Source organism: Phodopus roborovskii, unplaced genomic scaffold (assembly GCF_943737965.1).
Source record: "Phodopus roborovskii unplaced genomic scaffold, PHOROB, whole genome shotgun sequence".
Lineage (NCBI taxonomy): Eukaryota > Metazoa > Chordata > Mammalia > Rodentia > Cricetidae > Phodopus > Phodopus roborovskii.
In genome coordinates this window covers 13,504,894-13,576,982 of record NW_026126578.1, presented here as the reverse complement: position 1 = coordinate 13,576,982, position 72,089 = coordinate 13,504,894, and the positions used below count along the sequence as shown (strand labels likewise).

Genomic DNA, 72,089 nt, shown 5'->3' with positions numbered 1-72,089 from the left:
TCACTTCCCAGGAAGCAAACAGCTGCCTGCATTGTAAGGGGGGGCTCAAGGAGTGTGCTGATGGACAATCTGATGGAGGGACCACTTCAGGTGTCATCATATTGAAGCATTCATGGTATACCTTAGAAATAATCTAAGTTAAAGGAATAAGGTTTGTGTGGGCTGTGGGTTGCCTAGAATAACTGAAGGAGGGGAAGACTGGGTACAAAGTTTGAAGAATAGGCTTAAAAAGTGCAAAGGGAAACTGACTAGCAAAGGCAGCATGGAGATAAAAACTCCCTAATAATTTACTCCCTGCTAAAACTACATGGATAAGGATCTTACTCATAAATGATCTTAATGGTGGGGTAGTATGCATAGCTGGAAATGGAGACAGTGCAGATTAGAAAATTACTGATTAAATGATCATTTTATTGATGAGACCAAACCAGAGACAGCAGAGGAAAGAGGACAGCTTGAAAACAAGACACACACGCATGCACGCACGCACGCAGGCATGCACTCACACAAGACACAGACACACATGAGAGAGGGGGGGATTTAAAATTATAATCATTAACACTAAGGAAACATGATTGAGATGACACAGGTAGCTAAACACTGAGATAATATTGTCATAACATGAACCCCCACAGCACAGCAAACCCATCTAGATGCCTCACCAGAACTGGAGGTCATCCTGAGCTATATAGTCTGTGTGGAGGGGTGGTACACAAGTGTGTGAGTATACCTGCATAGTGCATACACACAGGCAACCACACCAGGCATGGCCATGTCCACTTTTCATGCCAACACCAATAAGAGGAAAGGCCCACATCACCAAGAGTACTTTTCTCAAAAAGTTTTGTTAATATTTCAAATTTTATGTATATGTATGGGTATCTTAGTGTGTGTACTCACAGGCACCAAATGCATTCAGGAACCCATGGACATCAGCAGAGGACAATGGATGTTCCGAAACTGGTGTTACACAGGGTTATGGGTCAGAGTTTAGATTTTTGGACCTGAACACAGGTCTCCTGCAAGAGCAGGAGCTTACCTCTAAGCTATCTCACTAAAAACCACAAAAAGGTTCTTAGGAAAGAAAATGGAGCTAAAGGCTCATTACATGATCCTGTGATGGTGACGGGAGTGCACAAGTTGGTATGTTTGAGCCCTATTCATACATATACATACAAACCTACATGTACTCTCATTTACACATATGCACATACAATGGAATCTCTCTCTGTGTCTCTCTGTCTCTGTCTCTCTCTCAAACACACACACACACACACACACACACACACACACACACACACACACACAAATACTTCAGCAAACAAACAAAAGGGTGCCACTGTATGGCAGTCATGTCTGTGTAGAGATGGACATCTGGTCTTCTTAACTTTCCGCATTTCAGAAAGTTACTCAAGACCTCAGTGACCATGAAAAAACAGAGGCATTCTGAGTGTGTGGGGTATACAGAATATGCATTAAGATTTATTACTCATTTGAGTGTTCCAAGTTATGTGTGAGGATTCTAATATTTACATGAAACAAAAACAACAGTGGGAATATAGTTTAACTTAAAAATATTGGTTATTTCTAAGGTATATAACTCAAGAAACACATTTCTGAAACACACTGAAAGCAAATAAAAGCTACCAGAAAAAATAGAACATTGTGGAGTGATGATGAACATTATGCTTAAAACTACTATGCTAAAGAGAACTGTCAAGCAAACATGGCAGTACTGTAAAAGCCTCACTTGTCCAAGGACAAGTAATTTCCAGGAATATTGGGGGCTGCTCTTATAGCTGTCTGATTTTGATTATGTAAGATAACAAACCACTATTCCCCCTGCTAGCATGCAAGAGATCTTGGAGAAAGATTAGCACATACAAACTGTTGTCCCCATTCCTTGGCCAGATTTGGGTGCTCTGATGTGCCTGCTTCCCATACAGCTTTTGGGGATCATGGTGTAGACTATCAACAGGATTCAAAATGTCTTTCCTTTGTATTGACCATGTAAGGGTTTCTAAAGAGGGTACATTGGGACAGCTCTGAAGAGCATCCCTCTAAAATGTGTCCTGTGGTTTGCTAGAATATCAGTTGCCTTCTTTTGTTAAGCTAAGGAACTTGAATGCCTTACCTAATCACTCAACTGGTGATAAGCTCATTTTGTAAATGTGAAAGTGGATGTTAGAAGTGGCATTCATGGATGTTCAATGTTAATCAACAGACCGTAGTGGCCTGGATGCTGTAACAAGCAAAATTCCACATTTCTGCCCTCTACCCCGATCCTGTCTCCCTGGCACCCCTGTATGATCTTGAACCTGACCAATGATAATTGATTTTCCTACCCTCTTCTAATTCGTGCTACCACCATTTCCCAGGAAATGAGATGTGGTGGTCACGTGTCACTGTTGACATGATCTGCCTGAGGTCAACATGAGCACAACCTCATCACTAGGTCTGCCTGGAGTGTAGACAGTGTAAATAAGCAGTGTAATTAGTGTCCCTGTGTCCTGCAAGAGCACGTAGTTTGCATTCTCCTTTGTAGAAGATTTTCTGTCACTGTATGACCCAGCCTGTTGGTGTTTGGCGGGGAGCAGTGCACAGCTCTAGCTGTGCAGTGAAATGGCAAGAACTGGAAGTAAGGTTTACTGGGTTTTAGTTATGTTGGTATTTATTTATTTAGCCTCTCAGTGCCTAATAAGACTTTTCTCCATTTTTTGCTCAGCTATTGACTTTTTTGTTGATTAGACACCGGGGAGCAGTGAATTTATAAGGCTCATTCTCTGAGTCACAATTTGAAGATAAAGAAAAGTAAAAATGTAATTTGCTGTTTGTGAACTGAAGTGTGGTCCCCTTTTCTATTTATAGTCTGTTGACACTTTCAGCAAGAAACTGAAATTCAGTGTGAACGTAAATCCCATCCGTACAAGACATAGGGCAAATGGCATCTCTTAGTTTGTCTGGTGGTTTCTCTGGAGTGGGTCAGTATGGGAATGTGAGAACAGGGTGTCTTTTATGACAATTACCCCCATGTTTATTTTAACTTTTTGACTTGAGACTTAAAGGAAGAATTCTCGAAAGCACTCTAAAGGAAAGTTAGAAACCTCTAGTTTGAACGGAAGACGCCTGGACCCCTTGATGGTCTCACTAACGGATATATGGAGGGCAGTAATGTCAGGTTGAGTTTTCCCTCTAACTTGCTTTTGAGCGTTTTATACTGCATTCCAGAGTACTGTAGACGTAAATATTTTCCTATTAACCTGTCATCCCTGTCATCCTGTTGACAAAGTCCACAATGCTTTGTGCTGGGGTTTTCCTAGTGGCAGCAGTGTGTGCTACCTCACACATAAGGTGAGTGCAGGTGGAGACGAGCCTCTAAGTGTCTCTCACTTCAGGGCCAGTTGCTGGGGGTTTCTTCTCCGTCAGATTTCATGAGAAGCTGAGCCGCGTCTCTCAGCATGTTTCTGTTCTGAACAGCAAGGTAAAGGACGGTGAGCTGCCCTTTTCCCATAGTGACGGCAGGCAGTGTTAAGTCTGGGCTTTGACCAATGCTATCAGCTGCTCCAGGTAAAACATCCCTGTTTTGGGGAACTTCAGCCCGTGTTTCTGTAAAAGAAAATACTTGCGGTTTTTGTATTACCTTGAATTCTTGAAGTCTAAATTCAGTGACACATTACAAATGAGTTAGATGTGTGTGAATAGTTTTTATGCTGAAAAATTTCAATTTTGGTTCAGTTTGCTATGGGAAGAAACCCCAATGTGTTCCTCAGCCCTAGAAAGGAGACACAAGCAAAGAACACCATTAGTGACTTTGACATAGGCAGGGTTTAGCACTGAGTTACCCTGATACACTGCAGCTCTCTGATTCCTCCCTTCCCACTTTGTAATCCCTTTCACCAAATCCTTTTCCCTTCTTCCTCCATCCCCAGCCCCTGGTCACACCCTCTGCTGCCTGCTTCCCCAGAGCTCACATAAGCGAGATTCAGTGGGAAAGCTCCTTCTAGGGTCACACACATCTTTTGGTTCACGTCCTATAAATGGGGCAGCCTGTCAGTGGAGAAGGACCTTGAGGGAGCAAAGGTCAAATTCACAAGTCAGCATTGGTTGCCATTAACTCAGTTTCCAGTGGGACTACATTTTCTGTGCCTTGCAGTCTCTTACCTGGAGGCTGTCTCTCCTTCCTTTGGGAGTGGGGAAGCAACAAAACAGGTGTCTAATCTGCTTCCTCGCCCCCTTCCAGTCTCTTTTGTTATTGGTGGAGGCCATGGGTGCCTCCTGGGGCTGGTCCTTCCTAGATGTAAGTGGTGAGTCCTCAAGGGTTATGCCTTTGATATTTTCATATTCAGCGTTCCCACCCTGGGGATCTTCCAGGGAGTATATAATATTACATGTTCTCTCACTGAACTGTAGGTCAGTTTCATTCATGTTTCTAATGTTGATGCTATCAGTAACCAACCTCAGCATCATCCTATGGTCCTGGGATCCCATGACAGTTGATATCCTCCAGGAACCACATTACATCTAGGGGTGTGTAACTGAACAAGATATTCAGCCAGCCTCCTCAATCTCAGCCTCTACACCATCATCCCCTGGGGCTGAGCCAGAATCAGACATAGTGTCCTCCAGGTAGGACAAGAAGTCATCAGATGTGTCACCAAATGAGACAGTACTTTCTGTCTCCTCAGAATTGATGTTGTATGCATCCACAAGACTCCCCTTTGGGGCAGAACTGCAAGGCAAGCCAATATCCACCATGATGTATAAATCAGGTGAGCTGGACCTCCTGCCCTTTGTTGTCCTTCTATTCTATGAATGTGAGCAGGGCAGGTTGAATTAATCTTTTCCTTAAGGAAAAAGAGGGAGGGTTAGAGGACATTTCAGGTTCTTGATTGAAAGGATCTTTCGAAGATGCCCTATACCCCCAAGGATGCAACCACCACCTTTTTTTTTCCATTAGAAGATATCATTGTTTAGGTAGCTTAGGATATCATTAAGCTATTTTTTTCCTCCAGTTACCACTGTTTTTATTGGCATGTGGCTCAAGGAATATATAGGACGCATAATGGTGGAGATGGATCACCTGGAACTCTGCATGCTGGTGGTAAATGTGAATCACAGAGACCCATGCATAGAAATTCCTTCTCCGTGTCCTCCACATCACAGGTGCTAGAAGTAAAAACAAAAAACAAGCAAACAAAAGCCCTCAAAACCAAAAGCAGGCCTGGGAGACAGGTTTATTGGTATCAGTTTCTATATTGTGAAAATCATAGATATCTAGTGATGCATCTTGTGGTCGGACATTAAAAACCAACACAAACACCAAAGTGGTTATGACAAATCTTAAGAAAAATCAGAGCTGGAAATAAGTAGACACATATAGGTTGAAACAAAGATCAAATAAACAAGGATCTGGTAATTTGATAGGGTGAACAAATCTGACCCTTAATCTAAATTACCCAGAGAGAAGACACAAATTATTGAAATGTGAGACACAGAAGAGACAGGTAGAATCCATGGGAACCCTAAGTAGTATGAAGTAAATTTGTACTCCACAGTGCTGATGACTCTGAAAGATAAAGATTTCTCAATTCACAAAAGACACCAAGATTTATATAAGAGGTTGTCAAGCATGCATACTGCATACCACCTGTTGCCCTCCCCCATTACACCCTGGATTGAATGATAAATTCACAATGTTACAAAACATGTAAAGAGATAAACATAGGGACCAGATGGAAAGAGTAATTCAATCTTCCCCAACAAAGACAGCCTGGACCAACAGAATGCATGATGGACCTTACCTACTGGACATAAAGTACAAAGCAAAGGAATGCTCGTTGTCTTAGTGTTTTTATTGCTGTGGAGAGACACCATGACCACAGCAACTCTTATAAAAGAAAGCATTCAATTGGGGTGGCTCACTTACAGTTTCAGAGGTTCAGTCCGTTATCATCATGATGGGGAGCATGGCAGATGTGGTGCTGGTGTGAGAGCGCTACATCTTGCAGATAACAGGAAGTTGAATGAGACACTGGGTCATCCTTCAGTGATACACCTCCTCCAACATGGCCACACTTCCAAAATCTGCCATTCCCTTTTGGGGGCCATTTTCTTTCAAACCACTAGACTCCTTATCATACTGCTTCAGTAAGGAGACAAGGAAAGATTATTTTAAACTTAATCTAAAATGCCAGTATTACCCTGATGTTGAAAACACACACACACACACACACACACACACACACACACACATAGTCAATATCCTTGAACATTCCAGTGTACATCTGTGTGTGTGTATAGGGATCATGAAACAGTTCTCAGCTACTTCCCCAACCCCATGTCTGCCTGCAAGACAGCATGCACTTTAAAACAAAGACCTTATAGGCCTGTGTTTCCCATCAGCAGGCCACCTGCTGATGGACTGGGTCAACAAGTTCAAGAATGGAACAGGTTATAAAACAGTTGTGGACCAATCAAACTTTTCCTACTTTTCTTCACCGCAACCAATCCTAAGTTAGAAGATTAAGACTCTTTAGGGACTGTGGGATCTTTTTCAGGCACATTTTTCCTGTGTGTGTTTTCTAACCCCCGATAAATGCCTTTCTTCAACTGCTGATTCTGTCTGCTGCTGTCTGTGGTGTTGGAGATTTCTTTACTGGTATCCATTGTACTGCAGATATCCCCCTGCCATTTAATTCTTTAACCTGCACAGAAGACAAACCCGATCAAGATCCTAAGACTGTATCAAAACTTAATTGACAACATGTTAGGATTGCTGAGAAGATAAAGAATTGCTCATATAATTAGAAGCAAACTGTATTGACTATCTGGTGAGGCATTAATGCTCGGGATGGAAAGAGAGGAGAAAAGTGTGCTGCCTTGCAGACCTCGGCTTCATTTGAATAGATTGTGCCGTGGGTGTTTGCTGAGTAAAAGCACAGGATGTGTGTGCATGTGTTTTACGTGTAAAATGATGAAGAAGACCTTAGTTAGCCTTTAGTTTCTGTGACAAAATACCTGAAAAACTCAACTTACGAGGACAAACGTTTTTTCTAGAGGTTCCAAACTGTTGTTGCTTTGGAGTTTGCAATGAGATTCCACAACATGGTGAAGGCTTTGGGTGGGAGAAAGTTTGTGGACTGTGGGAGGGGTAAGGGAGAGTTTCCAATATCCTGTTCAAAGATATGGTTTCATTACGTCACTTCCTCACTTGAGTCCCACCTCCCAGAAGTCCCAGCACCTCTCGCTTGCTTCACAGGTTGGTGGCCAAACCTTGAACATGTGGAATCATGGCATCATGGAATTTGAGAGGCATTTCAGATCAAAACTGTAACATCTACCACTGTGTTGTAAATGACAAAAATCAAAATGAAGACTGTTTGAAAGCTACATGGAAACTTAATCTTGCAACCCAATGAGAGATTTTAAAAGGGGAAATAATGAAACATGTGATATGAATGAACATAGTGGGAAGCAGGGATGGAGACCAGGAGTTAATGCTCCCTCGGACCTGGGACTCTTTGTAACGCTTTTGATTGTACTTCTTATCTCTCTCTTTTTCTGTCTTTATGCAAACTGTCTCACTCCATGTGTCTCTCAATTCTATTTACTTTTCTCTCTTATATTTTCTCTTTATCAGTTCAAAAATAATCATTAATCTTTTTTCCTTTTCAAGCACGTACACTGTAACTAATATCTTGATTCACACCGTATCATATCACTGCTCTTTCACTATCTAATATGATTAGAGCTTAAGTGGTGATTGTTGTGTTCATAGTGAGTGACACTTCAATAGTGACTGATTTTTGTGTACAGTTTTTGTTTTTACTAGTAAATTTTGTTCGCTCAGAATTTTATGTGTATATATTCTGTATCTTGGTCCCTCTCTCAGTCCCTCCCCAAAGTCTCTAACAGTGCCCCCTTCCCTATAAACCTCTTGCTTTCATTTCTTTTTCCTTATTGTGCCTCACAGAGTTTAATCAGAACTGTCTGTGTGATTCCGAGTTTAGAAATAATCACCAAATCCTGGTGGGCTATCCTGCGAGCACTTCTGGGTATCCTGCTTCCCTCTTTTCCTATACTTTGTTGATTGACAATTGTGTAAGTGTTATGGCTCTGAAAAGAAAGGTATCCTGGCTGTGGGAATCCAGGCTACCTATAGCTGTGTTCCAGTGGGGGATGGTTTTCCCTAAGGAATGTGGTAATCCTGCTCCTCTCTGAGAGAGCCTTTACAGCTCAGCTATACTCCAGTCTGCTAAGAGAGTGTCCCAGCAGAGATGTCCATGGCTTCTCTCCTTCACTCTGCTGAAGGGGAAACCCTACAGAAATGTAACAGTTCCCTCCTGCTCTAGCAAAAGTAGTTCCTTCTCTGATCCACTCCTGTGAAAAAAAGAGGTCTTCACCTGAAACTCATTCATTTATTTTATTTGTTAGGAAGGAGGAATCCAGAAGAGTGGCTGCCTCTGCCAGGGTGGAAAAGGAGCTGCCAACTGAACAGGTACAGGGCTTATATAGGGCTTCTTAGGGACAATTTCTCCAGAGTGAAGATTTTCAGAGTCGGAATTGGTGAAATTTTAATCCCTGGGTTTGAACAATCTCAGAGATTGGCTGGATTTTGTGCTCAGGTATTGTTTGGTTTCATGCTCAGGGATCAGTTTGTTTCCATGCTGAGTTGGTCAGGGATGTTAGTATTCAAGCATCTGTACTGGTTCTGACAGGACACGCCCTCAGCTGCAGCCACTAAGAGCATCACCTGTGCATGTTCACTATGATTTCTTTTAAAAGGGCCCTGCCCACCTCCATCCTTCTCTTTTTCTCCCCCCCCCCAGTCTGTCTGTCTGTCTGTCTCTCTCTCTGCTCCTCTTTCCTCTCTCATGCTGCTCCTGTCCCCAGAGGTCAGTCTCCCCCTACCCTTTTCCCTTTTTATGATCCTTTTCCCTAATTAAAAACCCCTCTTCGTGAACCCTGTCACATGACATTTTTCTTTGGAGCGCTGTTTTTCTTAAAGTACAACAAGGGGCACAGTGTGTTTCTTTGGCTCTGGTTTCATGGCCAAAGTGTATGTATGTATGTATGTATGTATGTACGTATGTATGTATGTATTTTGGCTTTGCTTTCAGGGTCATGGTGCAGTTCTATGGCTGGCTCTTTTACCCTACAGATACAACAGCAATATGATACAGGGCTAGCTTTCATAGTGCCAGAAGATGGTATGTAGGCCTCTTCAGGGAAAAGTGATCAAGTGGTCTTAATCAGTTGTGGACCCTGCATCCTATAATCTTGACCTTCCAGATAGGATGTACCTACTGCTTCAATTAAATGGGTTGTTGTTGCTAATGGCTCCACGGGATGGAACTCATGTTTGATACTATAAATTGATCAATAGTATGAGGCTGGGAAGATCATGGGCTCTAGAGGGGAACCTACTACTGTTTGTTTGTTTTTAAATTGAACATATTGTCAAACTACCTTCTAATATCAATGTTTATACCCATAGATTATTGCTGTTGTCAACTTTTGCAAAGAAGCTTCTTTTTCTCTTTTGAGCAATCAATGGTTACTGCAAGACACTCATGACTGGGAAATGTGCAGAAAACAAATGACTGTTTTGAGTGCTTCACCACGAAGTGTGTCCCTGTGGGGTGGGCTTTGAGGTCTTCTATGCTCAAGCTACATTCAGTGTGGCACACAGTTCACTTCCTGTTGCCTGGAGATGAAGATGTAGAACTCTCAGTTCCCTCTCTAGCCCTATGTCTGCCTGTACGTTGCTATGTTTTACCATGACGCTAATAGACTAAAGCTCTGAAACTGTAAGCTAACCCTAATTAAATATTTTCCTTTTAAAGAATTTCTGTGATCATGGTATCGCTTCACAGCAATAGAAACCCTAGCTAAGGCAGGAGGAGTACTGAGAAATATTGTCTTCTGGACATGATATATCCACTGTACTCCCAAACCTACAGTAGTTGTGGTTATATACTCAAGAACTTCAAAAGATCCTTAGGCAAGACTGCAGCATGGGTAGGGGAGGGGCTCATGAGGCTCTACTCTAGATGAGGAAATATGGGTAGTTGATGGCCACAGGGGATGAAGAGTCTTTTTTTTTTTTTTTTTTTTTTTTTTTTAATTCAGGGATGTAACCACTGCTTAGGTAGAAGCCTGAGGTAGTTTACCTCTGCTTAGGTAGATGATCCATACCTGAGTGCATGCAGGCAGTATTAATTGGATTCAGTGGAGGTTGGGTGGAGATGTGTTGGAAAGATAGGAAGGGGAGTAAGGATGAGAGTTGTAAGCAGATAGAACCAGAAGCATCCTGCAGGGTTCTTTCTCTGCACCCTAGCTGCCCACAATGGGCAGTGCAGGGAGGGGAAATGGACCTTCAACTCTGGAATGCACAGTGTTGAGTAGCAGTGACTTCTTCAAAATGGCCTCCTGCAGCCAGTGTAGTTGAAAACAGAGAAGGGAGCTGTATGTTATCAGTGCCCCCAGAATCCCTGTGCATATGCAAATCAACTCAGGGATGAGCCCAGTGTTAATGATGTTTTCTTCCTTTGGTCTCAGGCCTCCTTCTGTCCTGCTGCTTTTGTTCCTTGAGACTAGCAACAAGTTTTTGGCTCTGTCACTCACTCACCCTCCCTCCCTCCTCTCTCTCTCTCTCTCTCTCTCTCTCTCTGTCATAGCCATATGGCACAGACAGGTCTGAGGTGGGCATTCTCCCTTACAGCTTCTGAGTGCAGTAACAGATAAATGAAATAATATGGAAGACAGTACAGTATAAGAAAGAGGAGTGCAATTAAGAGGCAGAAATAACAAAATTGAAATTTTGGATACGAACAATGGAGTAAGTCAAACAAAAATGGCTTAAATGGAAGACGGACTATCAGGACACGCCATGGGCATAAAAAAAGGAATAGAAAAGCCCTCCTCCCCTACATGACATTTGTCTTTCTGAGTCTGGCTTAGAGAAAGGTATGCTGCTGTGTTGTTGCAGTATAGGCTATCAAATAATCCTGGGCTGCCCAGATGCGAAGCAAATAGTTGGTAGTTCAGGAATGAACCTTTCTGGATTAGGTGTAACAGCTAATGATTTGCCACAAGCTGATGGGAGATGTCATTCTGTATATGTTTCTCATACTGGTTAATGAATAAAGCACTGTTGGCCAATGGGAAAGGAAGATAGGAGGGACTAGGAGACAAAAATAGGAAGTAGTAAGGAAGAGCCAAGATGGAGAGTCTGGAGAGAGCAGTATGCGGCAGCCGGCTCCGGGTAAGAAGACCACGTGGACATACATAGATTAACACAAATGGGTTAATACTTAAGACAGAGCTAGCCTATAAGAAACTAGCACCTGGCCAACAGTATAATATCAAATACAGAGTCTCTGTGTGTTATTTGGGGCTGGCAGTGCGGTGGTGGGACGAGACCAGAGGCGGTGGGTGGAAAAACCATACTCCTTACAATAAGCACTCTCTGAAAACACATTTTCAATGAGTCCCACACAGACAAAAAGCAAGGGCCTAGAGCTGTAAGGTACTTACAGTGTAATTTTTCAGAAAACATGCTTGCTTTGTGTGTGTGTGTGTGTGTGTGTGTGTGTGTGTGTGTGTGTGTGCGTGTGTTTGCCCAGGAAACAGAGCTAAGGATGGGTTACATTTCAAAGTCCTTCCATGGTGTCAGTTTATTCCAATCTCCCGCCGAAGTAAACACTGTTGTTTTCATGCCAAATGAAGGCTAGGGTGGCCTCCAGAGTCTTACCTCTGCCTTCTTCTGTCCTCGTTTTCTTCTGCTCTCCCCTAAAAATCTCTGGGATCTCCTGCGCACACTCTCGCATAAAGAGTGGGGCCCGGGAGAGTAGGTGTTGTGAGCTGTTTTCTGTGTCTAACATCCCTTGACGTTGTTTCCATCCTTTTGCCCTGACTCGTGACCCAGCAGCTGCAGGTGCTCTAGCATGTCCCCTCCCACTTGGAGGCCAGTCACATATCGTCTGACCTCCTTCTGAGGACACTTACACGTACATGGATCACAGCTTTGGTCTCAAAACCACTGACTGTGGAGTCTGAGAGTCAAGGTAAATGAATGAATGGTGGCTGTCAGTACTCCATTCTTTCCCGGACCACATGGACCCCAAGCAGTGAGGCTAGTTTCCAATAAATCACTTGATCATGTCTGATCAAGTGAGTCTTCTAGTAGCTTATAAAAATAGACTCTTCCTTAAGGTGTTCCTACAACCAAACATGCTTTACTTTCTCCTAGCTATGAGCCAATACTTTTCGCCTCATCCCCACCCCCACCCCATGAAGCCTATCCAGACCAATATCACTGTATCATTTTTTTTTTTTGTATTCTGAATTCCTTTCATTCTTGATTTTTATCAGTTTTTATTCAGTACTAGATCTAGAAGCATGGAAATGTTAAAAAAAAAAAAAGACTGAATAAATAAGAGAATGGTGACTAATAGATATGAAAAATGTTTTATTTATCAAATCTCTGGAAATACAAAAACACTGTTTTTCTTATGAAATCCTAAGAACAGGGCTCCAAGTAAAACATTTTTATTCATGGTGTCCTCAGTCATTTCCATAATCTGCAAATAGTAAAAAGAAAAGAAAATTAAGATGGGCTTGGGTTTCCATGAGCAAACAATGCCCCTGCATAGTGTCCAAGACAGTTCAACAAATACAGGAGGAAATGCAGAAATGACCCATTACATATAATTACTATAAGGAGTCAGGCATTATGCTGGCCTCCCCCAACACCTGGCAGAATGCACCAGGCTGTACCATGGTCAATCCAGGTGCAAAGGACCCCTTTAAAAGAAAGACCTCCACTCACTTAAGCTCTCCTGCTTTCCAGATGTTCTCCTGGGGCAGACAGGACTTTTCCTGTCTCTCTCTTCTGTCCTTTCTGTGTCTCTGTGTCTCTTTACCTGTTTTCTCTTTCTTCCCCCCCTTCCCTTTTTTTTTGTTTGTTTGTTTTTTGATTTTGTTTGTTTTTGTTTTGTTTTGAGGCGTTTGCTCTGTGGCTTTAGAGGCTGTCCTGGAACTAGCTCATGTAGACCAGGCTGGTCTACAACTCACAGAGTTCTGCCTGCCTCTGGGCCTCCCAAGTTCTGGGATTGAAGTGTGTGCCACCACCGCCTAGCCCTTCCCTTTCTAATAAAACTTCTCACTAAGCGTTGACTGCTTGGCTTATTTGTCTCTCTGCCTCGGTCACCCTTGCCTGCTATGGAACCTGCTCGGGCTTTATCATAACATTGATGTATGTGACTCGGCAGGATTTCCTGGCATTTGCTCCTGTCCGTGGCAGTCTGAGATATGCCGGGACCCTGTAGTAGCCTGTAGCCTTCAACTCAGTCACTTTTCCAACAAAGGAACTCTGGATTCTTCCATCCACCACCGTTACGTCTGCCCCTTCCTCTCTACCTCTGCCCATGCTTCCATGAGTTGGGACTGTATCGAGACTGTGGCCTCTTGCCTTTTTGGCCTGGTGAAAAGCCCAGTACTGAGTGACTGCCTCTCTTGGGCTCCAGGAGTCCTGGCTCCTGATTTTTGCTATGTGGACCACAAAATAAGCCTGCACCTCTCATAGCTGATCCTCCCATCATCTCTGGGACATTGGAGAGTATAGGCTTTGGATCTTCTCAACCTCACGCATGGAAACTGAGCCCCCATATCACACTATGTGCCTGTTTCTTGCACTCTACATTCTATCAGTGATCCTCAGTTGGAAGTGTGGCCTCTGCTCTTTTCACTTGTCTGTTTCCCTCCTGTCCCTGGCATGCTGAAACTCTTTCCCGCCTGCCACCCATCACCATCCTGCTGGCTCCCTGACCCAGGCTAAGCCCGTCTCAGGGCAGGAGCCTCCCTTCCGGAATGGAGGGTTCCTCTTTCCCATCTAGTTGTGCTACTACAATGTTTGTTCTCCATGCAGATGCCAGTGGCTCATAGTGGGCTGGCTTGAGACAGCATCTGCTCAGGATGCTCTGAGAGTTTTTTTGATTTTCTTTTTTCTTCCCCCATGAATGAGATTTTCCGGTTTTTGTACCCTAGCACCGTCCATACTGACTGGTGCATTTGTTTCTCAGACCTACGGTGGTCTTTTTGGATATTGTGCCCCTTAGACTCCGGTGTCCTATGGGCTTTACGTATCTTTCTGCCTCACTCATGGGAAACAAGCCAACAAAATTATATCTAAAAACTTTTTAACTTCTGCCAGTGACGGGAACTTGTTTATGGCAGCCGCCATCTTGACTGAGAGCGACCATGTGGTCTAGCCATCGTTCCATTCTCTCCCTGAGTTACTCCGTCAGTTTCTGCTGACAATCCCTGCTGCCAGACATAGAACCCATTTACTTTTTGCCTTTTTTTTTTTGTCTCTAATGTCTTCTTTCACTGTCTCTGTTGCACATGGCTTGTTTGCCCATGGGATCCACCAAGGCTCTCCTCCTGCTTTATCATAACAATTACCCAATAAGCAGTGCTGCAAACTAGCTGAGGGTTGAAGAGGCATCCGCTCCTCTCCAACACACATGTTTTTCTATAATAATAGGCAATATAAGCAAAATAATCCCTAAGAAGGTCATTTATGCAGAATTTTTTTTTTTTTTTTTTTTTTTTTTGAGGAGGAAATTTGGGAGACAAGCCAGAAGAATTCTGGCCGCTTTAAAGGGGTGCGAACTATTTACCTTTGCTGCAAGGAGCACTGTACTCAGTGACTGCAAACTCATCTGAGAGAAAGAGAAAAAGGACACAAACACCATTACGTGATGTCATGATGAACATCTGCAACTGCATCAGAAAGACCCATGTCATTTCCCCCGATGCACTGCCTGCTGCCTTGGGCACCCTTCCAGGTACAAGGAGACACATTTTCTTTTACTTCAGATTCTCGACAGTCAGTTGTATGTCCTTAAATCTCATATTGTCCTACAATGGGACTTTCTGACAGAAAGTTAACTGTGCAGCTATTTGTTTTACTGGATGATACATTTAAAATGTGCTGTTTCCAATATGAGTGGGGAGATGCAAAGTCAGGTAGTCAACATGATGGAGACAACACTAGGCGATGAGAAGCCAGTGCCAACGGATGACTCAACACTTCGCTAAGTCCTTCTGTGATTGGGAGTTGGATGTCTGTTCAGGTGGCTCACACTCACCTTTCTCGTAGTAATCATAGACTTTCACTATGGCTGGCCTCGGGTCTCTTACTGGAACATTTTGCTGAACTGTGAAGGTCAAGCTTAAGGTCTGACCTGACACCTGGAAATCAAAAGAAGCTCAATGACTTTCTGGGAGCTTTCTTCTTACTTTGAATAGACAGAGAAGTATTAATTGGGATTTTAGGGGATGGGGGCTTTATCTGATAACAGCATGGTGTATGGTGTAGAAAGCCTTCAGGGTAAATGGAAAAAATTACTCTTTAAATATCTAATGTAACTTCATCACTACATAGAGGTTTTCAACCTTCCTGATGCTGCGACCCTTTAATACAGTTCTTGTTGTGGTGACCCCCAACCATAAAGTTATTCTGCTGCTACTTCATTACTGGTATGAATCATAATTCAAATATCTAATATGCAACCCTCAAAGGGGTTGTGACCCACAGGTTGAGAAACGCTGTATTCATCAATGCCAGCACATGGCTTTGTTCATGGTGTGTGTATTTGTGTATGTGCGTGCATTCCTGAACTTTCCATTCATTACCTATTATATCATCTTTTAAATTTCAGAGGTTCAGTAGAGTTTTGCCTTTCCATTTTGTAAAAATACAGATACAAATCCAAAAAAGTCTATAAAAGATGAACTGCAATTCCTATCAGTAGAGGTTTGAATAACCATGCTACTACACCCATCTTTTTAATTATTGGTCCACTGTAGTGAGATATTCACCCTGCTCCCACCTGTTGCACTGACCACGCCCATTGGGGGTGGGGACAGGTGTGGATATGACTTGGGAGAACTAGGTCTGGGGTAGGGGACCCTGGAGCTCTCTCTTGCTTTCTGTTCGGAGACAGAGGGCATCCCAAGGCATCCTCAGGATTGGACCCTGCTGGTGGTCATCTGTCTCTGTTGTAAGTTACTTCTCCCTGAATAAACATCTCTTCAGCATATCTGTTTTCCCGATCCTTATTTTTTCATGATAGTCCACAGGTGGACTGGTGTTCTACTATTATGTGGTCCAAGTGCAGGCTGAGATTGGTGGCATTTTCTCCTTTTATACTGTTGATAAAGATGATGATGATGTAATGACTGATCACAATAACCAATTTTCTACATTATTCAGTGTCTTCAAGATGATTGATATAGTGAAAACTGTTACAGAGAATGTCTTACAGGTCCTAGAAGTATTCATACCCCAGAAGTATAGTGTGGCATTTCTTCTCATAGTCTTAGGTGAAATACCTCCAAGAGAGAGAAAGCACTGAGATACTAGAATTCTCATGCCTCTAGCACTGAGATGATGACTCTAAAACACACTCACTTTCCAGACAGTTCCTGGAGGATTATTTTCTATGTGTTTTGCACCAGATAGTCAGGGCTCTCACCTTATTCAAGTAAATCAAGACATGGTTATTGCTGATGTCTGTCCGGCTCACATTCACAGAGTTTTCAAGCTGAAGAAAATGGAGAAACCACAAATGTCAGTAAATAGATGAAATGCCTGAAGCAAAAATGAAAGGTAATTTGGATGAAGGGCATACTGTTAAGGGTATATAACATACTTGTAAAGCTGTGTATCTAAAGACGGGAATCACTCCTTTTTCAAAGTTTAAGCAACATTTTATTTATTCATAAAGGAGACCTTTTTCTTGTTTTTTTAACTCTAAATTAAAACAATCTCATTTTCACTTAACTTCTGTATTACAGAAGTTTATGACATCAGTCATCTTTTTTTATTTCACTGGCTGATATTCATATGCTTTATTTCCTTAAGATTCAAAGATCTTTGCAATTAGATGGCTGTTGAAAGGGACAATGGATCTTTCTCAGGAATGAGCACCATATCTGGTAATTCACCACTGCATGGTCAACTATGAAATCATACCACACAAGCAACATGAAATGGCCTTAGCAAGTAGTATTTATACATTTGTGTTTATATATGTACACACATATATTCAACAATAACAAAGAAAATGAGGCCATGAATTTGAGAGACAGTAAAGGGGGAACATGGGAGAGGTTGGAGGGAAGAAAGGGAAAGAGGAAAAATGTAACTATATTTTAAAATAATAAAAAGGAAAAAGATTAAATATGTTTACAAGTTTCCCTGGTAGCCTTGATGTCTAAACAACCCTACACACACAAGCACAAACACACTTCATTTGGAGGAGGCATAACTCTTTAAGACAATGTAATAGTATTTTAATAAACATTATCTAGCTCTGCAGATGCATAACATATAAAATGAAATGTGCTGTTCTGGCATATAGTGAACATACCATCTTCACTGTTGGCTTCAAGGGGACAAAGCCAGACACCATCTTCACATCAGCAATTGCCATGTTGGAGTCAGAACGGCTTCCGGTGTAACTGAAGATCCAGGGAAGGAAGACTTAGGTTTCCCTGTATTATTTAGATTTTCTGTCTATATATTGAATACTCCACCATTCCACAAAGTATACATAAGACTTTCCAGGCTCCTGAAAAAACTTGCTATGCATTAGGATTTGGCTAAAAATTAGTAAATCCATAGAGACCAGATCTTGAATCAGAACTTCAAGTTTGTGGACTCAGACCTGTTTTAAGGAAGCTTGGCAGGTGACATGCCCTCGAGGCCTCTAATTTATACTTGGTTTTTGTTATTCATATTTTGTCTCCACAGTTCCCTAATTAGAGTAGACTACCAACTCACAGTGTCTTGTGGATATATTCTTGTTAAATCCTGTGGCCATTTGACTATTGCTATGGACATGCTTGCTGTTTTCCAAACCAATTATACTATATATAACTAGATTTATTTATTGACAGTGGGATTACAATGGAAGAATCACTACTTGCTTTTTAAATTTAAGTCTTCCAAGTATTTTTTTCTTCTGTGAAGAACAAGATTACTATAAAATTTCATTACATAGGAGGAATTCAAGTAATAGACAAAAGGTGATAATGTTCATTTATTTATTACCAGAAGTAAGTAATTATTTGAGGAAATTAACTTCTGAAGGTAGAGGACAGACAGCATAAGCTCCATTGCTGAGAATACCTTATTTTCAAAACATTTACTATCTAACAGTTTTGCTTAGTGGGATGTTCCGGTAAGAAGATGGGTTGTCCACCCCCGACCCCCAGGATTATGAAAATGAGTCTTACCTGATGTTCAGTGAGATCTGGAAGCTGGTGTGAGCTTTGTGATCATCACAAGTCCCAGGCAGAGTCTGGACCACTAAAGCAAACGGGAAAACCTTCTCTTTCGGGATGACATTGTATTTCAAGGTCGTCTATGGAACAGTCAAGACAGGAATCAATTTTTGTCCTTTCCTCACAATGTCCCCCAGCTCTCACCCTCTGACTTGGCCATTTGCTTGCTGGTTATGGTTTTACAGGGAGAGCAATTCCAGGGGCGCCCCACTTCTGCCTTAGTCTCACCTGGAGGTACACACAACCTTCTCCGGTCACCCTTGCAGTGTAAGCCCCAGGCACAGCTGGCAACTTGACCTTCTGTAGTAATAATTGGTTGCCATTGTTCACTTGGAATTTTGTAGAAAATGAATCTGAAGAACAGATGGTCACCTGTGTAGCTTTCTTAGCTCTTTTGAAAGTAATTGCTCCATATTTGGACAAAGCATGGAGAGCCACCACAGTGTCCTGAAAGATGAATGGCACAGCTCACTCAGGGGTTGCTACGTTTGGAAGTGATTTATTGCTGGCAAGTCTGAAGCTTAGTCCCCATGGGGGCGCTATTGGAGGTGGATCAAAATGTCCTACAGAGGCTCTTGCATTTGAACACTTGCCTGTTCCCCTGTTGGTGACACTGTCTGGGGAATTTTAGTTAGTACAGCCTCGCTGGAGGGAAGTATGCCATTGGGGTGGATTTCGAGAGTTAAAAGTCTTGGGTTATTGCCACTTTGCTCTCACTCCATGCTTGACATTAAAAGTGTCTGGTTCCTGCCACCATGTCTGTGCCTTGCCGCCACACTTCCCTGCCATGACAGATTCTTATACGTCTGGGACCATAATCCAAATAAGCCCTTCCTTCTGTAAATTACCTTGATGATGGTGTTATATCACAGCAACAGGGTAGTAACTAATATAGAGGACCTTGAATCACTGGCTACATTGTTCTGGGGAGAGAGTATGTTCTGGTGGGAATCCCGCCAACTTCTTGTGAGTACGTGGTTATAAAAAGAGCAACCTTGCCAGGTGGATCCCAGCACTCAAGTGCTGGCTGCAGAGGCAGGCAGATCTCTGTGAGTTCAAGGCCAGCCTGGTCTATAAAGCTACACAGAAAAACCCAGTCTCAAAAAACAAAACAACAAGCAAACAAACCAAAAAAAAAAAAAAACCCAAAAAGCAAAAACAAACCCCAAAACCCAAACAAACAAACAAACAAACAAACAAAAAAAAAAAAAAAAAAAAGAGAGAGAGAGAGAGCAACCTGGCCTTATCAGATCTCTGTTTTAAAACAGGGTATTGTCTTCCCACATATGTATCAGTCTTATTCCCATGTTCTCTGGACTTTCAGTATCAAAATCTGTAAGCTAAATCAGCCTCTGTGCTTTGTAAATAACTCTTAGATATTCTGTTATGGAATGAAAGGGACACTAATATAGATACAAAACCTCCAGTTTTCCAAAACTCTGTTAGCAGTCACATGTGTTTTAGGTTTCCTATTTTTGTATTTTCCTCACTTAGTTAAACTTTAAAGACCTGTTATAACTTTCGGGTGGATAACAGGATCATAACATCACATATACATCTTGGGTTGTGTGCCTTACAAGTCCATCAGCAAATTGATTTCTATCTATCTCTCCCTATATAAACATGTGTGATACAGGATGTAGAAAGTATATGTAAATGGGAATTGAATACTTTATCGGCATCAGCTATTTACTTATGATCCTACCTGCTGTTCCCTAGTCAGAGCTTGGCCTGACCTCCTTTTCAAATTAAACTTTTCCTGTGCTGATGAAAAGTCAAGGCCTTTATAACTGCTCAGAAACATGCCTCAGTTTCTTCAAAGGAAGCAGAGCATTTATTACCAACATCCTCCTGATGTGTTGCTGTTCTTACTTGGCTCTCCCCTTTCATCAGAATACCACCTTGTATTCTGTATTCTCAATGCCACTGACTCTGAGCTGGGAGGGCATATTTAGGTAATGTATTTCCAAGAAATAAATGAAAATTATTTTTAATCAAAGAATTTCTTTCGTTCTCATGGGAAAAATAATGGTATTTTTAATGCGATCGAAAAGGGCAAGGTTGTATTCCTCCATATTCTCTTTTCTCTTAGAGACAGTGTATGCTAACATCTACTTTGTCTGAAAATGAGGTTTTTTGCTGGGTACATGCTGATGAATTGTTTAGATGCATGAATATATAGTTGAGCTTGAGAGATTGGATGAGTAAAGACAGTCTACTATGTTCCCAGTAAACATATTTTTGTGTACCAAGAAGTGTCTGGACACATTTGAAAGGAGAGACTGTTGAGTTAGGGTTCCATTAACAGTTCAAAAGAGAGTCTTGGCTTTCAAGAAGAATGATAGGTAATTTTCCCTTCCTTCTTCTGGTGTCCTAGTACTATTGTAGGCACATGGATTTGTTACTGAAACTGGGAGACCATGGTAATACAGATGGGGTGGGGTGCTGTAGGCTAAGAATATTTTTTTTTTTGCTGTCTTTGAATTTCTTCTTATTATCTTTGTATATTAATAATCTTTCAGGTCACCTTTGCTCTTCTATTCTCCTATGTGTTTATAATTGGTAAATTGAAGGTGAAGTAAAAGGTTCTGGCCAATCCCTGACCTGAGTGGAGGCGAAGCCACCGTGGGAATTCTGCTGCTTTGTGAGCCACTTGACGATGAGCATTGCAACAGCCAGGTCCTCTTTGGATGGAGCAGGCTGGGCGGTTAGATAGGCAAGGAGCACATAAGCAGTTATCTCTATCTCAGCAGAGGGGGCCTGAGGCTGGAACCAAAGGCCCGCTGGCACCATGGATTTCTGAGGTCTTGCCCAGTGGATGGAAATGTCTAGAAGTAAGAAGAAGATATTCATTAGTGACTAAATATATACTTCATTGTTTGAAAGTAGCCAGGGCAGAGCTTAAGTGAGCACTGAACTTCTAATGCACGCTTCCAAATCTTAGAGAGATACATTCCCTTTGGTATAAATATGAACTGACATTTCAATCCAGTCAAGTCAGGGAGTGTGTTTTTAGAGTCACAGGCCCCCTAACTACTTATGACTTAAGTTAGTTACTATAGTTGTACAACAGAAGAAAGTTTTCTCACTGACTGAGAGAAATGGGTATTCTCTGCTTCTGATGTCATCTTGAGCTTAACTAGAATGTATTGGATATCTTATAAAACCTTTCCCAAGCAGTCTGCTATGAATATCACAGAGCACATGAAGTAATAGAAGCTTATACTCATTAAACTGTAAAAAGATACTGTCATCTTTCAAATTCCTGAAGCTGGCATGCTGGTAAGGAATGGAACTGACAAGGACTGTCACGGAAAGTCAGTTTATCTTAGTCAGCAATTTGGCAACATTCAGCAAAGAAAAAAGTGTCTGATGTACACTGAGTCTTTACAACTCTAGAAGTATAATTTTGAGAAGCTGGCACGTGCACACAGAGATGGGCACTTGTGTGTCCACTGTGGAACAAGAAGCCAAGAAGTCAGACATAGTGGCATGTCCCCAGGATGTGGGAGGCTGAGGCAGGAGGATTGTCAGTTTGAGGCTAGCATATGCTACCTAACAAGACTTTGTCTCAAAAATAAAAAAGAATGAAAATTAATATATTAAAGCTACAAGTGTTAGTAGGGAGGTTTATTTGCATAATCTTAAGAATTAAAAGGGAAATAAGCTGTGGCATGTCAACATGTGTGGTACTGCATATGTAAAGATGAAAACTATAAAATTAAAAACATTACTTATGGATACATGCAACAAAAACACAAGTATGTGTTGTAATAATAAGTTCAAGATAATGCTAACCTCTGAAGGTGGAAATGAAACATAGAATTTTCTTGTGTGTGTGCATGGGGAATACCTTTTTTCTTATGCTGGGAATGAGTTACCGAGATATTTTCTAATTGTTCCTTATGCCTTTTGCATTATCTGAAATATTTCTCAGTTTACTGAAAACATTTAATAACACCATCAAAGAAGAAAGATGAGGTCAATTTCATTGACTATGTGCATTGTATTTTCTATTTAACTTCTAACATGACTGTGATATATGCAAAAATATTATATGAAAATTAAAAAAATAAAAGGTTGGTCAACATGACCAATTTGTGTAATGAGACAAAATACTAGAACTTTCTCGTGAGGTCACCAAGTAAGGATCAGATGTAGATTAGGGACTGATATGCCTTAGTAGTAAGTAATGACAGCTGGTACTTCTATACCGTTTAGCACATGCCACACACTCCACTGAGTGTTTGCATTTGTTATGCACTTAATGAAACAACCCTACAGGGCAAACCTTACCCCCATTTACAGATACTTGCCCAGCTTCACAGGAATAGTTCATTTTGGAGCCAATCTCCAAGTCTGAGCTTGTCACCACTACAGCTGATGCTTCTTATTTTTTCACGTGTGATTTCATTTTCAAAATCTTAGATGATAGGCAGCAGGTAGCAGAGAGGACAGAGGTCATGGATGCAGGTAGGGATGTCCTGCAGTACATTTTTTGGTGCCCAGAATGTTGGCAGCAGAAAGATCTCAGATATGCTCTTACCTTCTTTTACAGATTCTGCATCTAGTGATTTCAGTATCTCTTTCCTCATGGCCTTGTTCCCAGCAAGGGCAAATGCATAGGCCAGCAGCGCCTTAGTGTAGACATGGGCACTGTGAGCTCCTTTCTTTGTTGACTTCCAGGCTGTGTCCAGGCAAAAGAGGCCATTGCGGATAACAGTATGCTGAGAAGGGGGTGGAGGGGTAGAAAGGAAATGGCTATGTGAACAAAGGTGCTGGCATTCCCAGGTAAGCATACAAAGTAGAGCATGGCACTAGAGTTAAGAAGTTGTTTTCCAATTCATTCTTATACATAGAAAAAAAATAGCACCTAACCAAGGCTCTGAAGCATCACATAACAGGAGGCAGGAAGACTATAAGGACAGGGAGGGATGCTGTGAAATGCTCACCTCTGAATACGGCATGGCTAGCACACTTATGAGCATACAGTAGTAGCTAGAGCTACTGAAAAGAGACCTACATGGTAATAAGTCAGTCAAAATTCTGGTATAGATGGGGTAGGTGCTCTCCAGCTCCCACCCACTACTGAGGCTTTCCTGGTATTTAGTAGTTTCTGGAGGGCAAGAGAACCATTATGTTTCAAGAATACAGCCACTGGTCAAAGTCCCATGCTTCAGTGGATGGTCCTACACTCATGAACATGAGCAGACTAACTGGACTTTGTGGGTTATATTTTTCAAAAAGGCATGAAGTTGAGAAAGGATGGGTTGATGAGGACGCGGCTAGAGGGGTAGATATGATTGTATGTTACTGTATACGTGCATGAATTTCTTAAAAGTAAAGAAGAATCATCTATCATTAGCCATTAATCTGGCATTAATAATATTTTTAGGATTCTTTTAGGAGTGGAGATATTCATGGAACAGAAACAGCATAGTGCCTCCCCGAGGAAAGGTAAACCTTTCTTCTTTGATGGAACAAGTAGACCTGTGAAACATTTGTACTGCATAGAAGGAAAGCTGACAGTACTTAGGAAGCTCAAGTCTCAGACAATAGACCAGGGGTTTGTTGCATCCAGAACCATCTTTTCACAGGGAAGGAAGTGGTACCCACGGTGACAGGGAGAGACATCTCCAGTAGAGCAATGGTGATATAGGCAGACAAGGTGACTTCATCGTCTGCCTCTCCCTGTGAATGGCCAAGAGGAAGAGATATGAGTACTTCTATCAGTTAGCTATTCTTTTTCTGTTGTGCCATGGAACTTAACACCTTTTAATATCCATCCCCCAGTCAATACATGACAGTTAATATAAACTCGATCCTGTCTTTCTTGGTGACGTCTAGATCTTATTGTTCTTTGATGGACCTGATGGTAATTTCTACCCTGTGATCTCTCCTCTCTAACCTCACCGATCTCATAATAGATAAATCAAAACCAGTCCTGGAATGACTCACCTTTATCGCATTGTTGAGCGGGGACCCAGAGCTCCTGAAACAGCCATTGTCCTTTTGCTGATGGGAGAGCCAGAGAAGGGCTTGGGTGATGTGTGCTTCTTGGATGAAGATATATTTTCGAGCCTGAGCAAAACTCTTCAGTACGAAGGCTGTGAGCCTGAGTGAAGTGGGAGTGATGGTACATTGATTTTACAAGGATTCCAGGACCATTTCACATCAACATGCTTCATGGACCACCCCCTTCAATTGAATCCGTGTGTCCTGAGATGCCCCCCCCCTTCTTTAGTCTCCCAGAGAAGGTGCTAGACCTAGAATTTGCCTTAGCCATAAAGTATCTGTAGATTTCTCACTCAATTGTTTTCCTTAATTCTGAGAGGAAGGTCTTTTAAAAAGGCAAAAGATTTATAGGGTCTGAAGAGAAAAGAGCATGAGATGGCCCTTATCTTTTTCTTTAAAGGTGTCTTTCTACGGATGGCAGAATCCTCTCATGTCCCTCTCTTCTATGCAGTAACTTATTTATTTATTTTACTTAGGAATGGAAAAATAAGATTTTTGCATTAGTCTTAATTCTTTCCTCCCAATTAATTCATCCCCTGTCAAGGTAAGCATGACCTGAGAAAGCTAATACAAGCTGAAGTTGATATGGCTTACCTAGAAGTCAAGCGTTATGCTCACTATATCCCTTTAAAACTCTCAGTTGGGAGCTGGTTTAGATTGTGTTGGTATAATATGGCCAGGATGGCTTTTGGGGGCACAATTAACATGCGTGTGCTTGACTATCAGATTCTCTGCTTGTTAACTTGCTAATACCAGTGCATTCATGTAGTATGGTCCACTCAAGATCTACTGGCATATGACGGAGCTGCTATTGACATAATTGGAATATATGTAAAGAGTTAATCCAGGATAAGAGCTCAAGAAATTGGCTTCTCTTTACCAGGTACTGGCACGATTCTCGCCAGGTTTATCCCCGAAGGTGCTGTAGGAGCCTTCCTGGTGCTTGTAGTTTAACTGCCTTTGGTACCCTGCAATGGGAGGTTAGTGAAACAACATGGCAGGTTAAATACCCATGGAAGCCAGAAAGATTATTAAAATGTTTGACATCTCTTGTGACTTTTTGTTTCTTTTCTTTTCTTTTTCTTTCTTACTTTCTTTCTTTCTTTATCTCTCTCCCTCTTTCTCTATTTCTCTCTCTCTATTTTTTTTGCCATATATAGTATGTTCTGAGTTTGGAATGTTTTTTGGGAGTTTGGAAAGTACAGAGTTTCTATGAAATAAACCATGCTAATGTTTTCTATTATGATAGCCATCACAGTGGGATAATATGTGATAGTAATGATAAATAACTCAATCCTATTGGGCAATCCAACCAAAACTCTGCTGTCAACTTTCAGTCCCTCACCCAATACTTACCCATATTGAGATAGTCAATAGCCTTGTCCTTGATCTCCGGGGTCAGCTGCTGTGTTTCATTCAGATAATCCAGGATGTAGATATTAGGAGCAAACAAGGCCATATTCTGTTCTCCACTGCCATAGGGCATCTTAAGGAGATCCTGTGTGTTTTGCATGGCAGAACCCAATATATCTCCTAGAGAATGGGAGAGATGGGAAATAATGAAATTTAAGATTACATCTGAAATATTTAAAAGTGAGTAATTAGCCATATTAAAAATGAGTAATTTTACAAAGGGCACATTTCAGGGACAGAAGCACTATTGGAAACAATAAACAATTCAAAGAAGGGAAGTTAAAGTTACATTTTCAGGTATGTGTGTGTGTATGTATGTATGTATGTATGTATGTATGTATGTATGTATATATTTCAGACGAGGTTTTGCTATGCTGGCCACAAACTCTGTATCTTACTGCCTCAGGCTTTCAAGTGTTGGCATTGTAGGTATGTATTAGCATATTGTTGTTGTTTGTTTTGAATAAATATTATGGAAAAATAATACTGTATGAACTGAGTAGTTGTATTAATATATTTAGGAGTGTGTGTGTGTGCAACAATTTTACAAATGAGGAAATAATTTAAGAGAGAGTGTAAGGGTGTACTTGGGAGGGGTTGGAAGGAAGAAGGGGGAAATTACATATCTTAATTAAAAAATTAAATATTATAAAGTAAAACAATTTTGCTATGTAAATACAAATAGCTTCTGTCTGTCTCTCTCTGTCTCTCTCTCTCTACACACACACACACATTCAATTTACCTAGCTAATGAACTCACCCCAAACTCTAATAGAGGCTCGGGCAGAGTCCTCTACCACATCTGGTGGCAGCTTCAGGATTGTCTGTTCAGACTCCTCAGAACCTATAGGGCAAGAAGCATGTCAACAACAGGAAAGGCTGTTCTTCATTGTGTTGTATAGAGACATCAATGACCGGGAAACTAGAACTGTGCCTTACACATAAGCTACTTCGGAAAAGTTCCTTTTCAAAAATAAAACAGTTTTTGTTCTGATCTTAGGGGCTATTGGGACTTGGAGGTTTTCAGAATTCATCCCAAACCAAATGTTCTCCCTCGATGTGGAGTAGCATTTCCACAGGAAGCAATGAGTCAGTTGAGTGTGGGGCAGAGGCTCTGTGGCAGTCACCCCACAGCCTGCCTGGTGACCAGTGATGGGACAAGATGACCCATTTTAGCACTCACCTTCACAACTCCTCTCTCAATAATCATGAGAGGGGAAAATCCAAGAGAGACTCGGGTATATAAATAAGCAAAGAAAAACCCTAAAAAGGCCTAAATGCTACAACAATGTCATGTTCTTTCTTTTGGATATGAAGAAAGTATATTTTAATGGAAGACTCTAAAATAGGAGTAAGAAAATGAGTAATACCTGACTAATAAAACATAAAATTATCACTATAATAAAGATTAAAAGTATAATAATTATTTCCTATGTATCCTTTTCATAAAGTTAATGTAAAAAATTTTGCAAGAAAAAATACTCTAAGCAAACATAGAAGTACCCAAGTGGACGAAAATAGTTTGACTTGCTTAAAATAAAGTAATAGCAATTGAAAACATTTTGACTTGCTCAAAAAAGTAATAAAGATTGATGAATAGATATATGCTGCCTTTTCAAACTTCATAGAATAGATGAAGAGGAAAGTGACAGAATTATGGTACTCATCATCTCTTTTTCATAAAGTTAATGTTGAGCCACATAAGAAGTCAGATGGCACAGGTAAGATTGAAAGAGAACCCAATGTGATCCTCAAATTATCAGTGTTAACTCAGGTTAAAAAAAAAGACAAAATAACTCAAACACATGTGGTTAGATGATATGATGGGATTTTATAAATGAGTCTTAACAAACAAACAAAAAGCCAAGTTCAACTTCACCTGTGATGAATCAAGACAACTTCACAATAATTTTAATTAAAAGATTTGACAACATTTGTAAGCAATGGAGATAGATAACGATGCTGAGCATACATTATGGAAATGTATACTGATGGAAGACTAGAGACTATTTGGAAAGTCTCATTATACAGAAACAATCTTAGAAGCCTGGAGTGGGGTCACAACCGGAGAGAGCCCAAACCAGAAGGGCAAAGGTGATGCCATTTAATTGCTCCACTTCTGCTTTTCCCAGATCAGCACAACCCTTGACAGAGATCTCCCCAAGCCCACAGCGTGTACAGGAAGAAAAGACAACCAGAGACAGCCACCCACACCACGTGGCATGCTAAGAAAGTTGCTTTCCAGGGAGCCCACCATGGTCCCAAGTCACAGAAAACTTGAGGGCAACGTCACAGCTAGATCACACAGATTCAGAGGAAGATGCCTTGAGACAGATTGCTTTAGGGAAGATGCTTTAAGCCCTATGGCATCTAAAACAAAGAACTTTAGTAGAAACACAAATCAAAATGAAAACAAAGTTAAAAACAACACTGCAGAAAAACATTAGACCACGAAAGAAGACAACTGATGTGAGAAATGAAACATCTATGCAACCAGGAAATGTTAACGTTTGGAAATGGTCTTGCCTGCCAATAACCACCTCGAATGTAAAGGGATCCATCTCCAGTATGATCACAGAGGATAAATGAAAAGGATGAAAACAAGACCCAACTATGTGGTGCTACAACACAATCACTTTTTCGGGACACACATGGAATGGGGACAATGGTACTTCTATCGAGTTAAATAAATTCTAGTTAAGAATATGTGAAAAGAACCAGACATTATATAGAGACTCATTCTTGAAGAGAAAATAACACTTGTAAATATACATATGTCTCCAATCAGAGTTTAGAGACAAAACAAATATTAAAGGAAGCAATACTAGCTGTAATACAGTAACAGGATACTTGCTTATACCCCACTTTAAAGTGTAGATAGGCCATCCAAGGAGAATGCAAATAAAACACTCACTGGACTTAAGCAGCACTCTAGCTTAGATCTAACAGACGAGTGTACAACAGTCCATAGAGGACAACAGATTGCCATTCCTCTTTATGGAGTGGGGAGCAATGCTTATAAATCATATTTATGTGGTCAAGATATGAGACTTTTGATTACCAAATGGAGTATAATTCTCAGATATTCTTGGATAAATTTTTCTTTATTCCTTGCTGGCACCCATCTTCCTGTCTCAAAATCCCTTCATTTAATATATACATATATATATATGTACATACATATACATACATATACGTGTGTGTGTATGCCCATTACAAACATTTGCTAGTTTTTAAAAAATTTGTTTTTTTGAAAGTTTCATATAACATATTTTGATCATATTCACACATTTGCAACTCTTTCCAGATCTGTGTTCCCAACTCTTGGTGTCTCCCCTCTGCCCCTTCAGTACTAATTTGTTCTGTCCAAATATTTTTTGATCTGTGGTCTTCCTCTAAAATGTAGCTGCCTTCCCAGGGGCTATACTCTTAGAGACAACTGTCCGTTCCTCTCTCAGCAGCTAAAAACTGCCATTTGCTTGACAGCTAGGGGTGTACTTATGTGCTGAAACCTTTTCCAAGCTGGGATTTGGTCTATTGTGGGCTTACATAAGGTTTTGTGCATGCTGGGAGTTCACACATGTAGGTGTCCTATTTTGTACCCTGCTCTGCTATAACACTGTTTCCTTGTAGTCATTTGCCACCTCTGGCACTTACACTTTTGTGGGATTTGGGGGGGTTAGTATACATGTCCCCCTTGGGGCTGATCATTCTTCAGTCTTACTCTCTTCACTTTGGCCAGTTGTGGGTCCCTGCGTTAGTCCCCATCTACTGCAAATAGATGCTTCTCTGATGAGGGTGAGAGATACATTCATCTCCAGGTACAACAATAAGTCTACTTTGAGATTTCATTCTACCTCATTTAGAATGGCTAAGATAAAAAAACACAAACAATGACAAATGCTAAAATGGATGCAGGGAAGAGATAATACTTTCGCACTGCCAGTAGAAATGCAAATTGGTCCAACCACTATGGAAATCACTGTGGAAGTTCCTCAAAAAAGCTAAAAATAGACTTACCATATGATTCCGCTGTAGCAGTCTTGGATATATACTTAAAAGACTCCCTAGAGTCCTACTCTGGAAACACTTGCTCATCCATGTTCCTTGCTGCTCTACTTGCAATATACAGGAAGTGGAGACAGCCTAAACACCCATCAGCTGATGAATGGATAATGAAATGCGGTACATTTACACAGTAGGACATTATTAACTATTGAAAATGAAATTGTGGAATTCTGAGGTAAAATGCATGGAGGTGGAAACAGTCACTCTGAGTGAGGTCATCAAGATCCAGAAAGACGAATGTCACATGTTTTCTCTCATGTGTGGATAACAGCTTTGAATCTTCATAACGTATGGTTCATTTGGAATAACCAAGACATCAAGAAATTACTAAGGGGCCATGAAGAGGGATGCTCAAGGGAGGGAAGATAAACCTCACTGTAAGGGTAAAGAAGAACAATGGAACAGGAAGGGTTAAACTGGGGTCAGGTGTGGAGGGTAGGACAGAGTACAGAGTACAGGAGGGGTAAATAATCCTAAAGACATAAAATAAAAAAGAAAACAAACAAACAAAAAAAAAAACCCCAAAAAAACGACCATTCCTGGGGCTAACATTGGCGGAACAGCAGAAAGGGAAACCTGATCACCTACAGGAGTCTAGGCAGCTAGAGAAGGATCTAGGGTTCTGTTCTGGGCAGACCCATTCTTGTGAAGTTTATAAAACACTATTCGGGGTAGATCATGTATTAGGCCACAAGATTAAACAATCACTTTTTGTAAGTATGTCATGAAATAACAACAGGAAGAATCTTGGAAAAATCATGAGTGTCTAGAAATTATGCAACCAGCACCTGAAGAATCAGTATATCAATGAAGAAATTGATATCCAATTAAATTTAAAACACCATGGGACAAATGAAAAGGGAAACATAAAATACCCAAACCTATGGGCCACAGACAAAGCAGTTCTAAGAGCAAATTGCATAGTATTAATCAGCCATTACCCAATCGGAAGGAGGATCTCAAGTAAGTGACTAACATTCCTCCTGAGCAGCTGGAACAAGACAAGCTACCACACACTGGCAGAAATAATATAATTATGCAGCAACAAATCAGGTAATTTAGAAGAAATGGGCACATTTCTGGAGATCTGCAACCAAATAAGGCTTCATCAAAAAGAAATAGGAAATCTTAACATATCAAAAATGAATCAGAACACTGACTTCGTATTAAAATCGCCTTTAAAGAAGTCTAGAACCTTATGACTGTACTGACAAATCAATAAATTATCTAAAGAAATAACACTAATCTTTCCAAGTCTTCCAAAAACATTAAAGAAGGAATAATTTCAAATAATTTTTGTAAGATTAACCTTCCCAGGCAAAGGCATTACAAGAAAAGAAAATTGCAGGTAAATATCTTTATGAACACAGGTGTGACAATTATCAGCAATGTAACAGCAAGCTAAACCTAATGCCACACTTAAGGGATCATACACCATGATCAATTGGGACTGGTCCCTTGGCTGCAAGAGTGGTTTACCATAGGCCAGACAAAGTGAGGAATGAAAGTACTACTGTTTCATTACATGAAAAAAAAATTGAATAAAATTAAAAATACTTTCCTGATAAAAACCCTCACCAAATTAGGCATAGAGGAATATACCTTAACACAAACAAAGGCAGCACTTACTCAACAGAGAAAACTTGAAAACCTTTCCTCTACGATCTGAAACAAGACACTCTACTTTTTTCACTTCTACTTACAGCAACAGAATTGCTGAGAGCAATCAAACAAGACAAAGAAAATCACCCAAACCATAAAGGAAGAAGTAAAATTTATCGTTCTGTTGTGATGATCGCAGGAAACCTCCACTGTAAAGGCATTCCAAGCAGTAAATGAACATAACACCTCAGGCCACAGAATCAACACACAAAAATCAGCAGTGTTATTATACTGACGATGAACGATCTAAAAAGAAATTGAAACAGGGGCTGGGGAGATGGCTCAGTGGTTGAGCGCAGTGGCTGCTCTTCCAGAGGACCTGGTTTGATTCCCAGCACCCACACAGTGGCTCAGAAGCATCTCTAACTCCAGTCTCAGGAGAACCAACATCCTCTTCTTGCCTCTGTGAGCATCACACATACACATGGTACACATTCAGGCAAAACACTCATACAAATAAAATAAAAATAGATCCCAAGATCTAAAGACAGGAGATTAAAAAAAAAAAAAGATGCTGGAAAGTATGAAGCATTGAATTTAAAAATAAAACCTATAAATGGAAAAATATCTCATGTTCATCAATTAGAAAAATATTGTAAAAATGCTTGTATGGCCAGGCGTTGGTGTTGCACGCCTTTAATCCCCACACTTGGGAGACAGAGGCAGGCAGCTCTCTGTGAGTTCGAGGCCAGCCTGGTCTACAGAGATAGTTCCAAGGCAGGCTCCAAAGCAATACAGAGAAAGCAGTCTCAAAAACCAAAAATAAATAAATAAATAAAAGTTTGTATGACCCAAACCAATTAAATCTATAGACTTAATACAACTCTTTCAAAATTTCATGATAATTTTTTATAAAAATTGAAAAGGCAACCTTAAAATAGTTGTGGGAGCAGAAAAACAGCAAAGGCAATCACAAGCAAAAAGAACAGAACCCCAGGCTTTACACTGTATCTAAGCATGTTACAAAACTGACATAATTAAAATCACATGATATTTAAATCAAAATATACATAGAACCCTGGAAAAGTATAGAGACATTAGAAATGAACCCACAAGTGTATAGACAATTTTCAATGAACACAGTGAGAAAAGGAGAGGCTCTTCAAAAATTGGTGCCAAGAAACCAGATATTAGTCTGAACACAAGAAGAATTATCTTCTTGTCTTTTAGAAAGAATTCTCTTATTGTAATGAATGTTTGTTGTTTGTCTGTTTGGTTTGCTTTCCCTGCCTTGGCATCCCAAGTGCTGGGACTATAGGGTCACACCACCACACGTTGACCTCTTTAGGAACTGCTTTCTGACTCATTTGTCACGTGTATTGATGACACTTCAGGTTTTATCCCATAGAGAATGTGAAAACAATCTTTGAATTTCAAATGTTATAGGAGTCTTAGTCAGAGTGAGTTTAACTATAATGGTTGAGACTTACCCATTGGACAATGCAGACTGTTGAATGTCACCTCAGTCTCTACACCTTCAGGCTGCAGGTAAAAGAAAGAAAAGGGGGGATGAAATGCATTGACCTTCAGGGTATGTGTGTTGTTGATTCAGGGACCATAGAGTCCCTAACAGTGAGCAGACAGATTTGATACACCATACGAATAAAGTTTATTCATTATAAGTATATGAAAAAGATTGGTTGATAGAAAAGAAAATGAGAGAAGATTAATGAAACTTATTAAAGAGATGGAAAAGTATGATAGGTAGGAGATAGAGAGATGGGTGATTGATAGAGATGAAAATATTGTGAAGCCTAAATGTATTATTGTTTTCACACTACCTACATATTTATGTTATTATGAACCTTATTAGAAGCAGAAATTGAAGAGTTGAGTTGACAACCTGAACCCTTCACTCTTTGGTGACTCCGTGTGTCCTCTTACGTAGGCAGGCATACTTACTTCCACCAACAGAGACTTGATGACTGTGTTTTTCTTTCCATTTTCAGGGACCCCTGGTACTTCATTCCCACATAGCTCCTGAGAGTTGAGTGCCTCTGCATTCACAGTAAAATTCACATTTCCTAGAAAAAAAAATGCCAAGTAGGGATGAGTACATTTCCCCTTCCTCCATGCTTCCAAACTCAGAATATACAAGGGGTTGCTTTCGATTAGTAAAAACACAGGAGTAGAAATGGAAGCAACAGCCACTAGAGGTCAGTGAGGGTCTCTTACACCCTTGTCCTACATGAAAAGACTTCTTTCTGCTGTGGCTGGTGTTTTATTTTATTTGTGACAGGGCTCCATTATCTGGGCAAGACTGGCCTTGAACTCATGATTGACCCTGACTGGCCTTGAGCTCATGGTTGACCCTGTCTCAGCCTTCTAAGTGCTGAACTGCAGGCGTGCACCAGGAAACCTGACAGTGCTTGTCATTCTGGAATGAAAGTAAAAGAAAAAAGGTCTTTGTCTGCAGACAGGAGCTCTGCTTCTGCAGTAACTGTCAATCCTGTGGGACTCTGCTGCTCACCTAATGACTTTGAGGTTACTACCCAGAACACAGTGTGATGCTCATTCACACAGATGCAGTGAGACGCTTGTTCCTTTTCCACTGGTGCAGTTAGGAAATAAGGAGAAGCCTCTAGCTGCACAGCAACCTGCAAACACACCAGAAACAAGATTAAAGGTAGGAGACCAAGTGTAACCTGAAGCATACTTGGAGATGGTTAGATTTCATGTTGCCTGGCATTAACAAGTCAGACAAAGATGCAGTGCTATGGTACATTGATTAGCATCTCACAGATACATCTCAGCACTTGGAGAATTGCTTGATCTTTTAAGGGCAGAGTCAGAAGAAAGATAACGAAGAAATGTAGCCTGGGTGAGCGCTTTCTGGGACTTGGAATCATTACTATTCCCTGGCTCAGTCAATATTTAAAAACCTATAAGTAGTTATGGTTTTGACAGAGGTGAGATGTACACAAACTACATTTTAAATGAAGCTACATATAATGAATTCATTAAGAGAAAATTAAACATATAAGAATGCAGGAGCTGGATCTACATACTCTAAAACATGAGAAGGGGTATGGTGATGTTTGCTGGTGTAAAAAATATTTCTATTCTACAAATGACCTAACCTTAAAGGATTGTGGTTAATGTCGGGATTTCGTCTTTGTAGATTGATTCTTAGAGATATTCATTTCCATAAGATATGAATATATGTAAGATAGCCTCTTCTATTGATCATATTTGTAGAAACAGGATGGGTTTACTTTTTTCTTTCTTTTAACTTTTTTTGGGGGGTACTTCTAAGAATGAGACTTTCTTTTAATCTGCTGTGCTCAATTGAGAAAATAAATCTCTACCCGGATGCATGTAGGGAGGTAGTTCAGCACAGTGGCCTTGAGCGTGAAGGCTTCTCCACGGATCACAGAGTAGGGCATCGCGAGCTCCACTAAGAAGGGCTGGAAGGCTTGGAAATAGATCACAGGAGACAGGCCCAGTCCAGTGTCATTGGACAAGCAGAAGGCTTCGGCCTTCCATTCAGTCATGGTGTTAGGTGCTATAAAGTCCATTTCAGTTATTCCTGTTGAGCTGCCAGGGGTGGGATGTGAAGTAAAGAAAGTGAGCATCTAAATAAATCTCCTTCAGGAAGAGAGCCCTATAAGTCATTCAATGGTCATTGAAGAGCAGTAATTGAAGAGCAGAGCCAAGACTTTCAGTGGGACAATGGTGATATTTTCTCCTGTTTTTAATTAAGTCCATTTTAGGATTGTCTCCTGATTATTTGAGCTAATCTCTTACAGAAAAACATAGTTACAAACTGTGTATGTAACTGATACTTTTCTCAATTTCTGTTACAAAATCTGATCCCATTAGGGTAGGCCTTTAGATTTTCCTTTTGCTACTATTGTGTTTGTTTGGCCAGATTTATTCAAAGCTTAATTTACGTTTGCTTATCAATAAAGGGGAAGTTCTTTTTTTTTCTTTAATATGTACTGTGTTTGCTTACATTTGGTCCTTATGCCCATTTTCTAGAATCTTATGATTAAAAGTTTCCAAAAAGTCTTGCTTTTGACTCAAAAGATACAGGTAACGTGGTAGCTTTTCCTGAAAACAGCGATGGGGCTTACAGCTGGGAGCTGAAAAATTGGACAAGAGTTTTTAGCTTCTCCTAGAAGAGATTCATTTAGCCTCACTGCTCTCAGAGAGTTGGACTCCCTATTAGCCCACTTGAAAGACGGGGAGGTCACATGGAAGACTGCTAAGAGCCCAAAGAGAAGGTGGTCACTTCCCGCTATTATACCTCAGGTTTTTGCTTCAATGACAAAATCAGTTTCTGGCTCCTCCTGGAAGGAATGTGTCAACTTATCAAACATCTCAGCTTTTGTAGCTCTGTCCAAGAGTCTGGTCTGCCTACTAATTCACCCATCTCAGGGAAGGGACCTTGCGTGCATGCTCCAGATCTCTGATACCACGGAGAACAAGGAGAAAATGTGCAATAAATGTGTGCTTGTGACCAGTGACTCTCTCCCAGGCATCGGCACAAACAGAACAAGTGGCAAGTGTTCTGCTTCTAGTTTTGTCCTGGAGTAAGTCTGACCACACACTTGGTGACATTGTTTTCCCCCAGGGAATGAGGCCCTTAAAGTAGCAAAGGTGTGAGCCTTTCCTACTGCTCCTTCTGCTGGATGGCTCCAGAGGTAGATCAAAGTGTACCAACAGCTCGCCCTGTCTCTGGAAGCAAAAGGACAAGGTTGGCCCCTGGACATAAGAACTGAAAGGATGTTCTGAAATATGAGCAATATGAACAAGAATGGAGCCATGGTTACAGACCCTCTCCTTGGCTTTGCACCCATTTCCTGGAACTAAGGCAGAGGAACAGACACTTAACATGCAAACAATTTCCACATCTCAGCAGATCAGTGTCCATCCCATCTACCTCAAGGCATTGACAGATCTTGGTAATTGCTAAGTTCCTGGTGACCATATGACAAATAGGATGGCACAAACAAGCACAGAGATCCAAGAAATTCCTGGAATCTTTGGCTTGGATAGCTGGTGGAGTGTCTCTTTAATACTTGGATATCCCAATACCCCATATTCAACCATAGCCACAATGCGCAGACAAATTCCATGAAGAAATAATAAACTTGAAAAACAATCAACCAAATAGACACATAGAACTGTCAGGGAAAATAACAGACTTTGAAGTCTCCTCAAGCACATAGAGGGTACTCTCCAGGGTCGAGAAACAAGACTCAACAACGTGAAAAAGCACGAAATCATTCTGTGTATCTTTTCTGACTAGATAGCATCACTGATCAATTGCACAAATTTAAGGATTAACACCAGCCTTTCAACGACATCCAAAAATGGGAGTAGAGAGCAGCCTCAGTCAGGTATCAAAGTCAGATGAGCAGCCCAGAAGTAAATCAATCTATAAGCCAATGCCTTAAGTAAATCAAGAACCACACTCCTTGATACAATAGCTAACTGAACCCAACCAGACATTAAAAAGATTATGTAGTGACCACTTAATGCAAAACAGTGCAATCAGAATGACACACCACACTAGCTGAATAGAAAGTAAACCCCATATGATTATATTAATAGGTACAGAACAAAATGTCATCATCCGTTCATATTATGAACTCCCAATAAAGTAGCTATATAATACAGACTGCTCATGAAAGCCCCTGGCATTAAAACCAGTGGAGAAAACCAGAAAGCTTTGCCTGTAAGATCTAGCACAAGATAAGGATCCCATCCCACTCTCGTCGACTGAGTACTGCCGAGAGTAATTAGAGAGGAAAGAGGAGTCAAGAGTATCTGAGTTGGAAATGACGAATTATCCCTGTTTACAGATCATCTGATCCTAAATGAAGAAAATCTCCGAAGTTTATTAAAAAACAAAACCAAAACAAAACTGTTAGAACTAACATAAATAAACCCAGTGGTGCTGTTAGATATAAAATCAATATATGAAAGTATGTTTGTGTTTCAGTACCAGTGACAAGCTATCTGGAAAAGAAAGAAAGACAAGCATCCCACTTATGGTGGAATAAATACTTAAAAAATCAGTTTAGCCTGGGAGGCTTCTACATTGCTCAGCCTTCATGATGCTTTTACAGTGAAAGCAAAAGCAATCCTAAATATATACATTAAAAAGGGAAACCCCACTAAAGTTTAAAAACTGTCATGGATCTATACTTCTGCATCTTGTGTAAAAATAAATTACTTACTCCACAACTGCCAAGTCCCAGATCCAGGTCTCAGGGAAGTATTTTCGTATAGTTTCCTTGGGAGACTGAGAAGCCTCTAGAAAATCCTCCATGGGGTTTTGGCCTAAGAATTTGTAAGCAGCTGGCACTGCGGTAAGACAGAGAAAACAGAGGCAATAAATACCAAGAATGCATTCAGGAGATGTTGTGCTATCCAAGTGCTGCCACTGAAAGATCAGGAAGGTGAGATGGGGCAATCAGGAAAGGACTTATGGGCGATCAGGAAGGCTTCTGGAAGGAAGTGGCATTCAGCTGAATTCTGAGGCATTAGAACAAACTGAACCAGGCGAAGAAACTCCCAAGCACAGAAAGCCTTGGGTTGTGTGCAAAAGAGAAGGCCTTGTGGAATCCCAGGAAGCTACTGCCCATTGTGCCAAAGGAAGAGACCTACGGTGTTGGGTGGAGAGCAGGTCAGAAGCCTAGGTTGCCATTGACATGTTCATCTATGGCAGCAAAGGAAAACCAAACCAAACCAAACCAAACCAAAACAAAACAAAAACAAAACCCAAAAGATGGTAGTGGTTTTTAGAAAGAGTTTACACCAACAGAGCAATCAAGGCTAGAAAAGTTCTATACTCTATAGTGAGTCAGAGTGCCAGTCAGCTCTCCCCTACTGTGACAGCCACTCCCTTTATTGAAATGTACACAGATGGACATATTGATAGGCAGTAGATACACAGGCAGATGAAAGATATATAAGCTTCCTACAAATCTTATTAATAAAGGATTCTACAGTTTATAAATAAAAATATCTGATTCTCTTAGTAAATATCACATAGAAAATAGATTCTCACTCAATGTTTTCCTAAACTTCCGTTTCTCCACACTTAACTTTCTCCACACTTAACACGGCCCATCACTAGTTAACAATATAATACTAAATCCACACTGCCTACTATGATTCAGCAAAGGAACAGCTAGCTTATATTACTGAAAACAGTGAAGAGTCTTCAAGGATACTTTAGGGCCATTGAAGAGCATCTTCACTTGACTTGGAGAAGGAAGTCCTGCTTTTTGAACATTTCTAACAATGTTTTCATAGTTAAACTCCTGGGTACCATCCCTTCCCCTTCAGCCGTCAGCAGTTCTTGGTGGATGACTTCCTGACTCCTCAGAGGCCATCCTTTCTTTACTTTGTGCCTGTATTGGATCTGTACTTCTCTTAGGCCACTGTTGACAATCTGCTTTCCATGCTCTGTAGTTGGTGGAGGGGTGACAATATCAGATCTGAGCGTATATTGTTATGATCATTATGCAATGGCCTGAGCGTGTCTGAATCGAGTCTTTTGTTAATTTTGGTCACATTTTATTTTTTTAAATTTTAACTTATTTGGTGCAGTATTTTTGGCACTAACCTCTTTTGCTGCCTTTGGGCCGTTCACAGACTTTAGGTTTACGGATATCTGAGTTGGTGAATACCTTCAACCCCATATCCTACAAAGGAGATGATCAGCTGATCAGTGCATAGCCATACACACCTCCCCTTGTCTGAATTAAACTTCCCATATTTGCATCTAAAGTGGAAATGTTAGTTTGACTATGGGGTTAATATCATTTTGTTCCATAAATTCACCCAACAGTAGTAATTTTATACGTGATACCTATAAATACCACAAAACAATGAATTTCAATTAAAAGAAAATGTCATTAATCATTAAAACTGGTCCTGATTCCCCTGTGTTTGGCAGATCTGCTCTTGCTGGTGACCTCAAAGAAGTCACTCAATTCCTTTATTCTGTTGGTTCAGACTGTGACAAGAAGGCATTGAAGCAAATAACTCTTCCACCTAGGACACGTTATGAACCTAAGGAGTTTACCTTTAGGAAGCCATACATGTCTGCTTCATTCGTATTCTCCACTGGGGAATACAGGATGCCATTAATGTACATGCTGTTTTGCTTGATGCAATCTTTGTTGCCTTCTTCCTCCAGATCTATACCCTCAGGGAAGCCAGTGAGGTCTTTCACTGGGAGCAGATCATAAACCTGAGGAAAAGCAAGCACTTAGGGCTAATGTATCGGTGGCCTTTTATTAAACAAACAGCATCCAAGAACAGCAGCACCAGCTTCCCTCAAGCACTGAGATGTGCAACATTTTCTTACTCAACAGAAATCATTTTATGTGTGGTTTTTATATCACAATGTATTTTCATTTTGAAGATGTTTAACTGTCATAGAAAAATAAAACTTAATGTACTTTCCCATTTAACTAATGGAGGGCCATCATACTTGTTTACACCATTCAACAGCAAACTATACTCGATGCTAAAAGGAGACGAAGCCTTAACGATTGAGAGCAAAAATTGTATTATACACATGCAAAACAGTGCTATTTTTCTGCTTACTGAAATGTACTTAAATATGCCCTTTGGCTATATATTTTAACATATTCTATTAAAATGCCATGTGGAAAGGCCAAGCAGTGTGGACTGTGATGAGATGGTTCAGCAGCTGTGTCTGCCATGCACTCCCCAGGGCCCAAGTTCAGTCACTGAGCACACTGTGCGAGGACAGCGTTGACACTTGGAAGTTGCCCTCTGACCTCTCCATGTGGTCTACACCGTAGCACTCCCACGCCCACCCACAAGGTAAACATACAACAATAATATAAGGTAAAACAACTAAAGACCAATAAGTTATATTTTCATACATCTCCACTTCCTTCTTAAATCTTGTTTGTTTGAGACAGGGTCTCTCTCTATAGTTCGGGTCGTCCTGGAATTTGCTGAGTAGAGCAGGCTGACCCTGAATTCGCAGAGATTCTCCTGCCTCTGCCTCCTGAGTTTTGGGATTAAAGGTGTGCGCCACCACACTGTCCTCTTTAAGGTGTGTGCCACCACACTGTCCTCTTTAAGGTGTGTGTGTGTGTGTGTGTGTGTGTGTGTGTGAGAGAGAGAGAGAGAGAGAGAGAGAGAGAGAGAGAGAGAGAGAGAGAGAGAGAGAGAGAGAGAGAGAGCACAAGTAGTAGGAGTGATTCTGCCCTTCCAACCATGCAACCATGTGGGTTCTGGGGATTGAATTCAAATTGTCAGGATAGGCAGAAAACTCCCTTATTCATTGAGCCTTCTTGCCAACACTACATTCACGTTACTATTGAAGTAAAAAATCTATTACTTCCTTTTGTAAGCTTCCATAAAAAGTTCAACAAGAACATATTCCCACTGGCCTCATACTGAAAATGAGCAAACTACAATTAGTATATTCTGGTAAGTAGTCATAGGTAATGACAACTTACCTTCCGTTATGTCCTTCAGTAACTCTGTATTCTCAAGTATTTTATTGTGAGTGTCGCTTATCATACAGCGATTTATTTTCTCAATTTTTATTCATCAGCCTATCTTTTTGTCAGTAATGATGCTCACTTTGTGTTGTTCCTTATTTTACTGAACACCATTCTTATGAAAACAGAAATCTGAAATATCATTGAGTTCGTGAAGCCGTGGTGTAAGCACGTAGACCCACTTCACGAAGTACTCATCTTCATTAGGCTTTCTAAGACATTAAAACTGGTTTGAAAACAAATATTAATGGGTTTTGTAGAGTATGGGTCCTGGGCACTCTGTGCTCTTTTTACATAAGTATACTTTATCATGACTGCTGGTTCTACAATCAGAAATAACCTTTCTTCATTTTATACATCTATACCTCCCTTGAGCATGTTTATAGTCTGCCTTGTGTCCCCCCCCCCCACTTCCCTACACCGCTAAGCTCAGTGGCTCAACACAGTCCCAGCTGGGTTTATATCCCCATGCGATCTGGAGCAAGACATGACATTGATGCTTGGATTATATGTCTTTCTGACTAATTTGTATTGTTTTTTTACATTTTCAAAATATTGATTCTCTGGCTCACTATACTAGGCAAAATACTTGCATCATTTTTTTTCTACCCGCAGAAGCTAGTGGTGTGAGAGGAAATGAGAAATAGGAGAGATTGTGTGTAAGCAAGCATCTTCCTCACTAAGCAAGTGCCTATCAAAGAGTTCAGAACTATTAACCTATAGAGAACTATAGTTGTTTTTTATGCTTTTATTTATTCTTTGAGAATTTCATGTAATTAATTTTGATCATATTCTTTCCCTCCCCCTTAATGTCACTATAGTTTCAATAGGTCTTATATAATTCCAGCATTTCTCCTTGCTTCAAGGCCCTCAGATGACTGTCTCTCATCTCCAGAGCTGCTAGGGACTTACCGAGGATGGAGAGAGCTCAGCCACAGGCTTCATAAGCAGCACATTTTGGTCCACAGCTCGCAAAGCACAGAGGGACTGTGGAGAAGCTGTGACACTAAGGAAGGTATGAGCGCCTGGAAGACCTTTATTTGGACTGAAGCTCAAATCCACCTGACATATAGGAAAGAAAGGTCAGAAAAAATCAGTTTCTGTACCCCACCTTGTGTCCCTTACATTTTGCAGCAAGTGACAGCGTTGGTTGCTTTCACGGTGGTTGGTGTTATGCTACCTGAGTAAGGCTCTTTCCCATCTGGGAATTTACTTTGATTCTCACCATTGTAGTGAAATCTAAAGATACTTTGTGGTGATATATTGTTTATGATCTAATAAAGCCACTGGAGGTCAGAATGCAAAGCCAGCCACACTAGTTAGCTATAGAAGTTCAGCAGTGGTGACACACACCTTTAATCCCAGGACTCAGGAGACAGAGGCAGGTGGATCTCTGTGAGTTCAAGGCCACCCAGGGCTACACATGAGTGAATCAGTCTAAAAGAGAAACAGACCTCGTGCCTTTAATCCCAGCACTAGAGAGGTATATGAGGAAGAAGCCAAGTCAGTCCTAGGCCATTAGTCTGCAGCCACATTGAAGAGAGCAGTCTAGGATTCAGAGGCCTGGTGGAGAGCAGTGCAGTCTGAAGACGCAATCTGAGGTTCAGTGGATCACCCCTTCTGTCTGAGCATGGGTAGAGGTGACAACTCTCTAGTGGCTGGCCGATTTGCTTTTCTGATCTTCAGCTTGAACCCCGTATCTGTCTCTGGGTTTTTATTATTTATGCTACAATAGTTCTTAGTCCTTTTTTTCTTTTCTTTTTTCCTTTTTTGAGACAGGGTTTCTCTATGTAACTCTGGCTGCCCTTGAACTTACTCTGTACATCAGGCTGGACTTGAAATCACAGAGATCTGCTTGCCTCTGCCTCCCTAGTGCTGGGATTAAAGGTGTGTGCCACCACACCCAGCTTCTCTCTCTTTCTCTCTTCCTTCCTCTTTCTTTCTTTCTTTCTTTTTTCTTCCTTTCTTTCTTTCTTTCTTCCTTCCTTACAAACAATGTATCCTGCTTCTTTTCTTTCATAAGCCTATGTATATTTTTAACACACTGTAAACCTTGAGGTTTTACTTTTTCCTTCTGAATCTCTCTTTACTATATGCCTTTATCTTTTTTTTTGGCCACAAGACTTTTATCTGCTAAACAACATTGCTAAAATTAAAGCGGCAGCTGTTTTAGCTACAGGCTTTCCAATATGTCAGGGGCACATTTCCCGCCAGCATTGAGGGTTGTGCTCACTGCCTTGGTCTATGCTGCCATCAAGCAGCATGCTGCTGGCTTGGAGATTGATCACTGCCACTGCCAGCTGCTCGTACACAACACTGAATTGTTAGCAGGGCCTCTCAAAAGAGCTGTGTGTTTTTTTTCTGCTTATGCTGAGTCAGGAAACCGCCCTTAAAGGAGCTTCTCAGTCTCTGCTTGTGTCTGGCAAAACAGAGCCCTCCTGAGAAAAATGCTGCTACCAAGAAGCCTTGCTTGTCTCTGTTCTTTTGTTTCTAGACTCCCTTCTTAAGTTTTTGTCAAGTTTTTAGTAGAAGGTCTTAGTACCCACGTTGCAGGAGCCATTTTGTTACAACAGTTACCCGCCTGCTTGGTCCCAGAGCAGGATCAGTCCCAAAATAACACAGAGACTCTATTAATTATAAAGCTGTTAGCCAATGGCTAGAGCCTCTTAGTGGCTAGCTCTGTATAAATTATTAACTCATAATTACTAATATATGTATTTCTACATGATCTTATCTTAAGGAGAGTGCTAGACTCATGTCCTCTCCCCCTGGGATAACATTAGGACTCTCTATGCTACAATACTTCTAAAGTGTCTGTTATTACAGTGAGTGCTCATTAACTCCGGATTTGTGGGCTGCGAAAACTCTAAGTGTTTTTGTTTGGACTTCTTGTGGCCTTTAGACTTGCTTGCATACTTCCTAATATTCCACCACAGAGATGAAGTTACTGGGATCTGGGCTATATGTTCACAAGCAGTGTTGCACAGAGAATTTTGAAAATGAGGCAATGACATCATTTCTTAATGTGACTCTGCTGTGACCTCATAGAACATTGCTGGGACATTCGCTTAACCTTTCACTCCATACGTGTGTAAGAGAGCGGCTAACACCAGGGAATGCTAGTTATAAACCCTGGCGTTTTATTATAGAAAGCACCCACCTTGTTGGCCATACAGCTTCCAATCTCATATTTGACTGTGTCTGCAACTATTTCACCATCGGGCAGAATGAGATAAAGGAGCAGTCGAGCCACAGGAGCCAGGTCTGGCTCCACTGGGATGAATATGGAGAAATGGCCTCTCGCTGGAGGGGACAGAAGACACAGCAACCTTGGGTTAGACAAATTCAGAGTGAAAATGAGTTACTTCATCACACGGAGCTAGTCTGGGTCTCTGGCCTGAGCAATGACTGCTCCTATTAGTGGACACAATGGCCAGTACACATAACAAGTGTGACTAGCTTGTAGAACCCTGGCTCTGGAGAAGGCAATCGCATGAAATCCTCTCTGCTACATAAGTCATATACTCTTTCCTCTTCACTGTTGAGATTTAGCTGGCTGACACTAACCTCAGATGCCACCGGAGGGAGTGGAGGTTTCAACTTCCCCATCATTCATTCTGGATCCCTCATGTTAGGAGAAAACGGAAGTGTGAGGCTGACAGTATGAAGTTAACATGCTGTGTTCATGCTTATACCCTCTTTCCGTCTGGGAAGCATCTGGCGGTGCCCCCTTTCTTCAGAAGAGGAAGTCTGCACTCCTGCAGAAGCCAGCCCTGATGCCTATGGGCACTGCAGTGCCTGCATTTTGGCACTCATTCATAGTTTTCTAGTAAGTCAGTGTTTAGACCCCATCACACAGGGGAACCTTGTGTTTACTATTCTATTACTCCTGAGCATTCCTGTTCCATAGTAGAAATGCCCAGCTGAACGTTGGCAAATCATTACTAAGTTCAGTGAAGAAACACACACACACACACACACACACACACACACACACACACACACACACACACACTGGGAAGGAACAGGGAAGGACAGAGAGGTTAGGGAGAGAGCTTAACACAAAGCCTAGTAAGTAGAAGCACCCAAAGTTTTTCCCATCTCCAGTTAAACTCTAAAATGTCCTTCACATTGAGAAAAGAGTCCACAAGTATTTCTGGCTGGAAATTCTGAAATAACTACAGTATGCTCATGACCCTATCAACAGCTTAAGTAACCTAAGCAAAATATACTGGGGGAAAAATGACACAAAGGACATTGTGTTCCTCCCTGGGTTCCTCTTTATTGTTACTAGATGGAAAGGAGAAAGCATTTTCCTGTCAGGAATTTGGAAGCATTCCTGACAGGTGATGAGGCCAGGTAGTCAGCATGGAGCAGAACTGTGGAGATAATGCCATACTCACTGTCTTCCCCTTGCTCCATAGGCAGTTGGTGAGTCCCGGATACGATAATGCCTCCCTTTGCCATTATCTGCAAAACAGGAAATTAAAATAATTCCAACAGAGATCTTACCCTAGCTTCCATTCTACATGCTTGTCTTATTGAGCCCCTGCTGGAAATGATCAGCCCCAGGAGAAGGCAGATTTTAGGAAGAAACAAGAGTTAGCAACCAGGCGCTGGAAAGATGACTCAGCAGTCAAGAGCGGTACTGCTCTTCTGAAGGATCCAAATTCAGTTCCCAGCACACATAGCGCCGCGGACAGCTCACAACCACCTGGAACTCCAGCTGTAGAGGACTGGATGTTCCTTTCCAGCCTCCCCAGGCACTCACACCCATGGCATAGTCGCAGATACACGCATACATAGAAATCATAAGCTTTCAAAGGAAGTGAAAGCCGTGATGTCCCCAGAGAGCTTTATTGTAGAGGGTAACGTGGTTAGCTTCCTTCTCACCAGGTAATAGAAGACCAGTTCCTTCAGCTCCTGCACAGCGTCTCCGTTGAGGATATAATGTGCCTGGACATGCAGTGTTTTGTCGCAGGACAGTTTATTATGTATGGACTCCAGGTGCACGAAGCTTTTGCTTGGTGAGAAAACTGCATTGGCAGTGTACTGCGCCTTCACATTCTCCCCCGCTAACCATTTGAACCCATAACAGACATGGTTATCCTTGTATTTGGCCTGCAGAATTATAAAAACCATGTTATTTCATTAAATGGTATGTGGGGAGCCATTGTCTTTACACTGCTCTGTAAGTTCACCTCCCCTCCTTAACTGGTAGCCAGGAGTCTTTTCCTCTACAGTAGAGGTAAGAAAGACCCTTATTTTGTCTGCCTTAAATACAGTCATGGTTGTGACTTTCCACCACAGAACACCCTGAATTTGATACAGCGGAAGGGAAGAATTTGATATGTATACAGCGGGAGGGAGCATCATGAGCTGTGTGTCTTGCTGGTTAGTTGGCTTGACCGTCCCTTTGTTCATTTGCCAAGCAGACTGACACCAGAGCTACAGAACTTCATCAGGGAGAGTAAACGCCAGAAACTAATTCACAAGGTAGTGGCATCTTTGGTAATTAGTTCCAACTGAGTTTATGGGTAAATGAAATAGTGTAACCTTATAGATTTGAGGAAACAACTGCAAAATTACTGGCTAGAGCTGAGTTGAAGAATTAGCTGATATCCTTTCTGTGCCTGTCTTAGGTATGTGATGAATGCATTCTGTAGTTCTGAATTTTATAATTATTTAAATAAGATTAAATATCCTATTTGTTAGCATAAACATTAAGAAATGTTTTAAAGAAACTGGGTGGCCCTTGGGAAGCAGAGGCAGGTAGATCTGTAAGTTTGCAGCCACCCTGGTCAGAGGGAGTTCCAGGATAGCCAGGGCTACACAGTGAGGGAAAAAACAAACAAAAAAATATTTTTTTATAGTTAAAACATTTCCTTCTAGCATTTAGAAATATACTTTATGTTATCATTAGCTATGGTCATGCAACTGGATGAACAGTAATGTACATAGTAGTAAGACTGCTAAATTTTATAGAAGCTCCAGTTGTTTTTATTTTCAATTTATTTTTTGAGAAAGTGGCACATTATTTTTTTCAGTGTATGCACCATTTGACAAACTAGAGCACCCATATTTAGTCACAGCATTACTTTCTTATTAAAACTACTAAAGATGACCTTAAATTGTAACTTATACGGCTATTTCCTCCCCATAGGACTAAATCACATTTTGGAGATTTCATCTCTTTAGGTTGCAATTTCATTTTCAAGGCTTAATGCATGTCATTAGCAACCTCTTTCCATACTTACCATGACAGTTAGGGAGGCGCCCATGATGTTGTTGGTGTTAATGGAGAAATGCACCCGGCCATTCTTATCAGTGGTAGCATTCGAGTGATAGTTTGCTTCATTTGCTTCGATGAAGATCATTTCATATGGGATAGGGGTTCCTTTCCCATCTACCAAGAGCACCTGCAGGTTAAAAGCAAATGTCTGTACCTAGGTATTGCATCCACACGATGCCAGGCCCTGTGGTACTATCAAGGGACTACAGGGTGATAAAAGGGACAGATGCTAAATAAACATACCACTAATGTAAACTTAGTGAGCAGTAATCAACCCTAGGAAGAAAACAGAGTGTGAGGAGATACAAAGCAAAAGATCTTCAAGTTCTTAGTGCCATGGCAGATGCATCGTGGCTCATTTGCAATGACTGTGTGTTACATAACTCACAGGGGATTATAGAGAATGAGAGTTATATAGTGATATAAAGTTTAGTTCAGTTGTCAAAGTATTTGAGCCTCAGACTCTTATTTTGTGGTAGACAAGATAGCTTCCTACGGCTTAATGTTATGGCGTGTCATTATGTATGCAAGAGAAGAATTTTACTACAGGTTTCAATTGCTTCTCCAGCTGACAAATGTATGCACCTGCTTCTCATCCTAGATGGTCAGCCTTCTGGAAAATATGCAGACTTGATGTGCTTTCCATAGGCCAAATGTAAAATAGAGGAGGCACATTTAGCATGAAATCAGGTTTTAAAACTTAAATGTTGTTGATACAGAACTCGGCAAAATAAATAAATAAATTGATAGGTAGGTAGATAGATGGTAGGTAGGTAGATAGATAGATAGATAGATAAACAACCCAGTCCCTATTATAAAGTTGGTGACTTTTTTTTTTTTTTACTGTAAGCTACTTTGAAATTTTTTGTTGTGAGCCTAGCCTTTAATGGCTGAGCCATCTCTCCAACTCTACTTTGAAATGCTTCTATTTTTAGTTACCACATAGTACATAGTTATAAAGTCCAATGTGATAACTGACATATCACTTGTCTCATATATTTGGTAGCAGAAAACAGAACAGGCTGACATGTGTCAGTATTCCTAGCAATCAAATATAGGTGTATTAAGAAAATGTCAGCTTCATGTGCAATCACAAGAATGGGTTCACAACTTCACTTTTTTGTCGTCTGCTAAGTGAGTCTTATGACAGACAATAAAGTAATTTCCAAGCATTAAATTAGAGACATTATAATATACTTCTGAGAAATTTCAAATAGACTACACTTTGATTTTAGGAAGTGGGTAAAATTTCTGAATATGCTCTGGCACCAAAACTGAAGCTTCCACAATGTACTCTATTTCATTTAAGTCTAGTCCTGTCTTTTACAGCCTTCACATCGAAGCAACCTTTTCACTGAAAAACATGATACACAGTAGTTATACACTGAGGTGGACACAACTGTCACCTTAGATTTCTGGAGTCACAAAGGTCATTTGAACATCTGCTTACAACAGAAAAATCAGAATGGGAAGTTGTCTCAGGTCTGTAAGAAAGGTTATTACAAATGACTAGAAACCTCAAATTAGTGCTTTATCTCTGGATTTAGGGCTGTCTAAAAGTACCTATTCTTACAGAAAACTGATGGTAACATAATATTTATGAAAAACCCTAGATACAAAGGAAAATCAACCTGCATATTCATTTCCACACAGTCGATTTCAGAAGGGTGACATGACTTGACATTGTGAATTTTGACAGGCTTAGGGGATAATGTCATAAAAATCTCTAAGTAGTCCATGAAAAGACTTACTGATTTTAAACAATGCTGTTCTAAAAATGATCTTTAAAAATCCTTATCAATTTGTTAAGCCTTTGGGCTAATTTTAGAGACTTCTATTCAACTTTAAGACAAAAGCATCCATTTTTTTGTAAATCATAACTTTCAGTTAGCTAATAGATATTTGGTTATATATTTTCCCCTTCAGGCTACATTGATTGACAGCACTAGCAAGGTACAATCTGAGCAGACATTGTACACATGATGTGAGTGCTGATAGCATATGGCCTGGTGAATGAAAAATACCCCACCTGTCCAACAAATGGGATCCCGTGTCTGAAATGTGAGTCCACATCCACAAATGACAGATTGGTTAAGACTTTTGTGATTCTAGTGGACGCTTTTCCAGTTCTTTCCACATCTGAAACAGAAGGGAAGATGTTCTTTTGCTGAAGGCCGATGTCAATGAATGTCTTATATCATTACCTCTTTCCTTACAGCTCATAATTTGGCCCAAGCAAGAAATCAATGTCATTTCTTCTCCCACACCCATGCAACACACAACCTGTTCCTTGTTCTTGGATCTCAGCATTCACTTCAAGCTGCATCTCATATTCTTGCCTCTTAAGTTGGAAAGCTTTGGTTTTCACGAGCTGCGAGAAGCAGCCCTGGCTGTCTAGCTAATAAGGGAGAAGATAAAACACAAAAGCATAATGCATATTATAGTGGATAGATTAATGATGGGTTACATCTGGCAGAATTTAGGAGGAATGATAAAATAATTTAGGCATATTACATTATGTGTGCACTGTCCAGGGACTAGTCATTTGTATATCTTGTGTATAACTTGACAGATACAATTCCTTACTGCCTGACATTGCCTAGAAAGATTAATTGAGAAATACGCTAATGGTTTAGGTAATCTTACTGCAATAGGGCTAACTTCTTCAAATGCTGGGTCCCCTCCCATGGCAGACAGCTATTAACTGGTCATCTGTTTGATGACTATCTCACCTCCTAGGCATCTAGATGGGACACAGTAATGGTTTCTGGCTTCTAAAAAGAAAACAGAACTGATACCCTTCAGGGTCAAGGTGGTTTAAGAGATGTGTGGTGAGTCTCCTTCTTTTACAGAAGATACCTGGCAAGGCTTTGGATGGGTTGACTTGTTATTCTGGAACATGCACATTGGGCAATCACAAAAGACAAATATTTTTTAGCTAAATCTTTTTCTTTTTTAAGTTTCTTAAAGGTATCATAGAATTTGGCCCTGGCTTAGCACTATGTTGCTGTTAACAAACAAGGTGTTTGTTGTTAGTTCCCACAAGGCATAGCTCTGAGCCTACCTGTTCACTGAATTTCTCACAGAAAGCCAAGGACTCTTCACCAAAGCAGCTAGAAGGATGACTGTACTTTCTACAAATGCTCACAGTCACATGTCCCGGAACAGGCTTCCCGTAGGTATATCTGCCATGAGAATATTGCCAAATGACTCAAAGCAAGCACTGGACATCCCTGTTGCTTTCTTCCATAAGTCCCCTCCAACTATAACATGTCTATTTTCAGGTTTTCTTTCTGCCATGTGCTGAGGTCACTCATTACACACCAGAAGCTGACAAACTGACTGGACTCAGCCTCCATGCCGTGCACTGGAGCTCACCTCACTCTTCTTTGGTCACGTATTTTTTAACCTTGATGTTTTTTATCATAAATTAATATATTTTGAGATAGCTTGATATCCTAGGGTAGCCTTGAACTTACCATCCTCCTGCCTCAGATTTCATTGTGTTCAAATCACACTCATGTATCAGCATACTCAGTTTTTAAATTTAAATTTTCAGTATGATCTGAAGGCTACAGATTTACAAAGGCTAAATAGATTTTTTTATTTAAGAATTAAATGAGGTTTCATTATGGCATTTTCAAATAGTATTTTCTTCCCCCGAATCTTCTTGCCCATTCCCTTTATCTCCCCTCTCCACTTGCATGCCACAAATATTCTCTCTCTCTCTCTTTTCTTTCTTGTGGTCTCCTACTCTCGTAGTATGTGCCCATATGCACCCCTACTTACATGCATTCATGTGAATATTACAAGCTAGGACCCACAAGTGAGAGAGGATATGTGATTTCACATTCTTAAAAGAAAAGTAATACACAAAATAAACTTAATAAAAACTACAAACATTTTCAGAAAGACTTAAGAATCCAGACTATCCAAATGTGTCCTCAGTATAAATCTCTGTGTATATGATTGTATGTTTGTTTACTTTTTATAAAAGACATAGGGTTGTGGTATTAATGTCCCATGTGATTGTTTGGTTTCCTTCCTTATTTGGAAGGAAATACTCTGTTTGCAAGAGTATTGCTGAGCAGTTACAGGGGACTCGGTGGCCATGACTCAGAAGGAACTGACAGTATGTGCGCCACATGTATGACCTCACGGCAACAGGAGTCGTTTGGCTTCCTGTTCCGTTAGTGCCACTACAGGTCCTTTGCGGGGCCTAAGATCCTTCAGACATTTCTGGATTCAAACGGATCACCCTGAGAGAGCATGTTCAGCCACTCTGTGAAAATGGCAGTGGGGAGAGGGAGGTGACAGCCAAAAGCAGCCTGTTAAGTATCATCTTGATTCTGAATCTACTCTCTTTTACCCACTATTTGCAAGGTGAAATGAGTGACCTGTTATCGACTGAAATTCCTCTGTAAGCATGCATCATTTTCTTCCTCCGAAGTGTATTGGAATCCCTTATGGCTAAGGGAAAGCCAGCATTCTTCAGCATAGTTGTGTGTGTGCCTGTGTGTTGTCTCACTTGCAGAGTCAGTCCCAGCCACGTGGCCTCTCAATAAATGGCCCCCACCTTACGATAGCTACAGAAATGTTGATAAGGACGATATAAAGGAACATAAGAAGGAAACACACAAAAAAAAAAAAAAAAAAAAAAAGAAAGAAAGAAAGAAAGGAACAGGAGAACATTCCCAAGGTGCTTAAATTTCCCATGTTGCCCTTGCTCCTGGGGAAATCAGCCAAAGTATCTCAAATGGCGAATCTGCTTCAAAGAGTTGCTGCTGCTGTTTTCATCAACTCACATGCCACACACGGACACATTCATCACTTCTTCCAGGATGGTGATTATCTCTGGCACTGTCACAGTCACTTCAAACTTGGGAAGCACTGTGGACCACAATGAGGGAGGTTAGTGTCGCTCTTCAGATTTGAAGGCTTTAACGTTTCCTAGTTCCTTGTAACAATTCTCTAACAATATCCTGGTATTTTGTAAAGGTAACTCCATTCTTCAGTTGATTCACACTTAGTTCATTTTCAAGTAAAGATTTTGATTATGGAATTATGACGTTGACTATAACTTTGAAGAGTCTCTCTCTCTCCTCTCTTCCCTTCCCTTCCCTTTCCTTCCCTTCCCTTTCCTTCCTCCCTCCCCCTCTCACTACTGAAACAATATTTTAGCCATTCAGCTTTGCTATAAACAACCAAACTAAATTTTGTTCACCAAGCACTGGTGCCCCATTGGACTTGGATGTAATTGATTCTACTCTAAGCCAAAACTCATCCACGGGAAACAAACGGAATCTAAATGTACTCAAACAAGGAGCTCTAGATGCCTCAGTTATGAAGGACAACATTCCATGTTTTTTCACTATCCATACCGAGTTCCTCCACGGAGAAGGAGTGCTCTATGGTCCTGCCTGTGTCTGTCCGTATCACCATCTTGTAGGAGCCCTGAGGGGGCTCTGAGGAGAGGGGAAAGGACAACTCTTCAAGGCCACTCTCTAACCTGAAATTCTGCCATTGTGCAATGTGATTTCCTTTGGGGTCCTATAATAAATTAAACATAATTCATAGAAGTATAGAGAACATCAGAGATAATGGAAGAAATCTATGGAAGCTTCCATGTTATCCATAAAGTGGGTAAATGACAAGGGTCAGAGGGCAGGTGAGTTCCAGCCATCCATTCGTGGGTGGGCTGGGGGCTTCTTCCTTCCCCAAAGTCTCTATCATATGATTGTAAGAAGTCCGTAAAGAAGGTTTCCCCTGAAATGACTGTTTTTCTCCTGATCATGGACTATTCGTGTTGCTTACCTGAATGTATAGTAGAGGAATCTGAAAGAAAAGAAAGCATTGTATATTGTTTTCAAATATGTGGAATAACTCAACACACACACACCTGTATATATATTCTAAAATTAAATTTTACCCATTTCAATTAATTCATTTCAAAAAATTAATAGGCGATGTTAAGAATTTAGTAGCTGGGCTAGAGAGATGGCTTAGCAGTTAAGATTGCTTTTCCAGAGGACCCAGGTTCAAATCCCAGCACCCATGTGGCAGCTCACAACTGTCTGTAACTCCAAGATCTGACACCCTCACACAGGCATACATGCAGGCAAAACACCAATTACATAAAAAAATAAATTATTTAAAAACATTAAAAAAGAACTTATATATTGTGTGCTATTGTTAGGAATAGGGTTTACTAATATTATCTAAGAGCTGCAGCATCCCATTCAAGAACATTCCCTTGCTATGCAACTTTACAGACTGAAAAATAAATGCATGGTGCTGGAAGTAATGACTCTTAAACCCAGTTACTAATATTCATCATTAGTTGCTTCTAATAATGATAAAGGATGGGAATAGCTTCTCTACAACTCATGTTTATTCACTTATAAAACTAATATTTATTTCATATCTACTTATATATTGTGTGTCATTCTAGATGTCGAGAACACAGCAGAATAGAAAAGAACAACATGTCTGTCTGTTCTTATTCTAGAGGGATGGACAGAAAAAGAAAACACACATGCACATATATGTGATGACATCATATGTATAGGGTTTGGTATATGTGTATGCTTGTCATATACATATATATGTATATATATCACATACACGTTAATCTGACAGTGTGTTGGCGATCATATTTACTTTTAGGTAGAGTAAAAGCAGAAGCTGGGAGACAAATATCAAGGTTACTGCAATGGTCTTGTTTACAGATGTTGGCCAAGTTGTAACAATTCAGGTAGTAAGACATGGTATTTTCTGAGCCAACATGATTGTGTGTGAAGCAGATGTAGGTGTGAGAGACAGAAAAGCCAGGGTCATGGCATCTCCTTTTGTCTTTGGAGTTAAAAGAGAATTGGTTCTTTTTAAGATGGGAAGATGTAGTGGAAAACTCAACTGAGAATGGAAGGTTGGTCTGATGCCCACATTGTGGTAGAAAGAGTTGTGAATTCTCACAAAGGAATAAATTTAATACTCACAACGTCTTCCATAGTGGAGATTTTGGTGTGTTTGAAAAAGATTTAAATCTCTAAGAAATACTTGAACTTGGAGTTTTGAACAGATGTCCATTGTTTATTTTCTTACTCTTCCTAGTTAGAAACTGGAGAAAGTTAGAAACTGACAAGCAACCGAATGCCAGATCATGGCAGAACATGCTCCTGAATGTTTGACCTGGGATAGTGTGAAGACCTGAACTATTGCAATGTGAGAAATCATTGTGTTATCCAAGGCTTGTTTCCTCAGTAACCCAAGCAGGGTCCTAGCCAGTTTATAAAATAACAATGATTTTATGTAAATAATAGGAGACTTACCAATTCATTAAGGGGATGAAAATTTTCATCCAATGAGACAACACGAAATTGCACTGAAACAGAAATACTTTGATGAGCCCCTGACCAGTCCTGTAGGTGGGCAAGGGACAAGGGTCACAGGGACTGTGAGGAACAGGCAGAGGGAGAGGAGCTTCCTTTTTGATGCTGTCCTAACTGTAGCCCTCATCATACCTGTCTGTCCTGGTTTGTAGATGGGTTTGTCAGTCTGGACAAAGATCAGACTCTCTTTATTCTGAATCAGCACTGTGCTCCGCTTCCTGAATTCATGAGTTGGTCCTTTTACTTGAACAGTGAGGAACATCACCTCATTGGACAAAGACCGTGGGACCTGAAATATGGAAGGAAGTCTGAAACCCAGTGAGTCTCTCCAGCCTCCTCATCTCCCTGTCCCACACCTCCACGGAGATCTCATTCTTTTTGCTTCATTACATCCCTTGTTCTTATCTGGGAAGTGGGCCTAGGTAGGAATTCTGACATTTTACAAATGGGAAGACCCAAGCATACGAGCAGAGAAAAGACACTAATCAAAAAAGTTGTGACTGATTTGTATGGGAAACACAGTAACGCCTGGACTCGGTTGCACACTGTGTTTGATCAAGTTGTTATACACTAACAGGGCATTGTAGATGCAGGGGTCTTAACACTATGGAAAAAGAAAGTATTTTGTTAGTACTAGATTGCAAGTATCCCCCATGCATCCAGCTCTTAAGAGACTTTGGACACATGTCCAGGGTATAGGTGGTGGGTTATGATTAACCTTGACCTGGTTTGTTTTATAAGCTTCAAAAAATAATTTTAAGTAAAAGTCACATTTCCCCCACTTCTCTCCTGCAAGCTGTTGGGTTTTTGTTTGTTTGTTTGTTTTAGACTAATGGAATTGATCATTGAATTTATTTTCAATATACCTATAATATTTACATGAAGCAAATGAGTTGATACCGAGTCTCTATACTTAGTGGCTACCTTCGAATTTTTTTATTGAACACTCCCGCCCCCAGCCCTGCTGCCTCCACCCAGTGCTGCAGCTTGGTAACTCTGGATCTCTACTCCCTAACTGAGACAAACAAGCCAAGTGGCTGCACTCACAGTGAAGGTGACACACTGGAATAAGTCCTTGTAGACCACCAGGTCGGTGAAGAGGCTTTGGTTTCCCTGGACAGACTCCATGAAAGCACTCACAGACACTGTCTCATTTAGACGGCTGAGGAGGAGGCAGCCCTTCTCAGGGGTGCCTGCTTGGAGCAGGGAGGGGACCAACATCATGTAGATTCTGGGGATGGAGGAACGAAATTAGAGGAGAGGGCCACAAACATCACTCTGTCCCTTCACAGCTCCATCATTATCACCGTCATCCTTAGCGATACGGTAAGAGAAGAAGGACATCAAACTGCTGTGAATGGCGTATGAATTACCCCCTCCCCCTTTCCCTCCCAGGCCATTGTAGTGAAGAGAGGAAGAGAAAGAGACATAGATAGAGACAGAATAGAGACGGGGGTGGGGGGTTGTATCCGGCAAGACTATAAAACCCACACACCAACAACTTGCTTCTGTTTTACAAACAGGAATCCGAGCCTCACAAGAAGTGAGTCAGTGGTTGAGAGTCTCAGCTGTGGCAATCAGGTGACAAAGTCTTTGTGGGTTACCCAGCCTGGATGCTTACATCCTATGTACTTGCCTTTCTAAATGTAGAGAAAAGCTCCATTCAAACATAGCCAGTCCATCCTCCAGTAACTCAGGAGTGGGGCAGATAGTTTCTCAGTAATGTAACTTGTGACTAAAGACACCCCGGTTTCAAATAGCAGCTCTCAAGATCAGGTGTTTTGTTTGTTTGTTTTTAAATGCCAATGTACCTCTTACATACTCTCAAGATGACTTCTATTTTTTATCACAGTTTTAAACAATAAGCAAATATACTCTTTTGACATTGTAAAATAAGGCTTAATTTTTCTTAAATTAGATTTCAACTTCTTCATAGAATCTTAAATTGTGTAAGTAATATCACCTATTTAAAAATATATATTGAGAGATATGGTGGCACATGGTTGGGAAGCTGAGGCAGGAGGATTACCATGAGGCCTGCCAGGCTTACATAGCAAGAACCTGTTTCCAAAATAAATATATAATAAAATGTAAAAGTTCTTTTTGTAACCGTCAAAAATTCTAATGTCTGTGCTGCTAACTACCTAGATGTTTATATTCTGATTTTCTTGTGCTTCAAAATATCTCAGGAACAACTCAATGTTTTATTAACAAGTGTATACACATATATACTTATACATGAAATGTATATACTTGTGGGTTACCCAACCTGGATGTGTGATACACCCAAGCCACAGGTATGTAAATATAACAGTAGCTCTTCTTTTAAATGTGTGACTATAAATTTGTGTCAAATGTTTTCTTATTTTCAGAAGTTATAATATACAACTTACCAAATTCAGAAGTTTAATATACAATTTACATCTTTATTGAGAATTGTGTCACCACCACCCAGTGAACATTGATGATCCATGTCACAAAAACAAACAACATTTTTCTTTTGTGTAAATATATATACTAAGAAAAACGGTCTCCAACACAAATAAATAAATGGTAGATAATAATTATGTCTTTGTCATCACTTTTTGCACATCCTCTTGTATGGTCCCATCTATTGTTCTAGCTGTCTGTCTGTCTACTCTCCTAGGTTCTTTCTTGTTTATTTGAAACACAGGCTTCATTACTATCTGATTTGCACAAAGTCCTGTTTGGTCACTAAGCCCTTAATTTCTCAGCATCGGTGGCAACATTGGAAACCTTTCCTAGGGATATGTAAATCCCTGGCCAAAGCGCCACTGTAGAGAGGTGTGTCTTTATTTTATCTAACAGTGTGAGCAACGTGAAGGAGGCTGCAAGAAGGACAACGCCTCAACAGAGCCACAAGATCTCTGGGGTTCTGAAGACCAACTTTTAACACGAGCATCCAGAAGGGTGGTGAGTCACATCATGGGGGAATTTGGATACTATGAAATCCAGAGAGCTCAAGAGAAATAAGGCTGAGTGAAGGAGGAAGGATGAAGGGGTGGGGGGGAGAGGTTGGGAAATCTCAGAGATGAAAGGGCCCTCAGAAGTCAGAAAGACGGATATGGTTGTATAGGAAAGGAACGAATAAGCACAAGACCCTAAAGTCAAGCTTTCTCGAGTTCTTTGGAACTCACGGCTGTTGTGTTGTAGAGACATCTGTGGACAGCAACAGCAGCAGCAGCCCAGCCAGGCGCGGCGGTGGGAGCCTGTGCTTCCCCATGCTGCGGAAAGGACGGAGATCCTGTAGCCTTGCACCCTGCTCCCCGCTGCCGCTGTCGGAGATCTGGTCCTGAAGGTGGTGCTGCGGGGCAGCTGGGCTTTAAGCTGTTCTTTGTGCAAACAGCTGGTTCCACCCACACAAGTTCTCTAAACAAAGCTGAGGTCTTTGAACATTCTCTGAAAGGGTCATTGATGGCCTAATTACTGCCAAGGTTAATTCCTGGCCTGTTAGCCAGAATTCCCAGAAGGATTAGCTACTTTCCAGTTACTGCTCACTTTTTCTGGTTTTTACAATAAAGCGGATAATCCGCTTCTCCATCCCCCCCACCCCCTCACCCCCCCCCCCCGTAGCCTCCCGCAGTGCCTTTTACTGATGCTCGGGGCTCCTGCCTGAAGAAAAGTTGTCAAGGAGGCTGCTGCTTTAAGCAGCAGCACTCGGGAGGCTTGAATAGTTCATTCCAAAGAGTGTGCCAGCAAGTTCTGAGCCACAAAAGGTCTGTCTTTAACATGAGGCCCGCGGTTAGCAGGAATTTGAACCAAACTAGCACGTAGGTTTTGACTTTTTAGAGATATTATATACTAGGTTGCAAATGAAGCGTCAGGGCCAGAAGAATTTTTTTTTTTTTTTTAAGTTTCCTAATGCTTAGCTGTAATCCAAGTGGTAGAGGGCAGGAGATAGGAGTATCCTAGGCTTGCTGGTTGGCCAGTCTAGACTGAACAGTGAATTTCTAAGTCTCAATATCACATAACATTGACCTTAGCTTACACACACACACACATACACACACACACACACACACACACACACACACTTCTATTTTAAGAAACTGAAAAGTAACAAGTTTCCAATAACCCCCACCTACTGTGCCTAACAAAGATCCTAATTGCCCCTTGTCATCCAACATTTTTGTACAGCATTCCCCTCTCTAATCTCTACGTCCTAGAGACAATTTTATTAATCCATGCCTCCATCCACTCATTCTTGTAGCTCCTTGGTTATTTCTAACCATTTATTGATCCTCCCTGACTAGAACCTAGCGATAGAATGTCAGGTAAGTAGAAGCAAGAATGAACAAAAATTCTAACATTCTTATGGGGCAGGAGACAGGACAAATTTTTAGCAGTGAGACAAATGAAGGAAGTAGCCAACCATTGTCATTAGAGAAGCTGAAGGCTCCCTGAGGGCAGATATGGGGGGCTCAAAGCCCAGATGTGGGTTCCTGGAGAAGTCTGGGAGGGAGTGAGAATCTGAAGGTTAGCTGTGAAGTGTGAGTGGTGGCTGTGCAGAGGGAAGGAGACAGGGGGCGGGGGGGGGCATTCTAGCTTTGGAATGGCGTGCCTATGCCCCTGCTCAGGAGGTAAGAGCAGCTACAACACTCTCATAAAACAAAACGTAATTGTCCTGAAAGGAATGTCTGACTGATTAGAAGGGCGGCAAAGACAGCTGGCTTTAAACCAGAGACGAACTTTAGCAATATTAAAGTTAGGGTTTGCTCCTTGAAAAGATTAAGCTTACTGAAATTTGGAGTGGTGACAAGGAACTAATCCAGAAGATGGCAGGCGGAAGAGCGGAGTGTGCGGCGTGGGTTCTATGCCAGGGCATTCACGATGGAATTGGAAAGAGGTTGCCGAGTGACCGCATATTTGAGAGATAAGATTACAGGGAATAAAAGCTTGTTTGTTTGGATTTCCCAGGAAGTCAGTGAGTGAATTATGCTGCCTTTAACTGAGTAAGACAAGGAATGGCAGGCAGGCAGGAGTGGAACTGACAGGACACACACTGTTAGGACATTCTGTGAGGTATCCTAGTATTCTGTTCTTGCTCTGTTTGTTCCAGGGGTGAAGTCTGTACCTTAACTTTGTGTGTCGTTACTTATATGTGAGTCATCTCTGTCCTTAACTATGGATGTCCTGGGTCGTAACATGGACCTGGGATTACGTTGTTTCTTTGTGGACAGCATCTTGAAAACATGCACTATTTCTTATTGTATGCTAAAGTTAAGCTGCCTGAATAACCTGAGGTCCCTAGAGTCACCTGATTGTACAAACTACAGGATCAAATGTCAACACTTGGAAGATGCTGATGAAAAGTCAAAAGCCCAAGACAAGGGCTCAAGGAACACTTATCTAAGTAATAGGCCGAGGCAGTCAAACAGAACAAAAGTCAGGACGGAGGAAATCCCAGGAGAGTAAGGGTGTGGGGGGGTGTCTCTGAGTCCCAAGAGAAGGCCCGTTCTAACAAGAAAGTAATTTACTAGATCAGTGTGATCATGAATTCATGCCAAGGCATCCCCACAATAGTATTCAAAATTAAAAATACAAAGGCCTTATTTTATAACACCTTGGTTCAAACAGAGCTTTAGTCATTTTTTTTTTACATACTAGAAATAAGCATTTCCAAGGATGATTTAAGACAGGATGGGCAAAAGTTAATTAAATTTACATGGTCCCTCATCATAAATCGTGAAGATGAACAGTGAAGGTGGCTACTCTCAAGTTTCTGGATGTTTGTGTGCAATGTCACTGTGAAGTTAGTATAGAATGACAACTGTTCACCTAGCAAGGATGAAAGCATTGGGAATCCATCCTTGTCTGTGTTTGTGTGAGGCAGAAGCTTCATACGGTCACGAAGGGGGCATGAGAAACAGGAGAGACTTTTGTAATTTATCTGAAAGGGAGAGAATGGCAATGTAGCTGCTAGCGATGCAGAAGGAAAGGAAGGTTCCTAAAGAGTAGAGAGTCCTGAACACATGTAAATAAAATAATTCTTTTATAAATGCTGAGTGAGGGCAGCCAGTGTAAGGGGCAGGAGGTTGAACTGTGTTGTGTGGTTAGAGTGAATTGTGAGATGGACAGACTCTAGAATGACCTCAGATGACCTCTGGACATCCCCATTATCTTGGTTTCCTTGGCTGAGGTTGAAGACCCACCTCTTGCGGGTGGCCCAATTCCTTGAATGGTATGAAAATGGAGAAAGCAAATTGACACTAGTTCACACCCACAGTCATCTTTGACTGCAGATGTGATGTGTCCAACCGCTGTGCAGTCCTGCTGCTTTGAATTTCTCACCATGTTGTACCCTTAAACCTGAAGCCGGAATGAACTTTGTTCTTTAAGTTGCTTTTGCCAGGGTGTTTTTTGTCACAGTGGTGGATAAGAACCTAACACTTGTGTACAGAAGGAAACCATCTCACAGAGAGACTCAGAGGACATGATGAGCAGATGTGTTATAAATGTGTATCCCAATGGAGTGGAATTGAGTTATAAACTGTAATGAGATGCTGTCATTTGCAATCAAGGATAGAATGTCAGAATACCATGTTAATTGAAATAAGCCAGACACAAAAAGATAAAAAGAAGCCCACTGGAAGTAGAACTGTGATTGCCAGAGACTGGGGAGGACAAAAGGAAGGTTGGAACTTATCTGTACACAGTGTGTGCAGGAGTGAAAATAATAATTAAAAACATAAAGGCTGTATGGAGGGATTAATTGCCTCCTGGTGGAGGACATTCTCTCCTCACATATTTTCTCACATTCCTCACATACTCATTCATAAAGAGGAAATGTTCTGCAAGCCTATTTCACTTGTGGTGAATAACTTGAGAAGAAAAAAATTTTAAGTGTGTGAAGCAGTCAATCTCCAGGTCATCAGAGCCTCCGTTCTGAATGAACCACATGGTCGTGGCCAGCTGGGTTGTCTTGCCAGTCAGTTGGAAATAATCAACATCTGTGCTGTCAGATTCATGGGGTTAATGTGGACCAGATGCTGTAAACCTTATCACACTGGTGAAAATTATCTTAAATCTTAATGGTTGAAACAGATTGTTCGTAACTTTAGTGGGTTTTGCTCTAGGAAGTGTCCAATACTATTTCCAAGGGGGAAAAACATTTACTTCACCTGAATAACAATCTCTTACGGATGGGTTTTATACAGCTTTGAAGAACTTTGAAGAAGGATGAGGTAGTGCAATTGAAAGTAAGAGAATAAGAAAGACAGCTCATGGAGCAGAAAGTAAGATGCAGAACATGGGGGAAATATTTGGGAGATAAGGGGAAAAAAAACAAGATTAGGAGAAAGGTCTTAATAAAAGTTAGTAAGAGAAAAGTTTCATATACCAAAAGTATTTACAGGGACTAGAAAGTTCCTGTGAATACACTTGGTGTGCACTGGCTGACTTTGCCCAAGACAGCAGAACAGAAATATCTTCTGTTCCTCTTGTGGTGAGGACATTTCAGCTATTTATACATTAATCACCTTCAAAACCAGAAAGTTAAGTTGGTGACATAGTCACACTCACCAATTCAGAAAGCATGCAGACCCGGAGCCAGGAATGTGGGGCAGTGCGTGTCCACAGTGAGGCTCTCAGTACGTTTTGTTTGTGCCCTTCCCAACTTTCAGTGAGATAAAAGCAGATCAGTTCCCAGACATTTCTACAACAATGTCTTTGCTCTGGATTCCCCAGCTTATCAAAAGTTTAGCATGTTTTGCCTTCTGACTTAAATTCTGTTTGCTCACTTAGGTTTCTGAAGATAACTGATACCCACAGCCAGATACCCACTGTGGTAGATCCTACATTAGCTATGAAGGAATTTGTGCCTAAACTAAATCAATTTAATACAACCAGTAAAATTCTACCCCTGTCTCCACACACACTATGCACACTCTTTGAAGTCTTTAGATGTGGTTTTGATTTGTTTCTATATTTATTTTATTATTATGTCTATGAATGTATTTCTGCGCATCACCTGCACACCAGTACCTGTAGAGGTCAAGGGAGGGTACCAGATCCCCTGGAATTGGGGTTTCAGATGGCTGTGAGCTGCCATATAGGAAGGAAGGAGCTGGAAATCAAACTCAGGCCTTTTAGAAGAGCTGCCGGTGCTCTTAACTATTGAGCCACCTCTCTAGACTCTGCAGACATGTTTTAATTGATGTGTCTGCATGGGGTTTGCTAAAAGTAGAGTCTTGTGAAAGATCTTACACACACTTTTACATCATGTGTTCAGAAACACAATCTCTTGTCAGCAGTATAAAGGGCAATATCATGTTCCCACAAGTAATCTTTTAAAGTGTCACCAGTGTATGTAAGGAGGGGACGCGGCACTTAGTTTTCACTTTTGAAGTCTGTGGCCTTTGGGCTGCTTGGCATTGCTGTCACTTCTAGGTGCCATGTCTGTTGCATATGACTTACTTTGGCTTAGGTTCAATTTGCTGATTAGGAAGCCCTTCTTCCTAATCAGAGAAGACGGGTCTATTAAGATGAAGCTGTCAGTAATAAATGGCATAATTCACATAATTCGTGTGTTTTTATATCAAGGTGTAATTAATATTCTCATAAAACTTGAAATAACATGGTGCCATTTGAAAGTAAATTATAAGTTATTTATAAAGAAAAGATCATGAGGCATATGTCATGAGTCATACTCTAAGGGTTTTTGGGGTTGTTTTTTTTTTTTTTTTTTGGCTGTAATAGCAAATAATTCTATTAATTGGTTAAATATTACAATGTCTTTTCTCAAGTTAATACATTTTAATTTTTGTTACAAAGCAAACATGTTCACTTTCATTAGGGAAGATAAATATTTCTTGTTGGCATATCCTATAGCTTTCATTTATTTGTTTGTTTATTTATTTATTTGGTTTTTCGAGACAGGGTTTCTCTGTAGCCTATCCAGGTACTCACTTTGTGGCCCAGGCTAGCCTTGAACTGACAGAGAACTGCCTGCCTCTGACTTCCGAGTGCTGGGACTAAAGGCGTGTGCCACCGCCTGGCCCTATAGCTTTTAAACTCCATCATTTAGCCTGGTACAGTGTTTTCTTATATGAAATATGTGTTCAATGTAGTGACATTTTCTAGAACTTGAGCTTTTTGTAACACAAAAAATAAAAACCCAGAGACAGACATTGGGTTCCAGCTTCAAGCTGAAGATGAGAGAGCAGGGAGCCGCCACTAGTGCGCACGCGCGCACCTCTACCTCAGGCTGAAAGGGCCGCTCTGTTCTCAGCGTGGCTGGAGGATAAATCTCTCAGATCCCGAGACTGAAGGCAGGTGATCCCAATTGCTGAGATCACCTTGTATGTGCTGTTTCTCTTTAGGACTGGATCTTGAACTAACAAGATTTAGGTGTGGTCTTGAACTAACAAAGATCCATCCATTTGCTTGCCTCTTGAGTCCTTGGATTAAAGTTGTGTGCTACCACCACCTGGCTCTATGGCTACATAGTATGGCTGCTGGGATTAAAGGTGTGTATCACCATTGCCTGATTCTGAGGTTTGTGGCTAGTTCTGCTTTCTGTACCCTCAGGCAAGCTTTGATAAATCATAAATGATATATCACCACAGTTTTTCTTGTTTGTGAAGGGACTGTAATAAAAGTTCTTCATAGATATTTTACAGCTTGCCTTAAAATGGTAACTATTTCCTTTGGGCCTAATTGAATGGCAATTTTGTAGAAACTGCACAATTAACCTCACATCCTACCAAATACATAGGGTGCTGTTAAATAGCACTGCTAAGGGGTACTGCAAAAGAATGCTGCTGAAGGATGTTGCTGAAGGATGATGCTGAAGGACGCTGCTAAAGGGTACTGATAAAGGATGATGCTGATGGATTCTGCTGAAGGGTACTGCTAAAGGATGATGCTGATGGATGCTGCTAAAGGTTACTGCTAAAGGATGTTGCTGAAAGATGCTGCTGAAGGGTACTGCTAAAGGACAATGCTACAGGAGGCTTCTAAGGGTTTTGCTAATATTACTGCTGAAAGCTTTGGAGGTTTACACCACACAAAGACGAGACACTGAAAACATAACCAAGAGAAGAAATGCAGTACATTTAGATGCGTTCAGTATGTTTATATTCATGAAGTCCTGACACATTATTAAAGACTACTTAATTCATTTCTTTATTAAGTCGGTTATTTTTTAGGTAAGGTCTAACTACATTGCCCAGGGTAGCCTTAAACTCAAGAGTCTCCTACCTCATCTTCCCTTGTGGTAGGATTACAGGCATGTGTCACCATGCCACCATGCCTGTCCTTATTTTTTAAGACATTTATTTAATGTTATGTGTATAAGTATTTTGCCTGCTGATATGAATGCATATCTCTGGTTCCATAGACACCAGAAGAGGGCATCTGATGCCCTGGAACTAGAGTTATAGATGATTGTGAATCACTGTGTAAGTACTGGGAATGGAAACTAGGTCTTTTGCAAGAGCAGCAAGTACTTTTAACTACTGCGCCATCTCTCCAGACCCCTTTAATATTTTGAACTGACAATATATGTTGTCTAATATATACAATAAATAATATATGTGTATATAGTCTAAAGCACATGACTTAAAATGTGTATACACTGTAGAATGGCTTCAACATTTTTAATGACATTTTCCCTCTGTGTGTGTGTGTCTGTGTGGTGCCAGTGCCCAAGTGGAGGTCAGAGGACAATTTACTGGAGTCAACGCTTTCCTTCCACCATGTGGGCCCTGGGATCAGGTATGATGGAAGTACCTTTGCTCACTGAGTCGTCTCACTGGCCCTGGCCTCAGTCACACTTTCACGGGACTCTTCTGTTGAGTCTTTTTAAGACTTCTGACTTCGGTTTAAATAAAGACAGAGATGTCTTTTTCATGTTTATATTCTATCAATTAATTGATTACTAACATAGATGAGAGCTATAATTATACAATTGGTATAGAGTTAGGAAAACAGCACAATAATTTAGAGAGAGGCTGGGCTTCTAGTATAAGTAGCAAGGGATTGGGATGCTATTTGACACATCACTCATTCCTGGTATTTTACTGGTTTCACTTTCAAGAATGGAAACTATTGGGGCTGGAGAGATGGCTCAGAGGTTAAGAGTACTGGCTGCTCTTCCAGAAGTCCTGAGTTCAATTCCCAGCAACCATATGGTGTCTTACATCCATCTATGATGAAATCTTGTGCCCTCTTCTGGTGTGCAGGCAAACATGCAGACAGATCACTGTATACACAATAAATAAATCATATATATATATATATATATATATATATATATATATATATGAATGAGGACATGGGGACTATTATCCTATTTCACAAGTGCTTTAAGTTCTGACTTGTTAAGTGTTCGCTGTACTTTGTTTAAGTGTTATGTAAGAATATGATGTTCTCCTAAGACTGCATTTTGGAGAAGTAACAGCTTTAGAGCTGACATTTAGGAGACAATCTAGTCTGTGGAGCAGCTGCATGGGACAGGACACTGTAAGAAGGACATTCAATTCTTCCTGCTGGTTCCTCTATTGTTCTTCCTTTCTGAATCAAGTCACAGTGCCAGTACAGGCTTCTTAATTTTTGCAGAAGAACGAGGGACTTATCGGTAGCCATCTGACTTTCAAGCATGGATGATTTATCCCACATGGCAATTCAGATCCCTAGGGAAGAGCTGTGGTCTCACATAAGGTCTGACTCAAAGGGATGGTGAGCTGTTAAAGTGACCGGTGCTTCAGATGTGGGGATTCCTTCTAGTGCCATGTCTCCAACACTGGATGTAGCACAGCCCTACATTTGTCTATCAGTGTGGTGGGTCCTTGCAACCTGTCAACATGATCCTTTTGACTTACCTCTGCTTCCCCTTTCTAAACAGAGGTGGACCTAATTTACTGTGCCCATTTGTCTAGTCATTCTCTTTATCAACATACAATGCCAGACAAGGACATTAGCCTTTTGAAAGGTCAGACTAACTAATCTGTGAAAATAACACTACAGGTAGAGCAGCAGGCTCTGGGGTGGAAACCATGACCATGAAGGGCAGTTCTGGGACACAGCCAGGCGGCCACTGTGGACACACTAAGTTCTGGGGCACTGCCAGGGACCACCCTGGGCACACAAAGCTCTGGCCCTCAGGCCCTTCTTCTCATCTTCTTTTCTCTTTATAGAATATGGTACACTTTTGTATTTCTCACACCTTTCCCCCAAAATTGAAAATATCCATCTAACTCGAAGAATTGAGAAAAAAAAGAACTCAAATATTTTTAATTAGATTATAAAAGTAAGTCATACGTATGCTCGCTAGCATGTGAAAAATGATATGAAGAACATAAGATATGAGTTGCCCCAAGTATATCCTGACTATAAATATCAGGCTTATGTTGGAATTAAGGATTTTTTTCCTACTCCTAATGAGTTTAAGTTCAGGGGTATTACATATATTCACATTGTTGTGAAACATTTAATTTTCTTCATGGTTTTCATAAATGTCTATTTTATTACTGGTGATTAGCACATTTAACAGTTAAATAATTTAAATAATGTAGAGGTGGCTGCAAGATGGCAGCATTGATAGCTAACCAGCCAATAGGGAACTGTCTGTATATTTAAAATACAGCTCTTGTTTAATCACCCTTTGATTTGATCTCCTTCTTAGGAGTGGGGAGGAGGAAGCCTGCTGGACACTTGTAAATATATTGAGCCAAGTCTTGTGAAATCTGTTCCTGGAGGTTTCTTTCAGTTGGATTAAGCCTCCAGTATTAAAACTCTTCCAGTCTACCAGAGCAGACAATGTAAGTTTCACACCAGGCCTCAGAGTCTGAGCATTGCCCACTCCAATTAAACTAGAGTTGTTGACTTTTGCAGCAATGTAAGCAGGAGTATCCAACCGGGTTTTAGCCACAATGCCAAGATGAGTGCTGTTCACACCTGATGTCCAAGAAAGGTTTACTGGTGTCAAAACCTTCACATACTTTCTGGTGAATTGATTCTCCAAATTCTGCCCCAGTATTGACATTAGTGTGTAACTGGATGTCTCCAGTCTGGAGCCTACTGCAAAGTCACTCTTTGGCTTCTTTTACTTGTCAAATGTCAACTGGTACCCAGCAAGCCAATCCTATACCAAAAACAGCTGATCCATGGATTGTGGGTCCAGCAAAATGAAAGTCTACATCAGGTTGGCAAAAGTCATATCAAATGTCAGTTCCAAATGTTGACATGTCTGGTCTTCAATTGCAGTCTGTGTCCCCCAGGTGTTATCGATGTTCCATTCTTCTGTGAAAGACAGACCACACGCATGCCATTTGTATTTGTCTACGAGGTCCCAGGAACTCCACACCACTGCATGGCTTTGTTTTTACATCCAGCCTTCCAACCCAAATCCTGTTGAGAATATCTCTGGCAGCTTTGCCAAGGTCAGCATACAATGGAGATACACACATTGGCTGAGGGCAAGCCCATATAAAACAGTCCACCATGGTGAAGCTGTGTGTGTGTGTGTGTGTGTGTGTGTGTGTGTGTGTGTGTGTGTGATCTGCTTGTGTCCTGAGGGGTGCTGCCACTGTGGATCCAGTCTTAGCTGAAACCACTCGATGTCTGGAAGTTGTATGTGCTGCAGCTAACACCGGCCAGTGGGGGGGGGGGGGGCAAATTTAATTCTTAACACTCAAATTTGAAATTTTATATTTATTAATCAATGATTCTTTTATTTTCCCTCCCTATAACTTCTAGTAATACCACCTGCCTTCTGCTTCTGTCACTTCTGTTATTAGGTATTATAAATAATCTAACAACATATTTTAGTATACAGGATAGTGTACACAGATTATATACAAACACTACAACATTTTATATAAAGGACTTGACCATGGGTTTTGGTGTCTGAAGATGACCTAAAATCAAGCTCTCACAGATACTGAGGAGGGACAGTCTACCTGCAAGCAGGGATGCTGGGACATGATATTCTTCATTTGTTTTTAGAACATTCATATTCTTTTCAAACAGTGCACAAGAATCACAATTTCTCTACATTTTCACCATTTCTTATTTTCTGTGTCATTTTTAATCAGATACAATGAAATATCCCACTGTGGTTATAGTTTGCATTTCTCTGCTATGCAGCAATGTTAAGGTCTGTCCACAGGATATATATATATATATATATCTTTGGGGAAAGTATCTTCCAAGACACTTGTCAACTAATTAACTCAGGCTGATTTTTTGTTGTACATTTATAGGAGTTCTTTATGTATTATGTATACTAGTCTTTTGTTAGATATATCATTTACAGGCATTTTTTTTTCCCTTCACATTCCAGATTGTTTTTTGGCCATGGTGGTTGGGAGGAGAAATGTCGCCACATAGGCTCAGCTATCTGAGCTATTGATACTTAGTTGAGGGTGCTCTTTATGGATTGTTATAGACTCAATAAGAGGTGTGGCCTTGCTGAAGGAAGTGTGTCACTGGGGGGCAGGCTTTGAGAGTATACCTCACCCAACTTCCTGTTTGTTCTCTCTTCTTTGTACTTGTAGTTGATGATGTGTAAGACCCTCAGAATGAGGAGTCTCCCAGATTCGGTCGGTATCTCCAAGACTCAATGTCCAGTCCAGTTACTGGAGGCTTTAATGAACAGGAAACGTTTGCACAAACGGGCTCCTCCAGCATGCAGACTAGAGAGAAGCCCCCTCCCCCAGGCACAGGTGTTTTTAAAGGCAAATCCACAAGCTTAGGGAGGGGGTGGGACCCTCTGTCCATTTAGTATGTGACCCTTTGAGGCCAGATGGTCTCGCTAGGGCCTCAGGGTATGCTAATTAATCTTGTCTGGGCAAACCAGAGGTACAGTTATCTCTTTGTTTTTTAAGGACCCTAGTCACCTCCTGCTGATTCACAAGAAAGGAGGGGCAGTGTGAATTCTTGGTATCTTATTATCTCAGGGCCTTATGAGGGGAAGTTAGCAAATTCAAATTCTAAGGAACAGATATCGGTCTGGGTTAGTCTGTCTTTAACTTTACTTTTTTGTCTTTCAGATGTAATCACTCAGCTTCCTGCCCTGGTCCTGATTGCCATGCCTCTCTGTCATTATGTAACTGCTCTCTGAAACTGTAGCCCAAGTAAACTCTTAAGTCATCTCTGGTCATGGTATTTTATCACAGCAACAGACATGTAACTAATATAGTGTCTAAATGTTTTACATTTGTTATCATCTTACTTGTCCATATTTGCTTTTATCACATGGGCTTTTGATTTCTAACATACAAATCATTGCCAAGACCAACACTGTGAACATTTCCCACTGTTTTCTTCTAGAAGTTTTATAAATTTAGGTCTTGTTATACAACTTCAAGTTTTTATTCAGTTTTAAATTTGGTATGACATGAAGGTCTAGTTCTATTTCTCTGAGATTTGTCCTAGGGTTGCTACTGCTGTAATAAACACCACAACCAAAAGCAACTTGGGGAGCTAAGAGTTTATTTCATCTTACAGCTTGTAGTCTGTCATCCAGAAATGTTGGGTCAGGAACTCAAGACAGGGAGGAGGCAGGAGCTGATGCAGAGGCGACGGAGGAGTGCTGCTTACTGGCTTGCTTCCCATAGCTTGCTCAGCCTGCTTTCTTATAGAACCCAGGACAGCCAGCACCAAATATGAAAATGTACAAGCTTGCCTACAGGCCAGCTTTACAGAGGCACTGTCTCAGCTGAGAGTCCCTCTTCCCAAATGACCCCAGCTTGTGTCGTGTTAACATAAAACTGGCCAGCACAAAGATCAAGTAGAAAACTGCTAAGTGGGTCTCACGGACAGGGACTCTATGCTTTTTAAACACACAGGGAAAGAATTGCAATGTGCACACTGGCTTTCCCTATGCTTCTTCCAGGGCAAGTTGGTGTCTGTCTGAAATTCAGTGACTGTCTTGAAAACTTCAAGCTGCAGCATGAGGGCAAAGCTCTGTTTGCTAGGCAGGCGCCAAAGGCAGCATGTGTGAGCAATTGCATCAACCTGTCAATCAACCTGTTAGCCTGGACATGTCAACCTATGGACCTCTCAGTTTGTTTAGGTAACTGGCAATTGCTTTCCTGTTGTTTGTTGCCAGAGGGATCCCTGGTTAACTCACAGATGCATGTGACATATTCTGGAGATAAGGCAAAGTGGCCAAAGAGATGGGGTTATGAAATAACACGAGGTGTTAAATAAACTGCAAATAAAGGAGTTCAGCTTGACTAGGGTCAGGAGACAAAGCCATAGTGTGTCGGGCAGACTCCTTAGGAAAGTAGGAAACTTTAAACTTTCCACCTGTATTGGCAGTTTGTCAATCACTTTTCTCTGTGTCCTATAGAATGTCTGGCAGACTTTTCCATGAAGCAGAAACCCTGGTGGGAATCATGTAGGTAGAGTGGGCAAGGAAGTATAGAGTTCCATTCTGCCATTTCAATGACAGCATGGGCCCAAGGGTGTGCCAAGGCTAGAGGCAGAGCTGGTCCTAACCCCTTTAGCTGCAAGCTATACCTAAGAGCAGGAGCAATTCTAGAGTTGGATCAAATTTTGTGTCTGATCCTTAGCATGCACCCAAGATCCAGGGGTACAAAGAGAGCCTGTTTTTATAGCTAGGGGAAAGGACTTTCAGGTTTCTTTCCAATCCTGTCATCCATCAATAAGCTTTTTTTCTGAGTGTGGAACAGTGGGGGTGGGGGCGGGATGGGGGCTCAAGAACAGCAAGTGTGCCTGCTTTCCAATCTGGCACCAGTCTGAGTTTACACTGAGAGCAAGCAACTGGTCTGGTTCTTAAAGATGAGCCTTATACTCTTGCTGTCCTAACACCTGTCCACTACAGAGTAGGCAGACTTGGGTTAGGCACTACAGCGGACTAATCAAAATGAAGCATTTTGATCCCTGCTCTCTCTAGCAACTTCTCACCCTGTAAACAATCCTCCCTCTTATCTAACTGTCCAGACACCAAATCTACAGGATCACTTCAGAGTTCTGCCTTCCAACCTGGAGTTTAGCAGCAAATCAAAGTCTATTCTTGACCCACTGTCTTTTGAATAACTTAAGTAGGATTATGGGAATCTGAACTACCACTGTCCTTTCTCATAGGTGAAACGGCCTTCTAACTTGTACCCCTGTTTCTGTCATTTCTCCCCTATTATCCACTTTCTTTATAAAAGCTTAAATATATCCTTTAAAATGAAAATCTCATGTGTCATGCTCCAGAAAAATGTTTTCAACCATTCCCTGCTATGCTTCATGTGAAATCTAAAGTACATATGAATGTTATATGAGTATTTCTAGCATACATATATTAACATACAAGCATACATACAATATACACAGAATACATATACATATAACATGTCAGTTTCTATAAGAGTTTGTATAAGTATGAAAGAATAAGTCAAATTGTATAAG

General features: G+C 40.9%; 1 protein-coding gene and 1 pseudogene across 1 annotated transcript; both read right to left on the bottom strand.

Annotated features, from left to right (window-relative positions):
• Positions 1-12,452: 12,452 nt before the first annotated feature.
• Positions 12,453-55,926, bottom strand: A2m (alpha-2-macroglobulin). Its single transcript, XM_051203685.1, has 35 exons — positions 55,749-55,926; positions 54,834-54,990; positions 54,642-54,694; positions 53,128-53,148; positions 52,695-52,863; positions 52,119-52,203; positions 50,378-50,498; positions 49,597-49,711; positions 49,343-49,452; positions 47,279-47,440; positions 45,915-46,142; positions 45,425-45,491; positions 44,182-44,324; positions 41,934-42,083; positions 39,560-39,727; positions 39,098-39,176; positions 37,704-37,830; positions 34,824-35,052; positions 33,986-34,112; positions 33,418-33,539; positions 32,946-32,997; positions 26,546-26,629; positions 25,729-25,905; positions 25,253-25,340; positions 24,316-24,472; positions 23,974-24,048; positions 22,904-23,084; positions 20,962-21,185; positions 18,586-18,804; positions 18,310-18,437; positions 17,442-17,532; positions 16,545-16,613; positions 15,156-15,258; positions 14,685-14,726; positions 12,453-12,584 (listed from the first exon to the last, which is right to left on the bottom strand). The coding sequence occupies exons 1-35, from the start codon at positions 55,923-55,925 to the stop codon at positions 12,568-12,570; spliced, it is 4,317 nt and encodes a 1,438-aa protein (XP_051059642.1). The 5' UTR covers position 55,926; the 3' UTR covers positions 12,453-12,567.
• Positions 55,927-67,266: 11,340 nt separating this feature from the next.
• On the bottom strand, positions 67,267-68,167 carry LOC127236102 (voltage-dependent anion-selective channel protein 2-like; annotated as a pseudogene).
• Between the last annotated feature and the right edge of the window lie 3,922 nt (positions 68,168-72,089).

What these genes read in the sequence shown, in the direction of transcription:
- A2m (XM_051203685.1), bottom strand. Translation starts at nt 55,925, where the DNA reads ATGATGTTGGTCCCCTCCCTGCTCCAAGCAGGCACCCCTGAGAAGGGC. An exon ending in AACTGGTCTTCTATTACCTG is followed by an intron (nt 45,492 to 45,914) that starts GTGAGAAGGAAG and finishes CCTGTTTTGCAG; the next exon opens with ATAATGGCAAAGGGAGGCAT. An exon ending in GAAGCTGTATGGCCAACAAG is followed by an intron (nt 42,084 to 44,181) that starts GTGGGTGCTTTC and finishes CCTATATGTCAG; the next exon opens with GTGGATTTGAGCTTCAGTCC.